This window comes from Prunus persica, chromosome G5 (assembly GCF_000346465.2).
Source record: "Prunus persica cultivar Lovell chromosome G5, Prunus_persica_NCBIv2, whole genome shotgun sequence".
NCBI lineage: Eukaryota > Viridiplantae > Streptophyta > Magnoliopsida > Rosales > Rosaceae > Prunus > Prunus persica.
Window position 1 is genome coordinate 3,559,797 of NC_034013.1, and position 60,948 is coordinate 3,620,744.

Here is a 60,948-nt window from a genome sequence, read left to right on the forward strand (position 1 = left end):
TAATAAAAGGAATTTAGAATTTCTACCCAAATACTATTTTCCAAGCATTAAACAAAATCTTATCACAAACAGGAATAGAATTTCAATTATATCAGAAAAGAAAAAAGAAACAGCATAAGCAAAAGAACCAAGAGAATTTTTTTAACAACTTGAGACTGTCTTATAAATTTTTTAATAAAACGCATAGAATTTCTACCCATATGCAAAACCAATTAGCAGAAAGCTTGCACAAAAATCTAACTTCTTAATTGGCCTAAGAAGAACAAAATCCAATAATGCCAGAGCTTACTTGATAGAAAAGAAGAGTCTTCCCACTCCCGCTAAGCCCACTCAGCAGTATGGTATTAGCTTTAGGGCGTTTAAACAACCTAACTACAACACAAAAGATATGAAGAGAACATATCAGAGTAATTACAGATAAAATATAATATTTAACCAAATAAATAAATAAAATAACAAAGAATTCATACCCAATATGAGTAAAAATGATGTGAATATCAAGATGGCGATTGCAGCATAAATCTGCTCAGGTGGAACCTGATGAATGTATTCGAGGGCTTGAGACGACCATTTCTCTGCCTGAATGTGTTCAAGGGCTTGCGACGACCATTTCTCTGCCTGTTTCTTCCATTGTTCTGCCAGCACCTTCCATTGTTCTAATCCTTCCATTCCTTTTGGGATTTTAAGAGACTTTCAGATTCAATTGTGGTGAATCTTGGCCTTTTCACTGAAACTGAGACTGAGACCCGTCGGGAACGTTTCGAGAAGGAACGAAGCTCAATTACGCAGAAATTGCCCCGCGGAGAGAGGAAGACTGCGATGTCAGGGACTTAGGGTTACAGATTTGGGAATTATGTATTACCAATATGGTTGGGTTTGACTAAGTGAAGAAGGAGAAAAAGTGTCTAAGTTCAATTTTTAGGTCCTCATTCAAACATAATCCTTGCAAAATTTCATTCAAATTGGAACTTATTTCCACTTGATTACTATTATGAACATTTCCTTATTTATTGAAAGTGACAGTAAGATAACTACACGTTTTCCAATTTGAGTAAATTTTGTGAGAATTTTTCAATAAAGATTTGAAACGGTTCAAATCACAAAATAGAATGTGAAGTGGGGCCAAAACGAGTGGTTTGTGCTTCAGCGCTACTTTATATGTACGTTGTCTTTCTATCGAGGGATGTTCAAATAATTTTATTTGAATGACATCTTTAATCCCTTGCGAATTTTATTCCAACCATTTAAACACTAAAATAACAATTATTTAATTGAGTAATCAAATAAATTTAAATTAAGTGATCTTTTGTAGAGATGATATTTGAATAAATTTCTAAAAAATAAATTATATCATTAAAATACAATATAATATGAATTCTACAAAAGTGTCCTTCAAATAATCCATTAATTAAAACTCCCATATATATGCATACTGAGTGCTTAGTGAGGTTGAGCTACCATTTGGTCAATTTTGTAAATTCAGTGCCTAGTGAGGTTGAGTTGCCACTTTCCTTGGTGTTTCTTTGATTAGTCAGCATAGTCCGGCATACCAAACAAGCCCATATGGTTTTTGATCTTTTTGTGTACAATGAAAAAAGAAATACAATACCCCAAAGTAGAACTAAACCCAACTAAAGAAACCCAAGGGCGGCACACATGCCTACAAAAGAAGGTAAATGGGAATCGGCCTATAATGAGAAGTAAAAGTGAGAGGTTTCTTAATAGCATCTAGTGCAGAATTATTATTGGACTGCTGGATTGAACCCCTCAATGGGAATCCACTGAATAATCAATGCTCTATATTCACTTTCTTTGGTACATTGGTATTATTTATACGACTACAAATAATGACATTGCATCTCAAACCTAGCATTTACACTTCAATAACATATACAAAACCACCATTTGATTCAACAATGGCAACAGCGTTCTCTCTCATGGAGCCTTCTTTCAGTCTCCATTTAGTTGTTTAAGCAGCAAGAACCAGCACTTTAATGGTTCCCTGACTGTTAGCAGTTAGCATGGTAGGGCTATCACTCTTCCAACATACAGCACTGATGAAGTAAGACCCTGCATCATCATCGGTGTCATCCAAATCAGGCGATCCAAATCTATGCCAAGTCACAGGTTTGGAGATTTCCTGCAAATCATACTAAAAGTTTAGATAATCACTAGGTAAGAAAGTGCTGAGATGGGTTATTTTGAATGCCAGCAACCTTATGATACACGAACACTTCATTCGTTTCACTGCCACAAGCAATGTATTCCCCGTTTACTGTAAGACCTACGAAGTTCTTCTCATTTGTGTGACCTTTAAACGTACGAACCTTTAACCAAAAAACAGAAGATCAGTACAACTTAATCCATAAAATAAGCTTCATAACATAATGTCAACAATTCCATTCTTTTTTTGTTTTCTCTTTTGGTTTTACTTTTCCAGGTAGATTACATAAAATAACTTGTTAACTATTAAAGTGTACTAAAAAAGACTTTGTTTCATCACTTACTGGAATATTTTCCTTCACATTCCATAACCGCAATGTGCTATCAGTGGATGCAGAGGCAAGCTCATAGTTTGACAAGAATTTCACATAAGAAACAGCTTTCTTGTGCCCGGTGAACACATGGAGTGGCTGGCTCGGATTTCTTAAATCATAATAGTGGATGTGATGGTCTGCTGAACCAACCTGTAAAAGGCAGAAGGAGAAAGAGTTGAGGCTTTATTCGACGGAAACATCATAAGACAAAATTAGCACTGAAACTTTAAAATAATATTCTTCTATGCTTAGGACAAGTTTGGATAACATACGGCAGGTATACCTCCTGATTTTCACTAATTGGCATCCTGACATTGATGCAAAGAGGAGCCCCTCTTTGATATTTGAAAAATACAAAATTATCATTAACACAGTACTGTAACTCTGAACTGTGCTAAGTTCCCAAGAAATATTAACAGGACATATCCTGGATATGATATTTTATACACCACATACCCCACCCATAACAGGATGACAAGGCAAAACTTAATTGATAAGTGCATGCACACATTAACACATATACATGCCTGCTGAAGGCATGTTGGTCCAGTGCATAGACTATAAGAATGATTTCTCAGGCACAGTATATTACTGCGTATTAACCGAGTAAAGCACTTGTTGCACTCAAATTATCTAGTATTAAACACGACCACACACAAAAGCAGAAAACGCTGGTGCCATAATTTTTCTCCAATATTGGTAATGAAAGAAGCATACCGCAATGCAGTTGCTGGATCCAGGATTATACTTAACACAACAAATGTTTGCTTTCATGTCAATGTCAAGAACACTAGTTTCCTGCCTTGTGCACCAAACTTTTACCTGCTTGTTATACAGAGAATAGAGGACAGCATAGTTAGTCTTCAATGAGGCTTCCTTAAGCACCAAAACAGCTGAAAGCACAAGTATTTTGAGCCTAAACAAGCCAAACCTCAACTCAAGCATACACCACAATTCTTGGCATTGCTAAAACATACTACAAAATTCCCCACCCAATATGCAAAGTCAAATTACACAAGGACATATCAATATTGCGCTGAATCCATTAATTTTTTTCGTGCAAAATTAACATATTTATTTTCCCCCAGCTGAAATACGACAACTGAGTTATTGATACTACACCCATAATGCATCAATGTAGCCTCCCGTATATGCAAACTTGCATAAAGTGACCAGATACAAGCACACATCACGTATTTTGGTAGCCTAAACCAGCCAACCTTAAGTCAAGCATACAACAAAATTAGTGCATAGTTAACAACATCTTGACTATACCCACTAGGAATATTCACTTGCAAATAGTGAGTATAGCATTTTTCCCCCTCGAGGTTTGTTCATAAATTTCTTACTACTGATTTAATAAATAGAAACAGAATAGTGCATGCAGCATCATGTTCTTTGCTTTTCCAAAAGGAAACAGGTACTACGTTACATTTCGGATCACCTAAGCATAATACAAGACTTGGTTTAGATATAAAGATTCTGAGAGTACCTTACAATCATCACTACCAGATACAAGCCTCGTGGGCTCTGTGCATGAAAAATCAACACTCCAAGCACGTTTTTCATGCTCTTCATACTCCATGACACTCTGTCACAAAATTTAAGCATGAGCAACAAAAATTGAAGGTTGAGGCAATAAGTACACAAATTCAAATCACGCACAAAAATCAGAATGTGTAAATAACATCACATACTTGCCGAGTATTTACATCCCAAACTGTTACTATTCCCTCATAATCAGTACTAGCTATATGGTTTTTCGTAAACTTGTTCCAGCTCAAGCAACTAAGCTTTGAACGTGTAGGCATCTCCACAACAGGACAATGCACATCAGCTGGATCATTCACAACCTGGAAAGAAATAGCATAAACAATCAACATCAATACTTCCAAATCCCAAAAAGGGTAGTCAATGAGCAGTGATCATCATTAATTGATTGGCTGGTTTCATAAACTTCATAAATCAAGAGTGTACTTAAATTGCCAACCCACTCCCCCCAAAGAAAAAAGTAGACACAGACACATGCAGGCACTAGAACATCACATTGAGTATGTGATTGCAAGAGACTCTTTAATCGTTCAAAACTGTTCATGACTGGCTTCGACAAAACCACAAGAAGATTCATGTCAACAATTGCAAAATTTCCACTGTTAAGTGGTTTACATTTACTGAACTTAAAGTCAAACGGGACAAAAGTAAACTGATCTAATATCACAGGTCAAGGTGACAGAAATACATTGATCCCAACCCAAGTAAACTTTTGAAGTACATTTGGATAAGTGGAAGGACATATTGCATGTTTAACTATAAAGTAAATCAATTTACTTAAAGTTGAAGAAACAACATGGTGTCCCAGTATCCTAAGTTCATCAGCAGAAACATGCCAGGTTTGGGCCAATGTTTGTCATGCAATGCTTCATTTAATTGAAACCCTAATAATTGCAGGCGTACAAAATGCTGATGGACAGACCCATAATATTTGGTAGTATCTTATTTTATTTAATTGGAGAGCTTGTTAATATTTTATTTTATGTAATTGGAGAGCTAATTTTTATAGGTGATAAACTTTTGTTCTTTATAAGTGTATGGCTCATGTAAATGAAACGATTAAAAAGGAACCAATCACAAGAAATTATACTAGTACTGAAGTAGAGCCCACAGCTTTTCTTCCTTTATTAATATTTCTCTTGCTCAATTATTTCCTCAATTAACAACAAAAAAATAGAAACCACGACCTTGTGATTTGTGTTCCTAGTTTCAATCTTATTAAATTTTTACTCATTCTAAGTTGAAATCAGGACTGGAAGTAAATAGTACAGCTGGGCCTGACTTTTCCTAATTCAATTGGGAGAAGAGGTATGACTGAAAAAAGAAAGAAAGCAATGGAATTGTAGCTTCCACAATAGGTGTTGGACATGAGCTTGACTTTGACGTGAAATATTGGAGACTCACATAAAAGCATACTGCATCAGGAATCCTACTTGACAAAAAAATTCACTATAAAAAGGACACTTTGGCAGCAGATAGACTTGAAGAGAGACGGCAGATTGGTAGTTTGGTGCTTTTAGTTCCAGAGCGGTTCCTCATAGAAAGACCCATTATTTTTTTTGTCATGGGGTTCTAAACTTCTCTCTCAGCCAAGGCTGAGAGAAAGCCCTAGTCTGATTAACTCAATATTTGTAAGCGCTTAATATTACTTGCTATTCAGATTCGATGTTTGAATTTATACTTCTAATTTTGTGTGCCTCATAGACTGAGTAGGGATGGGCAATGGATACCCTGGGTATTCAAAACCATTGCCACTACCACTACCACCACCGCCACTACTGCTACCACCACCACATCTCTAACACCTAATGGGTGTCCTTTGCCCATCCCAATACTAGAGTATAAGAATTTGGAAGGTTAGTAAAGGATTTTGTGTCTGACCATCAACAAATATTATTGATAGAGTTGTGAAAGAGAGCATAAACTATGATACATTTTCGCAAGACCATACAAGATTGTTGTGTAGTTTCCTTCAAACTGGCTATATTTGTTGAGCATGAACAAGTTTGGTGAATGGTTAATTCACTTCTCACTACACTTAATTTAAATTTTCTATTTGTTTATATATGACGATACAATAAACTTATGTAAAAACCACATTCTTACTGAAGGCTTTCAAACGAACAAAGACTAAAGACAATTTGGCAGCTTTGTTGAAAAAAAATTAAGAATTTAACCTGGAGTATGGGCGGGAAAACACAGTCAAATTAGATGAGATGAAGCCATTCAAACGACAAAATCTTATCTCTCCACCCTTTTCTTTTAATGTTTGACTATGCTGAACACATTCTTTTTGCTGATAGACAACCATTGTTGCTGAAAGTAATGGTAAAAAAAAACATTAAAATCAAGTACGTACTGAGGAGAAGTCGAAAACTTTTATGCACCGTGAAACCCCAGCAGTAGCGAACAATTCATAATCACGGTCAAATTCAATGCTGCAATGAATGTCAACAAATCTATGAGGTTCTCAAAAGAACAGAGAGAGAGAGTAGTTCATTTTTAATATCAATATGTTTCATTCTGAAAAGTTAGACATGATATGCAATATTCACTAATCACCTTGATACTATATTGGCTGGGTGAAATAGATCTCCATGCCTAAGTTCAGCAATGACCCTCATCCGACTGTTTCATAAGAAAAATAAAATAAAAAATGTGGATGAAACATGGTGATATGGTTAATTAAAAAATTATATCTCTGTAAATTGACCAAAAATAAATATTTCTGTAAAGGAATCCAATATCTGGTTATCATACCTATACCGTGTTAACGTGGTAAGCACTGATTGAAAATCAGCAAGGCCTGTAGTGTAACCTTCTCTTTGCATCACATTTTTGTCCCGTTCTTGCTGGGTATATGGTTGGTTCGCCATCTGGCGTCGCTTTTGCAGGTAGCACTCTTGTAGTTCATCAAACTACAGCCAGAGATGGAATGAGAATAAATCAAGACAACAATAAAAAGAAGTTCAGGGTCTATCTTACCTTAAAATCAAGTACCAATAAAAATAAACGTAAACTCGAGTAAAGTCCAGAAACCCCATAACCAAAACCCAATATAAGTTCCAATTTCATGCCAAGTTGACAGATATTTATGCATTTGTAAAGTACAATTGAGGTGGCTTTTGTTGAGGACCAAATAAAGGAATAGGTTTGGATAATAGGGCAGTACCATTTTACCCATCATCTAATGTCAAATTGTTCAGAATACTAGCAATGGCCACGAGGTACAAGTATATGTATTAAAAGATAGAAATACGCAAAGAACAAAGTTAGTCTACAATTCACATGAAAGGACTCTCATAGACCTGTGAATGGACCCGCTTCTTTCTGGCTACAGCAAGACCAGATTGAGTCATATACTGGGAGTCTGATGCACTTAAAGCATCCTTTTTCTGAAGTCCCCAGCCATCAAGTTTCTTAGGTTGAAGATTCCATGAAGACATCCCTGCTCGCCCACTGAGAGAACTGGTATTGTTATCTATGGAGGAAGGCCATGACTTTCTTGCACCAGAAATAGAATCATCCCCTCCAAGCATCCGCAGCTTGACGGAGTATCTGTCCCTCGCACGGTACAAGTCCATTCTGCGTCTCTCTACTGCACCTATGTCCTCTTTAATAAATTGAAGATGGGTTTGCACCTACATTGAATCCGTAATGTAAGCCATTCAATTCAATTAAGTCAAATATATTTAGCATAACCCAAAGAAAAACATGAAGAAACCTCATTAAGCTCTTCAACTTTTTGCTTCCTTAGGCAATTCAAGAAGTCAAGCAGTATTTGCATATTTCTCTCTGCCTCTTCTTGTTCCATTTTCCTCTTCTTCTCCGCCAGGAGTGTCAATAGGGTGTCTAGCTCCTTGATGGACACTTCACATCCCTATCACAGCAAAGCACCACATTCACACAACAAATAACAATTCATATTCTATTTACTTGACTCGGACAGTTAGACTCACCTGTTGCAATGCCTGACGAAAATGCTCCACAGGGGACGCACTTTTGGAAATTTGACGAGCCGATGCCTTCTTCAGAAGCTACAGTACATTCCATATCACAGTAAGCCGCAGTTCCAAGTATATCATTTTTCATCTTTAAGGAGTAGAATTTGAGAGGGGACCTTATCCAGCAGGAAATTGGGGAACAATTGATTGGTGCTGAGGAACTGGGCGCAGCAAGGGCAGTCACTCTTGTTGCGGAGGTGGGTAATGATGCACATGTAGCAGAAGCTGTGACCACATGCTGTGAGGAAGGCATCCTTTACCAGCTGCATGCAAATTGGACACAACAAATCCTTGTCCACCTCCATCAATCCTTTCTCATGAGTTGGACGATCCACGTCATTGCTCCCTGGATCAGCCGAAGCCTCGATGCTTGATGGCTTTGGTTCTGGTTTCACCGCCGGGACTAGAGCCCCAGTCGAGCACTCCTCCATTTCTTTCTCTCTGTATCTCTATGTCACTCTTTTTTTTTGCTGAGCCCAATTTGATGATTACGGCCCCGCCTGGGCTAGAAATCAAATTTGTATATTTTTTTACATTAATTAAGAACTAAAATGTGACCAGGAAGGTATGATACTCGGGGAGTAGTCATCTACCCTAAAAAAGACACAATAAATATTGAATATTTTAACAAAAGTAACAAATCACTAAAATATGCAAATAGAGAATAAAATTGAATGTTTGAGCAAGATGATGATGAAGTGTATTGAAACATAACACTAGGAACAGCAAGCACAAAATCATTCAGCATAATTCTTGATGGTTTCATTTTTCTTATTTCCCAAACACTTGAGGCGTAGTTAAGGAACAGAAAAACCATCATAACTGAAATTGAGGAGCAGAGATGTAAGGAGTTTGTCCACTTCACTCAATCTAAATACCACCCCTCTTCCTAATGCATTGGATGATGGAAGTTTTAATAAATTTGGGATGAAAGAGTAATTTTCAAAAGTTAATTTTCAGCCATAGCCGCCTCTTCTCCTTCCTGGTTCTACAAAGAAATTTAAATGGGGATAGGGTTTCATCTTTCAAATTTTCTGAATCTTTGATTCAGGAGAAGGAGAAGAAAGAATAAAAGAACCTACCTTGCACTTGCAGCTGCTGCAGCCAGCAGAGGAGCTGGAAGTAGCCTATTGCTTCTCTTAATCTTCTTTGTCGATTCTCCTAGCCCAATCAAATAAGCTGCAGTTCACATTCAAACAAGTAAACCCAACCAAATGAATGCACATAAAATAGCTAAAATATCAATAATTATTTTACTATAAACATCCACATGTATTGAAAATCAGTTGGGGCAAAACAGTAAAGAACCAAAACCCACTCGAAATCTATACAGACAAACAAAACCCACATAAATAAAGAAGCAAACTGAATCGAGAAATGAGAAAAGCAGCAATTCATTGGGTTTTATTTTCAGAAGCAGGGACATCCATAGAGAGGGAGAGAGAGAGAGGAACAGGAAGTTGGGCAAACTTACAGTTAGAGAGCAAAGCGAAAACTGGAAAGAAGGGTTTCAGGGTTGAGGGCTTGAGGTAGAATCAGATTTAAGCTTGCAATGTGAGGAAGGAAGCCATGGCTGTTTGGGTCCTTCAGCTTCATTGGCGACTGTCAGTTCCTGTTACGCAAAAATAAGAAGTGCACCATCAACCACGTGTATCAAAGCCACCAAAACAATTCTCTATCTGTTGCTTTGACAGCACTTGGGCATTTCTATTGGGCTTCACACGATTGTGATGTTTAGGGCCTTTGTTTTCTTCGGCCCTTGGCCTTCATTTGTATTCAATATTTTAATTTTTGGCTTTAAACTTAGATTAAAAAGTTAAAACTAGTGGAGTGTATGATGTCTATTTAAAAGTGACAACAATAACTTTAAAGAAAAAAAATCCTACAATATAACATTGTGTTATAAAACTGGAGAATTGATGAGGAAATTGAGAGAGAGAGAAAGGAATAGAAATCTGAATTCATGTTGAATTCTTTGTCTGCATTTCTCATTCATATCAGATTGTGTCATTTCTATCTAAGGGAAGTCCAATTTATAGACATTAGGGGAGGGGCATTTTGGGGACTCCAGACTCTACTTTTACAACACTCCCCCTTGGAGACCACAAATGATACAGAATATGTCTCGTTAAAAACCTTGTCAGTAAAAATCCAGTGGGACAAAAACTGGTCGAAGGGAAAAAGAGTACATAATCATGTGTAACATAAAATTCTATATATATTGACGCGCGTGCGACACTGCCTCGTTAAAACCTTGCCAGGAAAAACCCAGTGGGATAAAAACCCGGACGAAGGAAAAAGAGTACGGTGTTTGAAGATCTTTATTGATGGTGCGCTCCCCCTGATGCTTGGCAAAATATCTTTAAGTCATACTGTTGATCAGCTTTCTGAATATCGTAGTTGACACTGCTTCTGTGAGTCAATCTTGAGCGACACTGCCTCGTTAAAACCTTACCAGGAAAAACCCAGTGGGATAAAAACCTGGATGAAGGAAAAAGAGTATAGTGTATGAAGGTCTTTATTAAAACCATGCTCCCCCTGATGAATATCTCCCCCTGAAAAATTTAGGACTAGCTTTTGTCCAGTAAGCGATCATAAAATTTTTCATAGTATACCCTAAACCCTTGAGCTACACTGCCTCGTTAAAACCTTACCAGGAAAAACCCAATGGGATAAAAACCTGGATGAAGGAAAAAAAGTACAGTGTGGAGCTGAGCTCTATCTGGTCTAGTATACTTCCGAAGAACATTTAAGGACCAACGGATAATCCTCATAAAAATGCTTCAATACTTTCTTAGTATAAGCAAGAATCTCGTTGGCACAATGCTCGATCCTTAAGTCGAGACAAATATTTCGTGAATTCTGCAGAATCTTTAATGTGTTGCAATCACATCAATGTACTCACTGAGGTAATTTATGCATATTAATATTGAGTACAAATTTTGTGCTTCAAGCACATGTCCTTTAGGGACTTGCTTTATGCAATGATAATCCTCTCAACGGATTTTGTCTAAAAGGGATTAAGCTTTATGACACATTATATAGCTTTAACCCAGCTATTTATACATCTTTTAGGGAATCGCTTCTGGTGATATGCTCCGTGCATTTAATAACCCTTAAAGATAATATGTTGGTCTCCGTAATTGTGTAATAAGGGGGGGGGGGCACAATTGAATCTGTAAATATGGAGAAAACCCAACATTCCTTGTTTCTGCCAGAAACAGTGTGTCATGCAAAGTAGGTATATTCCCTTTTATTCCGAACACCCAAGTATAAATTCAGTATTAACAAATTTTGGGGTTCGTATTGTGGGTTTGTTCTTTCACGTTCATTCTCATTTATAATGGAATTACCTCGTTCCATTTTGGCCAATGATATTGTCGACATTTAATAATTGAACGTGGTTCCAATCAACACAGCCCATTGATGATTTGAGTAGCTACTCCAAAACCAAAAAATTGTCATTCATCAATTCATGATCAAAAATTGTCATTCATCAATTCATGATCAAAAATTGTCATTCATCAATTCATGATCCCACCATTCTCATTTGTATGCGCATGCATCAATTATAAGCATTTCTTTACTTTTGGGTACCCAAGCCACTTTAAGGGGCTTTTATTATGTGAGAATGTGGATTATAACCTCCAATGGAGCGTTATTTTACATAGGGCGTGGAAAATCTCCATTTAGGGAGTTGGAACATTTAGAACCCATATATCTGTCATGCTGCAGACATGCCACAGATTAATACATACATGTCAATTAATTTCTGGGACTTTAACCCATATAATTTGCTACGCATTAGGCGTGCATAATATCAATATTGACATGTCAAAGGATTGTCCTTTCGGGACTTCAATCCATATCATTTGCTACGCAACAGGCGTGCACCCATATATCTGTCATGCTGCAGGTATGCCACAGATTAATACATACATGTCAATTAATTTCTGGGACATTAACCCATATTATGGGACTTTAATCTGTGGCAGTGTATTATCAATGTATCCAACTTGCAATCTGTAAAATTTGCATTTAATAATTCATGGATACATACAAGCCATTCTTTTGGAACGGACTTATCTTCCCATTTGGTTACCTTTCAAGATAAAATATCAAATAAGTGTACAGGTATAAAATAGCACAAATATTGCTTACATCCTTAGGTGTGAGAAACTTTTCTCAAGTATCATTCAAGCTTGTATCGGCCCAGTAAATGTAGCGCTTGATGATCTAGTTATATCCTGCAAGAGTAAAATCACAACTCTTTTCTCTGTCAAAAACAAATAATCCTCAGAGAGTTACAGAAAGAGAAAAAATGCAAAAATAGAAGGTAAGCAATCAGGGAAGGAAGCTGGTGGAAGCAAACAACAAGCTCTCATTTCTCCTAGTCTAGAAGGACCTCAGGAGATTATAGCATAATGTCGCCTTCACAGTTTCCGGATGTGGCGGAAACGTGATCAAGGATAGTCTCGCTTCCTGAATGGATGATCAGAGATAGTCTTGCTTCTCGGGCATATTAAGTGCTCACTGATAAGAAAAATAAGTAGATATCGCATCACTAGGTATGGAGAAAACTGGATGTCTTCTGCAAAGAAAATTTCGTTAGTAACACATTTATACACAAATACAATGAATAGGTAGAACCGGTGAATTTCAAATTAACCATAGGAAAATTGCGAGATTCTCGGGATGCTTTTGAAAAAGTAGCTCCGTGAAATCCGTAAAGCAAGATCGGCTTTTGATGAAAATAATACTTGAAAACGCCGAAAGTGCCGACATGCATTATCAGAGGCCACGTGAAGTTTTGGACTCTGGGAAAGAAAAAGATAATATAGGGATCTGAGATAATATTGGGATCCTGGAAACTGTAGCCATATTTCTTCCTATAGATATGGCCTTTGCAAAATTTAATTGGAGCAACTGCGTTTCAACTTGCTCCTTTCCTGTTATAATAATTGCGCACATTCTTAAAATTTGCACCTGTGGTTTTTACGTCTTTTCAAAATGACGGTTTGGAACCTTGTGCCTTATAGGTTCAAATAACCACATCGACTCTCCCAAATTTCATATTTCAACGTATGGGAGCCCAGAACTTTTGGCCTGGGCTAAACACAAACTCAGAATTTATTTGCCCTTTTCAAAATGGACATGAAATATGGATTGAGTAAAAGCCACGCTAATATCTCATATATTTGGGTTTATGAGCTTCCGGCCCAGATATAACAAAATATGTGGGGAGCCTCAATTCATCATTCTCTTATGCCAAAGAGATATGTGGCGTACCATAATTTGCAATAATACCTCAAGGGTTGTCCATTTAATTGTTGGAACTTCAGGTTCTCAACACTGTTAGATTTTGAACTTCTGGCCAAAATCACATATTCTCATGGTATGGACATTTTTACAATTTTCTTGTACATATTTCTGGACTTCAAGCCGTTACATAATTGTCCATATTTTTGAGGAACTTCTGGCATCTCATTTAATTGCTCATCCATGAGTTTAAGGAACTACAGGTTCCCTTTTTGAATGGTGATAGTTTACCCAAAATGGTAAATATTTATGCATACATCACTATTCATGTATACGGCACTACTCATGTGTTCAGTACATTTGCCCGTACAGTTATCATCCATGTGTACGGCATTATGAACCAATACGGTACTGTTACATCATTAAGGAACCCTAGGTCCTTATTTACATGTCAGGGATCAAGGACCCTCAAGTCCGATCACATGTTTACAAATATAGTACCGGAGAGACTGCCAGCTCTCATATTAACATCATCATCAAGGATCTGCCAGTCCTGATGTAATTGTATGATGAGGATCAAGGAACTTCTGGTCCTGATCTGCTTACTGTAAAAAACTCATCATACAGCACATTTAGTCCATAAAATAAATTGCTGGTAAATAAATTACTGGTATGGGCGATAAACCCGCACCATACATTTAAATAAAAGTAAAGGCGTGGGCGATAAACCCGCACCACCCTTTTAAATAAATGTGCAGTAATTTAAATTCATAAATTAAACGTGCGTGTATGGGCACTAATTCTGCTCCATACTTTTAAATAAAAGTAAAGGCGTGGACGATAAACCCGCACCACCCTTTTAAATAAATACTGTTGTATGGGTAATAAACCTACACCATACAGTAAATAAAATAAATGTGCGGTAAAGTAAATTTGCAGTAAATTAAACGTGCTTGTATGGGCACTAATTCTGCTCCATACATTTAAATAAAAGTAAAGGCGTGGACGATAAACCCGCACCACCCTTTTAAATAAATACTGTTGTATGGGTAATAAACCTACACCATACAGTCAATAAAATAAATGTGCAGTAAAGTAAATTTGCAGTAAATTAAACGTGCTTGTATGGGCACTAATTCTGCTCCATACATTTAAATAAAAGTAAAGGCGTGGACGATAAACCCGCACCACCCTTTTAAATAAATGTAAATGTGCAGTAAATTAAATTCATAAATTAAATTGTTAGTATTAGTAACGGTCTCCCACTGATAATATGTTTAGTATTACCAAGGGTCCATTTTTGTTAATGGTTAGTAAAAGAAAAGCAGATAAATATAATAGGAAATAATAGAGAAGATAAGGGAGCAGAGATCTTATCGCTTATTCTGGGTTTTGCTGTTCTCATCAAAAGATGCTTCAGACCTTTTTTTTATTTTTTTATTTTAAAATATTTAATTTTTTCTTTCTCGGTGGGTTTGCTTTTCTTTATCGGTGGGTGGGAGCTCCGATCACGCGCACTCTCGACAACTTATCGTGTCTGTGCTTTTGTTTAACCAAAACTCCATCTTTTTCCACCAAAACCGCACCTACAATTTTCTCATACCCAGCACCCCCACCAACAAAGTAAGCCACCAGAGCCGATTGAACCGGGCCCATGCTCGGATTATAAGCTGCGGATGACTTTTCAGGTCACCTTCTTCAATCAAAGAGGACCCCTTTTTCTTTTCTCCCTTTTTTTTTCTGTTGATAACGTGTTATCTTTTGTTCATGGATCCCAAGGGCTCAAAGCAGACACTGGAGATACCCAGCTTCTTGAGCCTCCCACAGCCTCCAACGCTCATGTTGACCAAGGCTTTGACCCGATCAGGCCGGAACAAGCAGAGGTACCAAGCAATGAACGCACCCCAGTTGTGGCTCACCACGAACACCTTGTCATGGTCTGGGGCTATGGCATCCAGGAGGGCGATGAGGTCTCCGACCACTGGTCTGGGGCTATGGCATCCAGGAGGGCGAATCGGAACAACCGATTTCCTGGCCACGAGGCTGGACAAGAACTGGAGCCTGGTCTGGTCCTTGCCTTGGACTGGGGCTGGGGCTGGAGCTGGAGCTTATAGCACCCAGTGAGTTGCAGCTGCTGGCCGAAGATGCACATGAAGTCCTCACCGTAGAGGACGGCGACGAAGAGGATGAAAGCGAGCAAGGTGAAGGAAGTAGGGGGAGAGGCGGGCTAGGTGGACGGGTCGAGGGTGAACTCGTGGAAGCAGTTTGGCAAGGGACTCCGTCTGGATGAGAAGCCACAACTTGCTCCCGTGGGATGAGTCTTCGATCAGAGTTTGGATCTGCTGCAGAGTCATCACAATCTTGAAGTAGGAACTGTCGAACGTGGTCGGGGTTGTGACGTCAAGCTCAGACATATTGTTGTCGCCTGAGCCACCACTGCCTATGACGTTGGTGACTGAGAAGGAGAGCATGGAGCAATGGGCAGAGTTCTGGTGCTTGATCCATGCTCAAACATATGGCTGTTGAAGCTTGTGGCATACCTGCAGGTTGCGAAAAAGCAGATTTTTTTTTGTGTGTGTTAATTTATAATCTTCAACAGTGGCTAAAGGCTGAAGAGCGGAGGAGACAGAGAGGCAGAGACCGAGGGGAGATAAAGATAAAAGGGCCGATCGGAATCTTTTTCTCTTTTGGGTTCTGGGCTTTTTTTTTTTCTTTTTCTGTGGGATTTATTTTGAAGCAGTGGAGCAGCAGAGATGGATGGAAGGAGACAGGGATGAGAGATCTGAGTTTCATCAGAGAATTCAGCTGGTATTGATTGAGCGAATTCGTACTGATAACGTGTTATAAAACTGGAGAATTGAGGAGGAAATTGAGAGAGAGAGAAAGGAATAGAAATCTGAATTCATGTTGAATTCTTTGTCTGCATTTCTCATTCATATCAGATTGTGTCATTTCTATCTAAGGGAAGTCCAATTTATAGACATTAGGGGAGGGGCATTTTGGGGACTCCAGACTCTACTTTTACAACACATTGATATATCTTCCATGCATATTCTTGGCGAGGAATGCACCATTGAATTTATTTTTACTCTTTAATTTTACTACATTTATTGAGGCATCGGTATTGAAATTATTCTTATGTTAAACTTCTCTTGTGTTAACTAACACACACGGAATCAAAAAGCATGTGTCTTTCATGTTACAATTCTAACACACATGGAATTATTCTTATTCTTATGTTGAACTTCTCTTGTGTTAACTAAGCTCACTAGCACGTACGAAACAACCGTCAAGGGTGCCCGGGTTCCGACATATCCAAGTATCACCACATTTTAATTATTTGGGGAGATACATAGGGTAGTGCGTGTAGCACTTCAACTGACATACTATAATCCACTCTCTTTTCATAATCCCAAACCAACACCCCACGTACCCCACACATAACCAATCATAGATAGAAATTCTCGAAAATATTATATATCAACTCAACATACTTGTAATATGACAAAACCCAAATATTTATTTCAAATATATATATATATATATAAATATTATGTTCAACAATTAATGAAATAATAAACTCAATAAATCATTAAATCATCATGCTTAGCTTCCCGTCTTAAAAATAATGTTAGCATCTTAAAAAAATGTCCACTCACAAGTAGTCCCACGTTGCTTGACCCTGAGTAGCCGGAGTACCTATTTCAGAATACGAGTACGAAATTAATATAAATACTTCGAATGAGAAAGTTAATTTCAAATCCTAGTTTCCTGGGTTTCAAGTATGTGTACGAGGAACGAGTCCTAAGGTCCAACTACGTGTTTCGGAAGATGGGATAGCCTCAGAAGACGCTCGGTCAACAAGGCTGTCAAACTTTTCAAATTGGGTCAACCGGGGCCACGGGACCCACGACCTCCGTTTTATGATCCGAAAGTTCCTATAGGTTCAACAAGGTTTACTAAACATGTCCTGCAAGTTTGGTCCGAATCGAACTGTCGGATTGCTCCCGATCGTAAGATCGAACGGTTATCGTTTAACACAAACTTTAGGTTATTGAATCAGAACATTTGGGGCTCCGATTCAAGATCCGCGAATTCTTACACGATCCTAGAGATGCCTATATCAACATATATAAAATTGGAGTCAATCCAATGGTCCAAACATGTCAAACCCGGATAACACCTAAGATGCGATATCCAATCGACAGTCAAACGATAACCAAATTCAAATCCGACCATACCGTAGTGCTCGGGAAGACATGGCGATCATTTCAAAACCAAGAGGGACCCCCAAACAGCGCCCACACACCGGCACACGCTCCGGCAAAACGTGGGTGTCCAAAGTGATTCCGGCGATCGTAAAATCTCCAAACCGCGGGTCAAGACTTATACCTACATGATTAGGACATTGAGGGGAGCAACTTTTGTTCTTGGACCAACCCCAAAAAGTGGCCGGAGATGGCCAGAATCGAGAGCCGAGACCGGCCAAAACTTTAATCGCTAAATTGACAACCAAAACACAGAAATTGATCCTAAATAACCCAACCATCAACTAGATCTCATTGACAGGATGAAAAAGCATACCTAGATCGCAAGATTTGGTGGCTGAAAATGTCAGAAACGAGCAATGGAAAACTCACGTAAAAATCAGCGGTATTTCTCATTTTTTCGACGATCGTGGTAGCTGCCGGCGTCAAGGGTGGGGTGGGATGGAAGGAGGAGGAGATGGCAATCTTTTTGGGACTGGTGCCGTGGTTGGTGGTGTGCTGTGGCGACAGCAGTGGCTGAAAGAGCCAACTGACTGTTTCAAAAAAAAAAAACAAGGGGGTTGTCGCGATCAGAGGGAGAGAGAGAGAGAGAGAGAGGAATGAAAGAAAATTTGATTTTTAATAAACCTATTTTGAAATATTTACGATTTTGCCACCGAGCTTCTTTTGATTGTAACTTCTTCGTTACAACTCCGATTCAAGCTCACTAAGTGTATACGGACTTATCTCGGCACGATTTACGTAATTGTGCCATTCATTTCCCCAGAATCCTTCCGAACTTAAAAGTTACCAAAATGACCCTACCTCCGAGGGTAAAATTGTAAATTCAAAATTTATTAAATTAATTTAATTCACATATAATTAAATTTTTGGGTCAGGATGTTACATTAGTCATACCTCTGAATTCGGCTTCTGCACTAGATAGAGCTACTACCTTCTGTTTCTTGCTCCTCCATGTCATTAAATTACCTCGCATGAATGTGAAGTAACCAGATATGGATCTTCTATCTGTTACACTACCTGCCCAATCTGCATCTGAACACCCATCAATATTCAAACGACCATGTTTTCAATTCTTGGAATGCTGCTTCGCACTCTTCATTCCACTTGTCTCTCTATTCTTTCTTCAAGACTTTGAAGAATGGATTCACTTGTAATGGATCTTGAAAGAAATCGGTTAAGATTGGCTGCTCTACTCGTCAGACTTTGTATCTCTTTCGTCAAGCTTTGAAAGAAATCGGTTGCTCTAAACAGACTAAAGTCTTCGGCAAGGTTCTTGATGTGATCTGCTCGCTGGGAAGCTTTGACCAGTATGTCATCTACGTAGACTTACATAGTCTTGCCGATCTTCTTCTTGAAAATCTTATTTATGAGCCTCTGGTAGGTTGCCTAGATGTTCTTCAGCCTAAATGGCATGACTTTGTAGCAGTATGTGCCTATTTCGATTATGAAAGAAGTCTTTGCTTTGTCGTCTTCATGCATCATGATTTGATTGTAGCCGGAGCAAACGTCTATGAAGCTGAGCAACTAGTTACCGGAAGTTAAATCTACGAGCTGATCAATTCTTAGCAGTGGAAAGTTGTCCTTCGCGCATGCCTTGTTAAGGTCGGTTTAGTCCAAGCACACTCTTCACTTGCTTGGGTTTTTCTTTGCTACCAGAACAACATTGGCCAGCCACTTTATGTAGAAGACTTCTTCAATGAAGCCGGCAGCTAGGAGCTTGTCAATCTCGGCTTCAATGATTGCAACTAGCTCGGGTGCAAAATTGCATCTCTTCTGCTCTACTGGCTTACTAGATGGGTTGACATGTAGCCTGTGGCAGATGATCTGCATGTCAATTCCATGTATGTCAGATAGTGACCATGCGAACACATCCTTCTTGTTCTGAAGGAAGGTAGTCAGCTTAACCTTTTCTTCCAAGCTTAAGCGCGAGTCGATTTGCAGTTTTCTCTCTAGCTTGTCAGGATCAAGGGATACTAGCTTAATGTTCTTCTTGGGCTTCTATCATTCATCAGGAGAGACCTTTGGATGGATTTCTTCGTCTTGGTCATGGAACTTTGATTGCTATTGCGGAATGGCTATTTCTGGTTTGCTCGATTGTCAAGAACGGGATCTGCTTCCTCCCCTGCTTGTTCTGCTCCCTTATGATCTGCTTGATTTACAGGGATGAACTGGGTTTGCTTGCTCTTCTTCAGCCTTTAGCTTGAGCATATTCTTGCCATCGCCTGGTTGCTATTGATCTGCCCGACACTACCTCGAGGGTTTGGGTAGCGAATCTTCTGGTGCGTGGCGGAAATGATGGCAATGATCTTACCAATCCATGGCTTGCTCAGGATGTCATTGTAAGAGGAGATTTCATCTATGATCATGAATGTCTGTGAGCTGATCACGATTCGTCTGTGACTTGGCTGACTTGTTGATCTTGGTCTCCATACTCATCTGTTAGACAACTGAAAGGTGCAAGATGTTAGACGTGCTGCCCTCATCGACGTGAAGCCATTCGATCAGGGCCTGCGCAATCTCGATGTCAATGACGAGGGCATCATTGTGTCGCAGATCAAGCCTGATCAGGTCTTTCTTCTGAAATCCGATTACGGGATCGTCTTCTATTGTTGGGCAGCATGTGAAGTATTGGGAGATCACAATTGTCTGCTTAATCTTCCTCTTATTTTCCTTTCTGGTCATTCCTGACTCCTTGAAGTTGGCCAGGATTGTGTAAATCTTTATGACTTTCTGGGGAGGTTCCTTGGCTGCATCACGGTCCTCGATCTGCTGGATAGCCTTCTTTTTCACGAACTCTATGCAATGGCCATCTCTCATCAACTTCTCGAGGTGTTTTTTTCAAGTAAAGCAATCGTTTGTATACCTCTTAATTGGATCTCATTTTAAATGTGGTGGTCTCTTCAGTAAGGGTTCGTCTTTCACTTGGGCTAAGATTTGATGTGTCAGGATAGAGAATTTAGTGTAACTCTTATCTACTAGGGTGCTCTCTTGGGGTTCTGATTTGCGCTTTCCCCCATGGTCCCTGCTGCTGGATCTATCACCCTTCTGACTTGATGGCTGATTGACTTGCTTAGGGACTTTTTTGCAGTGATTTGATCATCATCCTAAAGTGCATAGCGTTCCGCAGTAGTGAAGGCCTCTGCTATAGTCTGGTTGGGAGCGATGGTCAGCTCGCGGTATAGGCCGTGTTCAGCTGGCAAGCCCTTCTTAAAAGTAGATGATGCAATTCAATCATCGTATCCCACAATGTTAGCCTTTTCTACTTAAAACCTCTTGATGTAGTCTCAGAGAGACTCATCATGCTTCTTGGGCAAGTTGAATAAGTGGTCAAGCTGCTTCTTGACCGTCCGGTAAAAGGTGTACTCCTTTGTGAAGGTCTCTCCAGCTGCTTATTGACCCAAATTGTAAGTTTTGTAACCAATCTTGAGGTGCCCTCAACAAGGTCATTGCAAACACCTTGCACATCAATGCATCCTCAGACTTGTAGAGAATCATGACACTTTTGAAATGCTTTAAATGGCTCTCGGGATCGGAATCCCCTTTGAATGGCATGAAAGATGGCTTTGTGAATCACCTTGGCGAGGCCGCCTGCTTGATCTCATTGGTGAAAGGAGATGAGTTTACTTGGTCTTAGGAGTGGGCATCGGAATCTCAAAACCGCAAAGCTGAACCAAACCGAACAAAAAAAAATTGAAAAAAACTGTGTTGATTGAAAAGTCAAAAACCAGAACAGAACCGAACTGGACCGATTTCAGTCTCGGTTTTCTACCACACAGAACCGATCCAATCCAAACTAGTCCAGTTATTTAAATTAATTAATTAATTATATTTTTAGCCCACTTTTCTCTACCTTTAGCCCAATATTCTCTCAATGCATAAAGCCCAACTTTATATATATAAAAAATTCTAAAGCCCAACTTTATATAAAAAAAAATCCTCAAGCCCAACTTTATATATAAAAAATCCTAAAGCCCAATAACACTAACCTATAGCCCCAATTTAAGTAATAACCTTAGTTTCTCATTTTCTTTACTTAGCCGCCACTCCCCCATCTTTCCTTAATCTTTTTTTTTTCTTTTTTCTTATTCTTTTCTCTCTTCTCTGTGCCGACACTCTCTCTCTCACTCTTCTTCTTCCTTTTCTCTTAGTTTAATTAAATTTTTTTTTTTGGTTTTGAGGTCTGATTCCACACCTCCAAAAGATTCCAATTTTTTTTTTTTATGTTTCTCCCTTCACTTTCTTCTTCCCTTCCTATTTTCCTCACCAAATTATTTTTTTACTTTTCTCATTTACTCTCTTCTTCTTCCTCTACTCTCTCTCTCTCTCTCTCTCTCTCTCTCTCCGATGCTTTCCTCTTTGTGTACTCTATTTCTCTCCCTTCTTTATACTTTATCTATCTTCACTATTTCTCATATTTTTCTACACCTTCGCACCATCACAGCCACCATCGCACAAGGATTTGTTATTGTTGCACATGGATAAAATACTTAGATCTGTTATGGTTGGATCTTTTTAGGCGTCAATTTTGTCCATGTGATCTTCTTCCTTTTTCCATCTTTTGTACTTTTTTTTTTGGATCTGTTAGTCTTATAGCAAGAGAAAGGTGTTCAGAGTTGCATAAAAAAAAAACCTAGAACCAACAGAACCGAACTGGAACCGGTAGGTTTGGATTAGTTCGATTCTTCAAGTCATTTTAGTCAAAATCCGAACCGAACTGGACCGAGTGAACAGTGCCGGTTTGGTTCAAATTTTAAATAAAAATCGGGCTGAACCTAACTGTGCCCACCCTTACTTGGTCTACCTCCCTACGCAGGGCATCCTCCAAGGCTCCTCCAACTTTCAAGTCTCGAAGTTGGTCATTCATAAGCTTCTCGACGTCTTCTACTCGCAAAGTTTGTGAGTCACGTTGGTGTCTCCCATGAAGCAGGCGTCGCTGATCGACCTCCTCATTGACTATTGGCGGTTGATCTCCTCGGTTGTCTTGCTTGAGCAGCATATTGGTAGATTGAGCTTGCGAGGGATTTTCTGTGGCTTGTCTATGTGAAATGGCTCTTTCAAAGTAGGCTGGTGAGCATCTTCATGTATCTCATGAAGAGGATCGCTAGGCTGATCTCCTTGGGAGCCTAATCTAGCATGAATTTTTCTCTACAGGCCTGGACGTGCATGAACATTTGATTGCAGGCCTAACCTCTCGTGCACATTAGTTTTGGGACCTACCCTCGAACAAAGATTTGATCTACTTGAGCTTGAGCTTGAGGATGCTTTGAAATACTAGAGTGCTAGGCATCGCGTCCTTGTCATTCTCCTTACCTTCTCGAGCCTGCTCAATTTGCTTGGGACCTCTCAAATTGCCTGCTCTATTTCATGAGTTGTCCAACCAAGTTGCTTTGGTCGTCTACTCTTTGAGTCGGTTGGTCAACTCTAAGACTAAGGTATGCTTAACTGCGTGGATTAGGAGGAGAGAATTGTGTGGAGCCCAATTACATGCTAACTAGGATTTCATTGGAGGTGTGCGCGAGAGAATTCGTCAAACAATATGACAAAGGAAGGAAAGGATGTAGTTGTTGGACAATGGAGCCAAATTGGCAACATCGCCAAGATCGCCTTGGTTGATGGTTCCACCATGTGTCGCGGCAGTGCCACAGATTTCGGATCTAGCAGTAAGGCTGTGAGGCTGCAAGTTTACGGAGGCCATGGGGCCATGTGCTTGAATCTTGGTCTCAACCATGGAGCCTTGTGGTGGCGCCTTGTGATGGAGCTACATTCGTGGCCGCGAGGCTGGGTGTTGGAACGACAGCTTGGGCCGGTGCAACGCCAAGAGCTGGAGCAGCATTCACAGTAGCGGGGTGGCGAGAGAGAGAGAGAGAGAGAGAGAGAGAGAGAGAGAGAGAGAGAGAGAGAGAGAGAGATTTATCTAGGGTTTCAGAATTACGTCATATGTGTTGTGTAGCCATGTATTTATAGTCTCCTTGCTGCTTGCTGGGCTAGGGCCTGAAGAAGAATTCTTATTTAATTATGATTATTCTTATCCAAAAAGATGATTGGAATTAATCAAAGAGATTTGCTGGAAATTGGTTCCTTGATTTAGGGAGATATTCCTATCTTAAACCAAAAATAATTTCCTAATTAAATAGGATTTAATTAGGGTAATTAGTAGACCTAAGGAATACCCTTTTTTTCACGTGTCATCTTCTTATTGGCTGCCAACGTATGTGTTCCCACAATATTATTATTATTATTATTTTAGTATCTACATGGAACTTTATGTTGTATGATGTTTAGAATGCATCAGGATAATCAAATTTTGAGGTGCATATTGTCAGCATAGTTAAATATTTTTCAGTTTTGAGCTATGCTGCTATGATGTCTGTTTGGGTGATGTTGTAGTTTGAATTAATTCATGATAAAATTACGCGAGAAGGATCATTTTCTAATCTTTCTTTAGGCGCAGAATTCATGAAAATATGTTGATAATTGAATTTTTGGTGAATTTATAAACACGAAACATATGCACAACATTTTCCTGACAGATTCTGCATTATGTGTAAAGATTATTGTATGACTCATCTAAAGATCTTCAAATGACCTCATTTTTTGGTATGCTGAAAATATGTGTCTTATTTTACACTGCAAAATTTCATGATTTTTGGATGTATAGTTTATTTCTGAGAAGTTTATAAGTGATCTGTATTCAGGAAAAGTATGTGCTGGCAAATTTTTTGGTTAATCTTGTAGGTCAATTTTAAACCTTTAATTAGCTATAAAAGACTCTATATTTTACTCTGTGAATATCAATGTCTCTAGTTTTTATCCATGGAATTTTGAAGTTAATCCAACCTATAAATTAATTATGATAAATTTTCAAGTAAGCACATATCATTGCTAGAAATCGCTTGACAGTTTTGTGCATTTAGGTTTATACTGTAAAGTACATTAGGAGCACACCTTGAAAGTTCTTTTACACTGTATTTTAAAGTGTTTATAATCATAAGGTTATTGGTGCATTATATATTGAAGTGGTAAAGTAGTGAGTGTATGCCCAAGTGGGAGAAGTGATGTAAAGTTTTGGGCTTTACACTCAATACCTTATTATCTTGTACTTTGATAAGCTACTAAAGGTTTTGAAGCATACTTGGAACTGTTTTCTGGTTGTTGGTTTTGTGCATCTATATATTTCTGACTAATGTTTGGATGACTGGCTGTTTCGTTTTTGGCTACTATAGTTCTTACAATGCTTGCGGTTTTTAGCTTGTATTGGTTAAAGAAAATTTAATTGGTGCTTAAGATACAAACTGAATAAAGTTGAATGCATTTATTGTTATTTCTTGATTAAAGTCCAGCCTGCATATGAAAACATCTTGACATGTTATGTAAGATCCCACATCAACCAACGGAGAGGGGGTGATGTGCCTTATATGTGCACACCCGCATCCATCTAGCACGAGGCCTTTTGGGAGCTCACTGGCTTCGGAGTCGTAGGAACTCCGAAGTTAAGCGAGTTGGGGGCTAGAGCAATTCCAGGATGGGTGACCCACTGGGAAGTTGTTCGTGAGCTCCCAGAAAGAAAACCGTGAGGGCAGAGAGGGGGGCCCAAAGCGGACAATATCGTGCTACGGCGGAGTTGATCCCGGGATGTGACATGTTATCTGTTTCATGTTCATAGCTTCCGTAACATGTTTTGGTTACAAAATATGTGCTTGATGAGTGGGAGCATTTAGTGGTCTTCTTTGTTGCATACATTTAGTTTTGACTGTTTCTGATTAATCACTTAATGTTCGAGTTCTTCATTAAGGGTTTTAAGGCTAATAAGAACAAAGATTATTTGGATGTGTTAATTATTCTTGTTAATTCATATTTTCAATTGGCAGTGGTTAATCAATGACTTTTATCTTTCATTGAATTTGTGATTACTAATAAGCATTAAGGTTTTTGTTTCAAGCTTGTAAGGTAGAAGGTAAAAGAAATAAAATTGCATTGGTTCATTGATTTACTGTATAACGTTATTCCCAAAAGTGTTAATGGAAAATTTGTTACAATTTTGATTATGCGGTTCAGTTTTGATATGTAAAATTAGTGGGAGTTGAGTTTTATTCCACTCAATTTTTGTTTAATGTTGTTTGGTTCAGTTCTTTTAATAAATTATGTGACTTTAGTATTATGTTTATTATTCTTGACAAATGAATCCAGTTACATGTCATCATGCAGTATAGCTAGCTACAGTCAAAGCATAAGACATGAATTCATACTATAGAGTCATTAAGGAGAGATCTTGGTAATCTCTTAAGGGAGGAACACAAATTAAGTTTGGTCATAATCATTCTGCATTCTAGTCTTGACGGAAGTCTCATGTGATCTTGAGAGCTTGTAGTGTAATTATAAAGATCTTGAAATATTGAAATGTTCAATAAGTCTTGATTGACAGTGACGATGCTTGTTCTTTTGATTGACAGTGACTTGATTAGGAATTATAGTTGATACTGAGTTCTTGATGATCATTAGACCAAGTGGGAGACTGTTAGACATAGAGATGTCTAACCTATTAAAGTGTAGTCTTATAAACATCAAAGGATTCTAAGACTTGATATCAATAAGGGGTTCAAATACAACTAAACCTGCAACTGTATTAAAATTAGTGTTTTAAGGCTAATACAAGAGCTAGAAGGATTCCTATTTAATTGTGGATTAGAAGTTATAAACCTAATACAATAAGGACTTCTTAAGAGTTTCTTGATGGGCAAGACTCTTAGATAGATGCAAATAAAACAAGTGCCCCTGCTCAACCAATCAAGTCACCCACACAAAAGGTATTCACCCCATCTAGAATGAGTGTATGAGGGATCAGATTGGGGAGATGAGCTCATGTATATTCTTGATATTTTTGGCAACTCTAATGGAAGACCAAAGATATGTGTTCTATTTATGTGCAGTCATTATAGTTTACAGAGAAATTAGGAAGGATGAGGGCATTCTTTGGGGATAGGGATGACGGATGGGGGGTAGGAGAAATGGGCATTTTGTTTTTGTTCTTATCTCTCCTACATTCTTAGCAAGGGTAACACATGCCTGAAATCCAATTAGAAGATTTAGGAACAAGTCAAAAACAAAGCAGCTATATTACAAATAAATGTAGTACTTCGACTAACATCCTACATCCATTATCATTCTTTTTTGTTGGTCATCTGGACGTTTGATTAGATTAAACAATGTGTGAGTCAAGGAATCTCAAGTGCTGCTATCTGGATGGCGCTTAATCACACACATGATTAGGGGCAAAAGCTCATGTAAATAGATAATATCAGTAAGTAAATAAACAAACTTCATTAAGCGTTCGTTTTAAAGGTCCATATACATACATATGATACATATTTATATAAATACATACACATACATATAATATATGTGACATTCTCTCTGCAGGATGTCTGTTCTTTCTTAAAGGATGGCCGCAAGAAAATCTCATGTATCTCAAGTTTTTTCAACTTTATTCCATTATAGTGACATGGCTAATTCTTTAGGGTATAGAATGACCCTTTCGAAATGTGATACTTAAACCCTAAAATCTAAACGACAAAATAATCCAAGACTAAAACCTAAACCTAAGCTCTAAATGATGATTCTACATCTAAAAGTAATTGACCATGTCAATGAATGGCTAACAAAGTAGAAGAAAATTGAGTAGAAGTGAGGTTTTCTTAACCTGACCATTCTTTCTTAAAGAATGGGCGTAAACCCAAATGTTCGGAGATGGTTAAAAAAAAGCGCCCCACTGAAGGTGAACAAAAAATGCAAAACAAAATGGAAAAATATATGAGCCATTTAGACGGGTGGAGTTAGGGGATCCAAAGAAAGCAACAAATATTGTTTCAGAGCAATGATTGTACAGATATAAATGGTAATGTGGATAATGACGTGGCTGGAATTCAGGATGCAACCAATGATCGTAAAGTAATAGTCACTTGGTTAATTTTATATTTTGATTAAAATATTATGGTGTATTCAGTTAATTTTAGGGTTCATGATGTAGAACAGATGACGGAAGCAATTGAAGAGGAGCTGGAGCGATGCAAGCGCAAAGGCAAATTAGGTAAACTGCAGATTTGGGCCCATGACTCGTCATTCGAAGAGAATATAATGTATGGACTTTTTCGAGCATCCGAGATCGTTTACTAGCTTGAAATTCAAATTTAAAGTTTTTACAGTTTTTGGAAACTTTTTATTTTCCTATTTAATTCCTTTATTAATTCCTAGGGTTTCTAAGAGTATTTAAACATACTTTACCTGTGGTTAAAGTTTTTTTGGTTGTTCCAGTTTATCAAATAAATATGAGGTTTCTCTCATATTTCCTTGTGGATTCCAGAGTTACATGTTTTAGGCTAAGGTTTCAGCCGATCAATTGCCACACTACGTCAACTCGTTTAGCAGCACTCTTTTCCAATCCATTTGTAAGCCACATCAGCGTAAAAAATGACACTCACTTGAACACTACAGCATTTCTGACACGTGTCGTCCTCCGAGAGCGCCACATAGCATGTTTTTACCTTATTTTTGTTGTTGTTCATCTTTAAAAATTCATAAATAATTAAATAAAAATTAGAGAAAGAAACCGAAAAAATTTGCGCACTCCTAATGACAAACCCTTCAATTGTAGCAGTCTAAAATCATGATTCCATATATTTGAGTTCATAGTAATCATTGGATCAAAGAAACAAAAGTGTTAAGTTATAAAACATTAACTAGTATTTTGGTTTGTTTAGAAATTAATTTGAGTTTTTCTTGCCACTTTGAATTTTTATCAATCAAAATAAGATGTTCAAAGCTTTAAGGCGAAAAGAATGTTACAAGGAGTTCGTGAGAATTTTTGGTGTATTTTCAGATTTTTAATGTATTTATTACGAATTTTAGAAGTTAAATAATTGAAAAATTAATATTAAATTGAAATGTCTGACATGTGGCAGCTGGTGAGGGTGCGCATACTGTACTATTGACGCATGTTGTCTTGCCACAACGCCATTTGTCCTTTTTCTTACTTTTTGTTGTTGTTCATCTTAAAAAATTCATAAAACATTAAATAAAAATCATAAAATTACACCGAAAAAGTCTATGCACTCCTTAAAACAAATCCTTCGATTTTAGAGGTTAAAATCTTGATTATACATATGTTTGTTCATGATAATTATTGAATCAAAGAAACAATAGTGTTATGTTATAGAACATTAACTTGTGTTTTTGTTTGTTTGGAAACTAATTTGAGTTTTTGTTGCCAATTAGAATCTTATAACTCAAACGAGGAGTTTTAAAGCTTTAAGATGAAGAGAATGTCACTTGAAGTTCGTAGAAATTTTCGGTGTATTTTAAAGATTTTTAATGTATTTACTAAGAACTTTATAAGTTAAATGATAGAAAAATTCATATTAAATTAAATCAATTGACATGTGGCCACTAAATACAAGCGCACCTTCTGCATTAGTGACGCGTGTCGTCCAACGATAGCACCACCTGTTGTTTTCTTACTTTTTGTTGTTTATCTTCAAAAATTCATAAAACAAATTAAATAAAAATAAAAATAATATAACAAAAAAAGCTACACACTCCTTATCACAAACCCTTTTATTTTAGAGGTCTGAAATCATGATTCCACGTTTTGAGTTCATGGTAATCATTGGATCAAGAAACAAAAGTGTTAGGTTATAGAACATTAACTTGGATTTTGGTTTGTTTAAAAACTAATTTGAGTTTTGTCGTCACTTTGAATCCTTATAAGTGAAAATGAGATTTTCGAAGCTTTAAGGCGAAGGTAATGTCACAAGAAATTTGTAGGAATTTGTAGTGTATTTTTTCAGATTTTTAATGTATTTATTATGAATTTTAGAAGTTAAATGCTAGAAAAATTTATATTAAATTGAATGATTGACACATGTCATCTGCTGAGAGGGGCGCTCACTATATTATTGACGCGTGCTATCTTACGAAGGCGCCACTTATCATTTTCTTATATTTGTTATTGATTATCTTTAAAAATTCATAAATAATTAAATAAAAATCAGAACAATAAGCCAAAAAGAGCTACGCTCTCCTCATGATAAACCCATCAAGTTAAGAGGTTTAAAATTATGGTTCCACAAATTTGAGCTCATTGTAATTATTGAATCAACAAAATAAGATTGTAATGCTATAGAACATTAACTTCTTGTTGAGGCCCAAAAATCCAAGGGGCTAGGCCCAGATCAATTTATGGCCCAACACAGAGAGATTGAACGCAAAGGAAGTCCGATCGGGACAAAAGAGAATTTGTAGGACGCACCAATGCAAGCCACAGGCCACGTGTCATGCCAAGCAAGCATGCGCAAAAGGGGTCAAGAGCATACCGGCTACACAAAGTCATGCTCGTATACCCATCCGATGTTACTTGGCCTAATTATAGCCTATCACGGCATGATAAAAACTCAAACGCAAGCATGTTAAATAAACGACGTGCAAAGGACCACTATTCCAATACCAAGCTGTGCCACAAGCTTAAGTGGGCCAAAGCCACAAAATTACCCGGGGCTTGCTGAGAAGGTTGTGGTATGGAAGGAAACAAGCAATCACACGGCCTATTGAGGGCTCGAGGAATGAAAGTTTTAAGCTACTTGGGAGTATTAAAACTCAAGCCCATTCCTCGGCCCAAATACATGGGTTAGCATGAGAGAAGGAGAAAAGAATGGTCCAATGCCTTAGGAGGACATCTAGTAACCTATTATGACACTTAGATAAACCTACATTAGTAAAAATGCCTAAGATAAGTAAGCTATTTCCGGCAGCTTGACGAAAACCCATTAGATGCTGGAGATAATACGTTAATAACCCAACACTGTACACATAAGCCCAGCCCAACGCCTTATAAAAATCTGACATTGTGCTCCATCTTTGTCAAAGCTTTAAGACAGTCAACGGGAAGCCATAGCATGAACCAAAGGAAATCCATGTATGTAAGGAGAGTACCCACCAGGCAAAAGATATACTCGTTTTCTTTTCCTCTATTAGCTCCGTTTTAAAAAACAAGAAGGAAAGCAAGTGGCGCCTCACCCTCATGGGGATGTCCAACTACGTCAAACCCTTGGAACCACAAAGGAATCGTTAGCCATGCGCCTTGGATAGGAAAATTTCATCAAGTAGGATTGAATGGGAAGAAGCAAAGGAAAATGGAAGAAGAAAGCTAGATAAAAGTAGGTTTCTTCGTGCTTATAAAAGGGAGCCTCTTCTACCCAGCAAAATCATCATCCAGAGCCTGACCAAGCTTTGTCAAACAATTGGGAATTTACTCAAGCCACCCAATCTTAGTCTCTCGTTGTTTCCTTCTTTCCTTAAGATAGGAATCCTCCTAATTTTCTTCTGCCCCATTTTGATCTTTGTATTCTGCAAGAAACTCATGCTGTCTCTCTCTCAAATTGCTAAACTTGTGAAAGTTTAGCTCCCATGCCACAAGCTCCTCAAGCCAAGCCATGTATTAATTTGGTTATTAGTGAAAAGGACCCGAAAGTAGTTTTCTAAAGTTTTAGCAAATTTTTCAAAACTCTTTTAGGAGCCGGGTTCTTGAACTCAGGCGTTGGGGAAATCCTGCTCATTCTCTTCTCGTAGTAGCTCAAGCACAGTTGTCAGGCTGCTGGAACAAAAAAGCCCCCTACACTTGTGTTTTAGAAGCTTTAAGGTGAAGAGAATGTCACAAGGAGTTTGTAGGAATTTTCAGTGTATTTTTTTGGATTTTTAATGTATTTACCTAAATTTTAGAAGTTCAATGCTAGAAAATTCATATTAAATTGAATGATTGGCATGTGGCATCCACTGAGAGGGGCGCATATTGTATTACATGACACTTGTCCTTTTTCTTATTTTTGTTGTTGTTTATCTCAAAAAATGAAATAAAAATCAGAAAATAAGCTGAAAAAAGCTACGCACATCAATTTTAGAGGTCCAAAAGTACGGTTCCACGTATTTGAGCTCACCGTAATAATTGAATCAACCAAACCAGATTGTTATGTTATAAAATATTAACTTAGTGTAGAATGATCTTCATAGGAAATAAAAATAAAATATTTCTACATATCCTATGTGTATTGGATGATACACCAACCACGTGGTGTATTTGAAACATACAAAGTGTATTCTTATCACTATAATTAACTTGTATTTGACACATTAATGAACCGAGCCCTTGAATCTACAAAATCTGTAACCATTTTTTTCGTTTATTCGGAGGAGGAAACAATTTCCTTCCTTTAATTGTCGGTATTTTTGAAGAAAAATCGAAGTAATATTGTCAACACTATTTGAACCACATATCTTATCCCTATACCCCCCAACCGCGCCTCACCCCGCCCAGATCCCGAGCACCACCTCCTAGATCTCACGGCGCCTCACGTTCTATTTGAGAGGGTAGGAGGGACTGATAGTTGATAAACTTTGGGTTCTAGCAGAAAATGAGAGAGAGAGAGAGAGAGAGAGAGAGAGAGAGAGAGGAGCAGAAGCAGACGAGACAGGTTTGTCAAAAGGGTAAAATAGAGAACAATATTTATTTTAGTTATTTGAAGAGAGATACACGTGATCGCAGAGAGTTCAGTGATTAGCCACTGATCGCTCTTTCAAAATTACCAGACTACTCACATGCTTTTAGTAGCCAGTGAGGGTCAGACGAATAGCACAATTTAGTGATTGGCTTACGAATAACAAAATCCTCATGAAAGCCATGTAACCCTTTAAAATAAATAAAGGACTCCCATACATGCTTCATTCACTTGGTGTTCCTTCAAGGCTTCTTCGAGCCTCTTCAACACAACTGCATGAGAGTAACCTTCCCAGCATAGCCTTTCAGGCTGAAAGCTAGCACAAAAATCTCTGGTAGAAGAAATTTGATGATGTTCATATGTTACATTCAACCACAGGCTTTTCGTAGTAATATCTGCAAATACAACCTGAATGAATCAAAAGGCACAAAGTAACACACACAGAGACACATGAGAAAATAATCTGAAACCAAAGCTAGCCAGGAAATCATATCACAATGACTACAATCAATAGCGAACGGGGTATTATAAAACTGGTTTTAGTCATACATCTAGGCTCTGTATGTTACGTAAGACTGGCTTGTACAAGACTAATTATGAGAACTGTCTAGAATAGGCTTGGTTTGGACTAAATTCTGTCCTATGTTTGATGGGGCGCTGGACTAAAGGCGACTATAATTCTAAACTATGAAAATAATCATTTCAAACATCAATTTTTTTTTTTTGGTTCTCAAATATGCATCAACAAAAATCATAAACTTAACTAAATTTTACAGCCATAAAAACTATATTCAGGCTTAAATGAATATTACAGCCTGTTTTTCAATTAAAATTTTATTAATATTATAAAGTTATCCCACTAGACACTGTAATTCATGTCTAGTAAAGCCTCACTACATACATCAAACTAATGTAATTACAGTCAAGAAAAAAAGAAAAGAAAAGCAAATTGAACTGCATTAAATACAATTTATCTTTTTTACCATGAAAGAAAAAAGCAATTAAACTGCATTAAATAAAAGAAAACATTAAAACCTGAAATCATTGCAAAACATGAACACATAAAAGCACTCATCCAAATTATACACACAAAAAAAGATCAACGCATAAAAGCTTTTTGATATCATACCAATGGCTTTCGGCTGTATTATCCACAGCTCACTTTACAATAATTTCAAAACTGTAATTTCCCTGGTGTATTGGCCAATTTCCACTAAAACTTTACAACACTGATGAACATCTATCATTGCCAGAACATAATGATTTGAGCAGAAAAAAGAAGTGGAGTTTGTTAAATTCAGCGCAATGGGAAGAATGCAGAGATGGAGCAGCCAATAAGAAGAGTGCCATGAACTGCCTTGCATAGGAATTTTTTTTTTTTCACCCTGCACTATGTTTCGATCACAATGTTCAGTTACATGTGATCTGAGTCCACAGTTACTCTGTCGTTTACAGTTTTTCTCCTTTGAATAGATGGGTGTAATTGTGTTCACAACTATCCGGCTGTGTGTTGGGTGCAACCTTTACGTCCATAATGCTGAGAACTTCGCCTAACGATCTTCTTGCATAAATAGCAATAGTGGTTTTGGCATGCCCAGCAGAACATATGATTGTTATTGCCAATCTGATCGGAAAAGGCAGAAACTCTATTTATCATATTGACACAACTCCAAAAATCCTCAGAAAGACAAAAAGGACATTTACTACTTTTGGAAAAAACAAAAAGAGAACATAATGAATTTCCTTATTAACCATCAAGTAAACCCATGAATATCTGATTTGTATCAAGGCCCAATATTGACTCACCTTTGCATTAAACTGACCACAATTAGGGCATAATTGACCATGTGCAGCAAAGAGTTCAGCTTGAATCTGACCCAAAACCTGTCGAGGATTCATCTGTGCCTCCCAGTTCTGAATTGCTTCTTGCGGGAACAGTTCACATGCACCATCTCTTCAATTAATACAAAGCTAATTAGTTCTACAGAAAATATGTATATACATATTGATGAACATACAAATAGAGAATAGGAATAGCCTCAAATACTTAAATCAATTTAGAAACCTGAAATGATCATATCCCTCAATTGCCTTATCACAGCGGTAACAGAAGTATTGCCCACAGTTTTTACACACCATCTTGTTGCAACCTTCAGTTCGTGATATTGCCATCTTACAAGATGGGCATTGCTTTGCATCGCGAAGAATTTCCCTCACACTGAGAATCTCATTGATTTCCTCACGTTCTTTGCGCCTTTGATTGTCATTCAACTGACCAAAATTTTGACGTTCCTGCATTATAAATTTGTTTGTGTTCAATTCTCACTAGTAAATTAAAATAATATGAAGTTTCCAATAGACAATGAAAGATAGATATCCTTTTTCTCTAGAAGGGTGGGACCAAAGAAATGTTTAACTCAGATATCATAAATTGATCTGCAGACTATAACACTATTGAGAATATATCTTGCATTTAGTTCTAAGCCTAGCACTGAAATACCTATGAGGATGTCTCCAACCATTGCCAATTAATTTGAGTTGGATGCTCAAACATTAAAAGAAAACTTTACCATTCTGCAGCTACCATAAAGCACACCATTTCTTAGCTGTCAAAATGCCTATGAAAAACTAAGGAGATATGGGAGTTATTGAATCGAAGTGAAAATGACATCTAAATGGGGGTAGTTGGGCATGGCAGAAGTAAATTGACAGAGTTTGCGATGGTCCAATCATGTATATCATTGGAGACAGTAAAACTATTTTGCACTTAGTGAATTGAGATAATCCATAGGAAAATTAGCCTGAGGTTGACGTGGTCAGTTTGCAGCAACCATAAGACAAAGTTTTTTTCTTTTTTACTTTTGAATGAATACCATAAACCACAGTTTATATTGCCACATATGTCTTTTATCTCAGCTGCTAAAATGGCTATGAAATGTTAAGGAGACATGAAGTTATACCATTGTGGAGAAACTGACAGCTAAGACCTGTTTAATTTATTCGCCTAGTACTGCAACAAAGCACTGTGTATTTACCTAACCCAAAAGACTTGGAGGAATTCACAGCTGCAAACATATTACTAATTGCACAAATAAGATATATTTATCATGGCAAGAACGTGCCTTTGAACCTCTGTATTTTCATTTTGAGAAGAATAACAACAATTTATAGTATGATAAAAATAGTTCAATATTTGGCACATAATCAGATTCAAGTTACAAGGTAAATAAAATGACAATTGAATCATCAGATGAGAACTAGATGCCTGCTGAACCAGAAACGAAAACAGAAACTTGTTTGTGTGAATGTAAGAAGAGGCAGAAATCAGGGTTCTGGATCATTTAACTCTACCATTGCATATTCTTATACAATAAAGTCAGACTACACAGATGAATTTGTAACTGACATAAAGTTTCAAACCTGAAAAAACTAAATTAGATAGAATTTATACAGTATCAACCCTTCACAAGCAAATATGTGTTTTTTAACTAAGCCTATCAGCAAATTCTACCATGTGGAACTTAAGGGAATCATCAGCATTTGCCCATACTACATTAAAAAATATGGGCAAAGGTGGTGGTGTTGTTTTCCCTTTACAACAGCTTGCTTTTTGTTTTGATAAGAAACAAATATTTTTAACAGCAAATCATAGCATGTCTCAGTACCAGAAAATAAGTTATGATTGTCATTTCTACCAAATGGCCGTTGATTCAGGCACAATATCCTGCTTTGATGAAGGGATAAACATGATTTCCCCCCATCCCGTAACCAAAAATAATAATAATAATAAAAAGGACAGCAAAGAGTATAAATTTTACCTGCAGGATGTGAAGTTTCATTTCTGGTGTCATGCACTGAATACCTACATGGCGCCGCTCCTTGCAAAGTGTGCAAAAGCTAAAGAAGCACTTTGAGCATTGGGCATGCTGGTCTTCATCCTCTATGCAGGGAGTTTCACATCTTGGGCAATACACAACATCCGACATTGCCTCTAGTGTTTTACTTAAGATTAAGGACTCCCAACGTTCAAACTCTTCATCATCAAGCAATCGTTTTAACAAACCTGGTGGAATCATACCCCCACATTTTGCATCAGGACACTGCAGTTTGCTTACGGTGCCTTCCTTGACATGCATGTCTGAATAAGTCTTCATGCATTTCCAACAGAAAAAATGCTGACATGGAAGTCTGACAAACTCAGTACCTAGAAAGATAGATCAATTAGAGCGGTGAATAAGACCTGCATTGATTTTTCATAGACAGTAAGTTCAATAGATGGTACACCTCCCAAGGATGAATCAGTTAAGCTGCCTCCTAAGGATGAATCAATTAAGCTAATTACAAGCTAACGAGAGCTTATGACCAGGTAATTACAATCAATCATGAAATAATTTTAATGAATTCAGGCAAAATGGAATCCTGATAGTTTCATCCTAAGGACGGAATCTTAGACAGATCCATCCCAAGGACATTGTTTAACACACAGACAAATGAATATTAAGTTTTACATGTACTTGTATGCATGTGTAGAAATCATACTGGAAAAGCCTAGAGAAAATCATGTGTAAGTTGTAACTAAGTTAATTTCTTTTTGGCTTGGGTAATGAATGAAATGTATTGAACTGTTGCTCTTATTGCGGATAAATGATTTGAATGAAAATTCCCAACATAATTGTTCAATGATTATTTCCCTTTGTGTATGCAAACAATGATCATACTTTAGTTCCCTCAACCAGAATATAGAGTCAGCATAAATCTTATGAAAAAGACCCTCTAGTGCCAACGTTATTAATAATTCTCAAGCATAGAGAAAAACTAGTCTAACAACTATAAGTGAACTAAGTAAATATTAGATATGTTTTATATTTCTCAAGGCCCAAAAGAGAAAAGAAAAAAAAACCAATTTTTTAATAGAAATAAATTCTATGTCAAATTCAAAAGAATCTGTGTCAAGAAAGGTTTATGTCAGATTACCTGCAAACTCACTAAAACAGATGCAGCACTCATGCAAATTTTTGTGAAAATTCTCATGGAGTCTATCATCGTTGTAACTTCTAATAAAAGGAATGTCAACATCTGGGGAAACACTTCCAGTAACTGCACGTCTATCTCCAGCATCTCTCACCCCGTAAGGACCAAGAATTATTTCTTTATCAAAACCAAGATGCGAAAGCGAAGAATTTTGTAGCCATTCCACCCATTGGTATATAACCTCCTGCCCTGGTTGTTCTCTCCATATTGAGTCCAGCTCAGAACACAAATGGGAGATTTTACTAGAATGCACCCACTGAACGGATATTGTAAAATACGGTGGTAGGTGACTTGGGTATGATTTAGGTAACAAGCATGTCAACATAATTGGTGGAAGATGCTGCGCTTTGAAAGAGTATGAGAATTCATCAGAACCGTCGCTTCTGGTCTTAAGATCACTAGATGAATTCAACTTTGTAGTAACAGCAATTTCACCAGGAGCTTCAATATGTATATGAATCTGCATATGTGTTCACATATTTACTTATTTCACTAAATAATGATTAAAGGAGCTCTGAAGTAGTGGATTATTGCCAAACCTGGAATGATCGACAGCCTCTTTGTCTTTCAAAGATGAAAAAGTTGTCCCCATAAATGGACTCCATAGCGAGCAACTGTCACAAACTTAAAAGGATGAGAAAAGGTCCAAAGAAACACAACAACAACAATAACAAAATAATAATAATAATAATAATAAATAAAAATAATGAGGTTCAAGATGCTGCTATATGTGAGCACCAGATTATTTAACTAGTAGCAGATGGTTTGCAAACATAAATAGAGTCACATTAATCTTGCATTGCTTTTTATTTAGCTTCCGTCTCTCCCTCATTATGTATTACACCAACATAGAGAGATTACTCTTTTCTATATCTAGCTCAACAATTTATTGGGAAATGCAAAATCTTGCTACATAAACATTACCCCCACCCTATCATCTCGATTATGAAATCACCCGTTCATGTTTTTAATGTAGCAATTTGATTGATTTCCTTTACCCTCATTAATAAATTATATTAGAAGCTTAAACGACTCAATTACCAAAGCAAAGCGGCCCTTCATGTTTTCAACTCCTGTGCTTATTGAATAATAAGAAAATTAAAAACTTGAACACTACCTCATCCTCCTGAGCCTGATCATCAATCCTTAGCTGCTCATCCGACAACTTGGGCTCTTCCACACCGAGCTGCAACTCTTCCAATCTACTCAGAACATCATCATCCTCCCCTTTACTAGACTCAGACGCCTCAACTGCAATTATTTCTTCTTCTTCTTGTTTTTCTTGCTGCCTATTTGCTTCCTCATCAATACTCTGTGCCTGAGAAGTGCAAGGGACTGAAGGTGCGTCAAGATTTTGGTCTTGATTGTGTGGAGGTTTGAGAGTCCACGTCTCGTCGTCCTCGTCTTGGGGAGGGCGGTGGTCTTGTTTTTCTCGTCCTCCTCCGCTTCTGTTCTTTCTCATGGCGGATTCTCAAGCAACGGACGGACTGCAATCAGAATTAGTAGGGATGCGTTTGGGTCGTTTTACTTTGGGAAAATGAGAAAATTGTCCATTGCAATTGGGTGCCGGCGACTATGGTTGGTTGGTTATGGTCCGATATGGTTTGGTTTAGTTTATTTTTTAAATTAAAATTAAAATTAAAATTGATATTTACATGCGGTTTGATTCAGTTTGATTTTTATACATAATGCTAGAGAAATCAAACCAAACCGGATATGTACTGTTTCGATTTGGTTTGAAATAAGAGAAAAAGAAGAAGAGATAAAGAAGAGAGATAGATGTAGAAGTAGTGATGGATTCAAGATTTAATAACCGGTTTGGTAAAAGCATGTCCACCCCAAAAGGCTAAGGCTAAGGTAAGGGCAAGGCAAGGGCTGCTACTATTTGCGTCAATAGTGGCAGCCTTGCCTTTTTTGATTCCATCCCAAAAGGTTAGAGCTAAGACAATTACTATTCATTGTACTTTATTTCCTATTTTTTTATACTTTAAACTATTAATTTTGATAAGCTTTTCAAATAATATTTTCGGTTGCCACGTGTCACTATATTATCACCTAAAATTTAAGATAACATTTTCAGATAAGATTTTTAGTTGCCACGTGTCCATCATTTTTCAAAAAAGATTTTCGGATGAGAATCTCAGTTGCCACGTGTCTTATTCCAGATAAAATTTTCGGATATTCATTAAAAAAATTTAGAATCCCAGATTTCAAATAAGATTTTCACCCTCTAAATTTGCGTCACGTGTCCCGTGTCAGATAAGATTTTCATATATTTAAAAAAAATTATAATCTCATATTTCAGATAAGATTTTCACCCTCTAAAATTGCGTCATGTGTCATCTCTATCTTCTGAATCCCTCTATAAAACTACACCATCAACTCATACCTCCCACGCCATATCTTATCTATTCCTTCATTTCTCAGATTTTACAAAACACATTCTACTCTCAATGTCAAACTTGAGGAGGGTGTTGAAGAGGCAACAACAAGACGATGAAGAAATTCGGCGCAGACGTGCTGATGAAGATCGGGAGGCCGATGAAGAAGAGGAAGAAATGCTTGTAGCAGCGATGTGTATGCTTAATCAATAAGGCAACACCGCCGTCGTCATGCCTCGAATTTGGACAGACGTAGGGAGTCTCGGGGTAAGAATCTATTGGAAGATTACTTTATCCAAAATTCGTTATATCCTGTTTCTGAGTTTCGAGAGAGATATAGAATGTAGCCACATTTGTTCCAAAAAATCATGCATGATATTTGTAATTACGACACATACTTCATTCAGAAGTATGATGATGTTGGAGTTTTGGGTCTTTTCCCAGAGCAAAAACTTACAGCTACTTTGCGGATGCTTGCTTATGGGGCATCTGCAGAGCAAGTGGATTAGATTGCAAGGATGGGAAAATCAACTATCCTAGAGTGCTTGGTGAGATTCTATGATGCAGTAGAAAATTTGTACACGATGGAGTACTTTCGCAAACCTACGCCTAGGGACCTACAAAGGCTTCTACAAAAAAGTGAGGCTCAAGGTTTCCCATGAATGATTGGAAGCATCGATTGCATGCACTGGCCGTGGAAGAATTGTCCAACTGCTTGGCAAAGAGATTATGGGAATCGAAAGGGCCAAAAAAGTATAATTTTGGAGGTCGTCGCTTCATTCGATTGTTGGGTTTGGCATGCCTTCTTCGGAGTTACCGGATCTCAGAATGACCTCAATGTCCTTGGTCAATCCCCGGTGTTCGAAGATGTATTGCGAGGTCATTCCCCCTAGATCACGTACCAAATCAACAATACCATATACTCTGGTGCGTACTACCTTGCCGACAAAATTTATCCTAGGTGGACGACATTCGTGAAAACAATTCTGAATCCCAATCCGAGAAGGAAAAAAGCTTTGTTACCTTCCAAGAAGGTTACAGGAAAGACGTGGAAAGGTGTTTCTGTATCTTGCAAGCTCGTTGGGGTATTATTAGGGGTGCTGCTCAGATGCTTTATGAGGAGGAGCTATGGAGCATTATAATGACTTGCATCATCCTCCACAACATGATTGTGGAGGATGAGTATGATTATGATGCTCCAGAGGTGTTTGAACAAGATCCCATGAACATGGCTTTGACAAGAATATATGAAAGGCAGATGGGACCAAAGGGACAACCAATGGAGCCCGAACCGTTAATTCGGGATGTCGATACAACAACCCCATGATTGATCATTATCAAAAAATGCAATCTTCATATGTTCACGAGAGACGTCAAGTTGACTTGATCGAGCACTTGTGGGAGATGAAAGGCAATCACAGTGGATGAAGTCAAGATTAGTGCTTTGTTTGGAATTATGCTTTGTTTCTAATTATGCTTTATTTTTTGTGTAGTGTTTTTTGGAATTATGCTTTATTTATTTATTATGCTTTTAAGTACGGTTTGTTTTGTGTGTTGTTTGCAATAAATTTAGGTTTGTTTTTAATTAATCTTTGTTTTGATGCGCAAATATTTTTAATAAATAGTCATATTATTTAATGCTTTCTTTATTGAATAAAAAGGAAACAATACAACAAATTAATACATATGGCAAATCTTTCAATACAACCTAATGGTTTTGATCATTTAACCAATCCGTATTGCTAGGTCCGTCGTCATGGAAAAGTTTTCTTCTCATCACATCCCTTCGTTTTAGCTTTCAATAGGTCTTTGCTTCAGGAGACATATGACTCGTATCCATGGCCATGATTTTCATCTCTCTATCCTCCATGTCTTTTTCTTGTGCCTGCTGCTGTTGAATTGCAAATGCTTCATGTCGTGCCATGTCTGCTTCTTCTCTTTTCAAGTCTCTCTCAATTCTTAGTGCTATGTTCTTAGCTATTTGCTCTAAAAATTGTGCACATTCATTGTTTGAAGTGCTCCCTCTCTTGGCCTTTGCCTCCTTTCTCCCAATAGATCTCGGCGCACATGGGAGTGGTGACTCCGTTTCTATTGGGGAGTCCAATGGCGAATCGGTTGTTGGCGAATCGTGGAGCGGCGTCTCATTCAACACAATCGGCGGACCTGTGGGAATAATTTTGAATCTCGAACAATCCTTCAAAACTTCCCAGCATTCGTGATGCAAGAAACTTTTTTTGCCTTGCCCCATGGCACCGAACCAAACTTGTGCTTGTATGATCTATTAAAAATAAATAATTGGAAGTGCAAGAAAAAAAAAGATTATGCAAAAAAAATATAAACAATTTTGAAATGCAAGAAAAAAAAATTAATTATGCAAGAAAATATAGACAACTTGGAAATGCAAAAAAAAAAAAGATTATGCAAGAAAGAGAAATAGAATATGCAGTAAAAAAAAAAGTTACATTACATTGATTAAAATGGAAATTATAAATATTTACCTCATCAGATAGATTTTGACCGCGTTGAATATTCTCCCTTACTTTTGTCAAGGCATTTCTCCATTTCCCTAACTCTCTATTCAGAATTTTCCATCCACTAGACAAGGCCATTTCGGTCTGAATGGAACCCTATCTTCGACAAAATTCTCCATGAATTTTGCTCCACATATGACAGAACTTCATCTCATTGCCTGTGACAGGGCAATGACTAACGTTCACCCAAGACTGACACAACGCAATATCTTCATGAGTTGTCCACGCCTCTCCGGCTTCGACAGAAGATGCCATTTATTTTTTGATACAAATGAAAAGTAGTAGAAAAATGTGAGTGGAAAGTAAAAAATATTAGAAGTAGAAGAGTTTGTATGAAGATTTGGTATGGAAAGTAAAAAATATTGGAAGGAGAAGAAATTGTATGAAGATTTGGTGTGGAAAGTGAATAAAATTGTTAGGTATTTATAGGGAAAAGATCCAGAATTTTTTGGTATTTTTTTAAAAAAAATTCAGAATTTTTTTAGCCAAAAAAACGAGGATCGTCTGATTTCTGAAAAGAAAAAATAATAATAATCGGAGCGTCTCGGTTGCGCCATGTGGTGTTTTACCATTGGATTCTGTCAGGGATGACGTCGAGCGGAAGTGAATTTTTTTTACTCTTGGCGTGTAAAACTCGTGCCAACGGTAAAAAAAAATTTGAATTGTGCTCGCTGACGTCAACGCCTTCGGGCTTATGCCCAGGCAAGATCTTCCCTTGGGCTTGCCTGGGAGGTATGGAATCTCATCTATTTTTCGAGCTTTATCTGATGGTCGGATAGGATTTCACCAATTTTTAGTTTTGGTAGTTGAATAAAGTGTTCCACTCGTCGAGTAGTAGCTGTAGTTGGAAGGGTGGCCCTCAATTTGGAGATTTTCCGACCGAGGGTATCGCTTTGGACACCCATGAGCTAAAAGCACGTGAGGCGGCGCGTGGGCACTGTAGCAAAGGGACATTGTGTCTCAATGCGATCCCCTAGTTTTCACGAGCGTGTAGGCGTGCTCAGATTCTAATTCAGATATTGTTTGGTACCCAAACGAATTTCGCCTATTGCGCGATTTACGGGTTCGATACGTTTGAATCGTTGGATCGCAACCCATTTAGTATATGTTGATCTAGATAGTTCTAGGATCGAGGAGGAATCGACGGATCGTGAATCGGAGTCCCAGATAATCCGAAATGATCAACCCTAGGGTTAGGTTTACCGTGACCGTCCGATCATGCGATCGTTAGTAATTTGACGGTACAATTAAGACCAAACTCTCGAGACATGTGTCCTAGGCATATTGAAACCCTTATGAATGTTCAAATCATAAAATGGAGGTTGTGGGCTCTGTGGGCCCAATTAGCCAATTTGGGCTGTTTGCCTCCTCAGTTGACCGTGAATCTTTCGAGGTAGTTTTATCCTTCAAAAAGTACTAGAATGACCACGTAAACGAGTCTTAACAGAAAGTTGAATTATTCTGACCCTATTAGGATTAGAGGATCGTTCTATGGTACCCTACGAAATTCTGGGATAGCGTATCAATAGTGGAAGTTGTGGGAGTTTCTTAAAAGTTATTGCTTTTCATTAATTGATGTTATTACGAGGGTAAATAAGGTTATGGATTGGGTGGTATGGGGATTGAGTATAGAAGTATAATATTTTGATTGGGGCAAACAATATTTATTGGAATTCGTGTGAAAATAAATGTTGATTTCTATCCGAATTATTTTAGACCTTTAGGATATTTTTGTTGAGTGAATGTCCATTGGTTTGTAATGGCATTAGTTTCAAGGATTAATTGATTGTGCCAGCAAGTACGAATTTATATGAATATGGGATGAGTATATATGTTTATACATGTAGATCGCTCAATTATGCATATTTCTGTCAATTTGTGTGTTGGAAACGCATTGTGATATGTGATGGTAAACTTAGATGTGATTTTCAATATTTAGAGATTTTATATTATTGAAACTACGGGAACCTCCGGGGGTGGGGGTTATTTATTTATTTATTTATCTAATTATTTATTCATGCTAAAGGTATGGTTATAGCAAAGGGATGGTTGGTTAGTTAGGTTTGACTAGATTAATAAATTAGTTATAAATTTATGTACATGTCCATGCTAATATTATACTCAGTATGTTGTGTAAGTTTCGAGGTAATTGAGAATTGATCTCTAGAAAAATTGAGAGGAGAATTTAAGTAAGGCTTGTGAAATAAGAGGAATCTCAAGATAAGATTCAGAATCTGGTTTTCAAACCCACTAGAGGAGTATCCCCCAGTTGCCTTAAACAGTTTTGTTATTTTGATAATGCCCCACAAGTTTTTGGGACGCCTGAACCGTATGGTGTGAGGAATGCGGCTCAGGCTGACTAATGGTTCCCTGAGGCCTGCGAGAAATGTAGCTTGGGTTGACCTAGTGTCTCCAAGACCTGCAATGATGGAATTGACGGATTATTATTGAAATTGACGGAATATGGATGGAGGTATGTCCGGGTGGCGAGTTTTCAAAATTAAAGGATTTTACCCAAATTACAATAAATTTCTTAAGTTATGAGATTGTTTTATAAGTTAAAGAGAAAAACCTATATTTCAGTAAAACTGTTGTCTCAGGCATTAAAACCTCACTTAGTCAATGTTATTTTAATAAGTTTATCATTTTCCTACTTTTCTATACTACGTTAATTATAAATCTTTATAGGTATATATGTATTTATGATTGAGTTTTATGTAAGTTTCGAAGGAAATGAATAAAAATATTTTCAGCAATATTTTTTTATTTTGCTTATCTTTATTATTATATATATATATATATATTAATCTAAGCCAGCAATACATAAATTGATCTAGGAAACCAGAGATAGTTCAGTAAGTAGACTTTTGTTTATTAGATGATTTTATACAATTTAAGTTTTATCACCTGATTTTAAATGAGTTATTATGAGTTTGCTTTCCAAACATGTTAGTTTGATTTCGAGTATTTATAATCTATTCAGAATATATCCATGTTACCTAATTATAACGGTTGCCTTCAGATATGTTTGTATGCTGACTGTTGCCACACGAGTCTTAGGGATATCTGGACCGTGCGGAGCAAGGAATGCGGATCAGGTGGACTAAATGTCTCCTGATCCAGCGAGGATTGTGGCTCGGGTCGACCTTGAGTCACCGAGGCCAAGGAGGACGTGTCACATATGGTGATACGAGGAATTGACGGAGTAATGTAGGATTTGACGGAAACATAGAAATTGACGGAGATAATAATAGGTACTCCTAGGTGGAAAGGAAGTATTACTTTTCGATATTTTCATTGGATTTGTCGAATTGTTTGAATGATGGGACGTTATATAAATGTAAATATGCATGTTTGATTTATGTACGAGCATAGCAGGTGAATGTTATTGAGCATATCATTAACATAAGAACTTGGGTTGGTTTGCAAATTATAATAGAAGAACTACGTGTGGCTTGGCGCAAGTGGCGCCACCGCACAAGGCCCCCGATTCTTAAGGGCCTCCCAAAAAAAAATTTCTTTGTTATATATATATATATTATAGGAATTGTATATATAGTATAACGTGCTAAATATTTGCACAAGCATGTGTCTGGAGGAGTTGGCTCTTGCGCATGTCCAAGGAAAAAAAAAACTAACCACGGGAGGAGTATATAATCCCCAAAACACTTTTTACTCCTTATCTTTGATAAAAATAATAAAATAATAAAATAATAAAAAAGCTTTCTCCTCCAAGAAAAGTACTTTCTTCATTCAAAACAAAACAAAACAAACTTTATGGCTTCCTATTTCTCTTAAACTCTGATTTTATGGTAAGTAATCATCATCATTCATCAATCTCTCTTTGGTTTTTTTTTTTTTTAACCCTTGACAATTTTTGTTATTATTTCAATTTCAGGAATTTCAACACCAAAAAGAGAAAACCCTAATTCATAATTCATAAAGACCACTCAAAATCAAGTAGTCAGATTCAAATCTTAATTCAAATTCATGTATGTATCTAAATTTCAATCTATTCAATTGTGGTTGCCTTTTTTTTTTTTTTTTTCTATTAAACACAGATTGCTTATTGGGGGCAGCAAAGAACCTTATAGGGACACAAGAAGCTTATTTTTGTACCAAACATTTAATTTTATCAATTGGAAACATTTAAATTTTTATGAATTTGATTTCTGATTGTCATTACATATTTATTGCTGGTGACTTTTAGTTATAAAAAAAAGTATTTATGACATTAAGTTATAGCAAATTTTTATTTATAGTATTTTCATATTAGATTTATGTGAAGCCCCAATTTAAGTTTCGCACAGAGCCCTCAAAATCTCAGGGATGGCCCTGGGCTTGATCCCTTGTTAAAGGTACGTAGGCAACCTAGAGTTCTAGGTGCAGCCGCAAGGTCAAGTGATTGAAAGGTAGTCCAGCTAAGTTATTTTGAAATCTAATATTGTTCTGAGGATATTCTAAGAATTTGAATTGAATTTGTTTGGTAGAATATTTTATTTGAATTGTTGAGGACTGAGGCCAGAGTGATATGATGCTTGATTTTCTTGGATATAATTTAATGCATGCTGTCAGTTGGGTTATATATAAACGTATATACTTGTTCTACAAGTGAATTTTTTTGGAAAATGTTCAATTTACAGGGGAGACTCTGCCGCACTTGAATTTCATTGAATTTCGACAGAAGTCGCACTTGAATTTCATTGAATTTTGGTTCGAAGGGCTATTTGGTCATTGTGTTCGACAACCGCCAGGTGTCGAACACGCACATGGTTCGACTCGGATTCCAAAGTGGAATTTGGGTCGGATCCTGTCAACTTGGTATCAGAGCATTAGGTTAAATTCTTGTAGACTCGACACCCTGTGTGCATCCTTGTTCTAGTGAATTTTGATGTTCCACATGTTAACTTGCCTTGTCGGCATGACTAAGTAACAAGCATCAAGAAGTGTTTGAAAAATTTGTTGAGGTTTTTATATGAAAAGCTGGGAGTACTGGATCTGTAGAGATGAGATAAAATTGTCAGAGAAAGTTGACGGACAAATTACACGAGAAAGAGCGAGTTTTGTCTAATTATATAGGGGAGCACGTCGGTAAGCCCAAAATGATTCAATGCCGATAGAAGTATTATGCAGGTAATTAGTTCATGGGTATTGAGTTGTAGTTAATGAGTAGGTATTTTTGGAATTTTTCTCTTGGAAGGCGTGATGTGGTTGGGAAAACATGGTGAAGTGCAGTAGCCATACAAGAAAATAATATGATTTTCAATTGCAAGTGTTGTAGGCATTAGCATATTTAATTCTGATTTCTCACTTCCCTGTCCCTATAAATACCACTTCCATTCCACATTCAATGTGCAAATCTTGGGATTCACAACCCCACAAAACCCTCTCCTTCCATCCTAAAACACTCTCATCAACCCCATACACTCCAGAGTGCAGATCCTTGGATTCACAGTCCCACACAATTCACTTCAGCCATCCTCCACACTCCCATCATTTCCTAAACACATCCAGAAATCATCCTCAAACACTCCCACAATTCCAAACACTCCAGCAATCAACCCAACACTCTAAACTACCTCAAATCACTAAAATAGATCCAACAAGCCTTCCTTCTATTCCCTTACCAATTTCCTCTTTCTCTGCCATCATCACTCACCCAAACTCATCCCAAATCACCTCCTTAGCTATCATACATCCTTTTAGACTTGGGGAAGTTCTTGGAGAAGCATTAGAAGTGAAGAAGCATTTGGAGAAGCCTTGGACACTATAAGAACTTCTAAAAAATGGTTTTTCTACTCTTATTGCATTCATTATGCTTTCTCATTTCTGTATAAGTTTCTTTCCCATTATGAGCAGCTAAATTCATAATTAGGGCTTCAATGTAACCTGACATGAATATTCTGGGTTTATAAATTTCAAGTTTCAAGTTTGATTCATGTTTCATGTTCTTATTCAGTATGCTTATAAGTTAATATGTTTGTTTGAATGATGGATCACCATTAGAACTTGTATGTTATCTATCTTGGTTTGAATTAAGAGTAGACATCATGCTTTAATTCGAATTGAACTATGAATAGGAAGAGTATGTATGGACATTCGACAACAGGGATTAGATACATGTTTGGTTGTTTAAAATATTCTTCTAGGCTTAATGGATTCCTAATGCTTAATTTTAGGTTAGACAACAGATGATCAAATTAGGGAATTAGGAATACAAGGTTAGGACCAGACACCATGGCTTAATCATACTTTAGCTAGAATCAATCTTTGAATATGAGTTAGACTTGTCACTTGACTCCTTATAACCCATAATTGAATTGTTATGATGAATCGAATGCCCTAGTTTCCAAATCTATTTTTCAGCCCTTAAAACCACTATTTGTTACACTTGCTCACTGTGCTTTCATTTGCATATTTCATTTTGCTTCATTTGTTCAACAATCACAATCACTCTTGCTTTAAAGTCTGTTTTAGACTTAACTTCCTACTTTCTTGAATTCGGTAATCGAAGTACATAACTAATTTTAACTTCTCAGTCCTCGTGGGTACGACCTCATACTTGTCTTGCTATACTACTAATTGACCCGTATAATTGCGAGTTAACATATTAACAACAGAGAGAGAGAGAGAGAGAGAGAGAGAGAGAGAGAGAGAGAAGAAGAAGAAGAAGAAGAAAAAAAGTTTGTGGGCTACCTTATCGGTTTAGTGGTGAGGTTGGTGATAAGGGTGGATTCGGAACATAGGTGGGGGTGGCTTTGGGGAGGCTGCAGTTAAAACCAGCCAAAAGGTTAGGTTAAAAGCGTTTGGGGAAGAGGAAAGAGGGGAAAAAAAACACACTTGTTGGTTTTTTAAAGAGCCCACGTCATGGTTGAGGAGGAATGACTCTTGATATATCAGGAGCTAAGCATTGTCATATATTAATTATTTCATTAGATGGTGTATAGGGAGTAGGGCTGGCAATGGATCGTGTCAAAATTATATATGTGTCAGGAATGCTCAATCCAAACCCGACCTATTTAATAAACGTGTCATGCACGGGTTAACCTGTTAAGTTCTCGTACCGTTTTAGGTCGTGTCGGGTTGACTTGCTAAGTGGTAGCAACTAAAAGATATTTGAAAAAAAAATAAGAAAAATTAAGAATAAACAAATAAACGGGTTAGTGAGTTGGTAGGTTACATGGGTATTTTAGTGGATTGACCGGTTACATAGGTATTTTAGCATGTTGACAGGTTGACCCGTTTTGTTAAATGGCACCATAAGTATTTTAATGAGTTGACCAGAAATCCACCCATTTATTAAACAGGTCATGATGGATTGACCTGAAAATGACCCGAATTTTAATCGTACGGGTTAAACCACCTAAATTTTCGTGCGAATTTCAAATCGTGTAACGGGTCGTAGCCGAAATTGCACCCCTAATAGGCATGCACCTTATGTAGTCCCACAAAATGAGGATAGTTACAATTTTAATCACCGCACTTATCAATTTTCTAATTTTGATCACTGTATATGCAACTGTTTGCAAGTCAGGTTAAATGTTTCAAATATGATAATTTCGTATTATATTAATTTTCTTGCTCTTTTTCTTTTTTTTTTTCTAACCAAAGAATACGAACTTGGCGGCACCTAATCACTTTTCTGTATTTAGTTTAATATTTTCATTTCACGAAACATTTAAATTAAATAATGTAAATCAGTTCATATGCAGATCGGCAATGCCATCCCCAATGCTAAAGACTCAAATCCTAGATTTTGGTCAAAATACAGGGCATGTAGAACCTTTGTAGAAGTTTTTCTTTTGGTCACTGCACTTTCAATTTTCCGATTTTCATCACTGTATTTACAACTCCGATTTTCATCACTGTATTTATAACTGTTAGTAAATTATGTCAAATATTTCAATTACCTTAGTTTTATTAATTTAATTTTTTTAATATTAAATTAAAAATAAATCAAATTTAATGATTAGGAAAATTTTCAATTTCTAAATCCTCATCTCTCACTCTTTACCCAAACTCCTCCTGACAGCCATAACAACCCCTCCTCAAGCCCACCCATTTCCCACCCTCCCCCGCAACTGCCCACCCCACGTCTCGCAACCCTAGCCCCAGCCCAGCCCATCAACCCAAGCCGCTCCAGCTTTTCCCACTTTCTCACTAAAACAACCACAACAGTTGCCACCACCAAAACAACCACGTTTTGCCAGTCTCCTGCGAACCACCACTCAGCCACTACCCTTCTCACTTCTCACTCTCATCCACCCAGCCCAGATCCACCGTAGCCACTGCCCAAATCCACCTTTTCTCTCTCTGTCTCTATCAATCCAAAAAACTCCTCCCAGCACAACCAGATTCATCCTCAGCACAGCCCCTCTCTCTTCGACCCCACAGATTCGTACTCTACATAAGCAAAGCAAGTAGAAAATAAATAATGAAAACAAAGGCAGAAGCAACCAAATGAATTTTTTTTTGAGAATATTGATGAAAGAGAAGGGTCTTTTAGGGTGTTCACCATGTGGGTCTTTCTTGGACCTCTAGCACAAATTTCTTGGTGCTCGCGATCCTCTCTAATGGGTGACGTGGTGGGAAAGGGTTGGCTTGAGGAGGTGGGTTATGACTGCCAATAGGGGATCGGGTAAAGAGAAAGAGAGAGGAGGATTTAGAAATTGAAATTTTTCCTAATAATAAAATTAAATTAAATTTTAATTTAATATAAAAAAATAAATTAATGAAACTAACGGAATTGAAACATTTGACATAATTTACTAATAATTGCAAATACAGTGAACAAAATCGAAAAATTAAAAATGCGGTGACGAAAAGAAAAACGTCTACAGAGCTTTTACATGCCCTGACCCATACTTTAACCAAAATCAAGGATTTGAGTCTTTTGCATTGGGGATGGCATTGCCAATCTGCATATGAACTGATTTACATTATTTAATTTAAATGTTTCATGACATGAAAATATGAAACTAAATACAAAAAAGTGGTTAGGTGCCGCCAAGGTTTACAAATAGAAAAAAAGAAAAAGAAAAAGAAAAAGAAAACTAATATAATACGACAAAACTTGAATGGCCAATCTTATGTTCGTGAATACAAAGCTCACATCTATCAAGTCTCCTGAGCTAACTTTCCTCTCCCAGAAGTTGTGTTAAAATCCTGACCGAAAACAGAAAAGAAAACAAAAGAAAAAGTAACCATAGTTGAGCAATGCTAGAGAAAGACTGTTTTATGTTGATCATGTCATCACTCATCACTCACACAAAGCTAGTGTGTGAGAGAGAGAGAGAGAGTGAGGAGAGAGAAAGAGAGAGAATCCAATTCTTTGTATAAAGACAACTGATGTGTTTTGTTGTCGGACGTAAAAGGAAATGGTGGTCTGAATAAATTTCTTTTTTTAACAAATTGAAAGTGAAAGAAGTGGCCTTTTTCTCCAAATGCAAATTGTCACAAACAGAGAGTTTAAGAGAGAATCTTTGGTGTCTCAGTTAGCACCGTCGGCTCTTCCTCTAATATCTGACTCCAAGGCAAAGGTGGGTTTTCTTACTCCACTCTGAAATGATTGTTTAAAGCCTCCTTTTTATGGTTGGTATTCTCCTCTTTCAAGTTGCATGCGACTTTTTGGTACTTCTGTTCACTTTTCCATTTGGGTTTTGAGTAGTACTGCTGCTGCTTTTATTCACTTACTTAGTTGACTCTTTCTCTGCCAATATTATTTTTTTACTTTGATAAATGGAACATGGGTTGAATATGCATTTTGATTTTTTACGCTACTTTGATGGATTTTGCCCGTGCAGATAAACTCTTTTGAAGATTCTTGTTTTTCTGGGTTGCTGCTTTACTGGACTCTGAAAGTAAATTACTTTAAAGTGCTAGACGTAATTTCTTCAGATTTAGCTTCTGGGTGACTCCAAATCTGTTGGTAGATTCTTAATTTTTCTGCGTTTGTTCAGAGTAGCTTTTGAGTGTCCAGATTTTAATATTTGGCTATTTGTTACATTTAAATGTTCTTGTTCTGCATTATCTGGATGTCTGTTGAGAAGGAAAGCTAAAGTAGCTTTCTGCTAAATTTTCTTTGTTTGTAAAGCATCTCTCTGTGTTGTAAGGGCTTGTTTGCAGCTTTTGTAGGTTTTTGTTAACGATTTCATTTTCAATGAGATTTCAACAATTTCTTGCTTTCTGTGTTCTGATTATATTTGTTCAACAGGAATTCTTTGTAGAAGTTGACTGAGACAAATCAACATAATCCTCTTTCACCTCCAAGTTGACCAAAATTTCGCAATTCGTCCGCAATGGTTTCAAGGTCTTATTCCAACTTACTTGACCTTACTTCTGGTGATTCCCCAACTTTTGGCCGTGAGAAAAAGAGGTTCCCCCGAGTGGCAACTGTTGCTGGAGTATTGTCTGAGCTTGATGATGATAACAGTAATAGTGTTGGATCTGATGCTCCGTCGTCCATTGCTCAAGAACGGATGATCATAGTGGGAAATCAGCTTCCAATTCGAGCCCATCGAAGAGACGATGGGGAGTGGTACTTTAGCTGGGATGAGGATTCGCTTCTTTTGCAACTCAAAGATGGCCTTGGAGAAGATGTAGAAGTAGTCTATATTGGTTGTCTTAAAGAAGAAATTGACCCGAGTGAGCAAGATGATGTAGCCCAAACTTTGCTTGATACTTTCAAATGTGTCCCGGCATTTCTCCCTCCTGAGCTTTTTAGTAAATTTTATCATGGTTTCTGTAAACAACATTTGTGGCCTTTATTTCATTACATGCTTCCTCTATCACCAGATCTTGGTGGCAGGTTTGATCGGTCTCTATGGCAAGCTTATGTTTCTGTGAACAAGATATTTGCAGATAAAGTAATGGAAGTGATTAGCCCCGATGATGATTTTGTGTGGGTTCATGATTACCATTTGATGGTATTGCCAACATTTTTGAGGAAGAGGTTTAATAGGTTGAAGCTTGGATTCTTTCTCCACAGTCCATTCCCTTCATCTGAGATATACCGGACACTTCCTGTAAGAGATGAGCTTCTAAGAGCACTTTTGAATTCTGACCTTATTGGCTTCCATACTTTTGATTATGCTAGGCACTTCCTATCTTGTTGTAGTAGAATGCTTGGCCTCTCATATCAGTCTAAGCGAGGATACATTGGGCTTGAGTATTATGGTCGGACTGTAAGCATTAAGATTCTTCCTGTTGGGATACACATACGCCAGCTGCAATGTGTGTTGAATCTTCCAGAGACTGAATCAAAAGTTGCTGAGTTGAAAGATCAGTTTAGGGGGCAAACTGTTTTGCTTGGGGTTGATGACATGGACATCTTTAAGGGAATTAGTTTGAAACTTTTGGCCATGGAACAATTGCTTATACAACATCCTGATAAGAGGGGTAAGGTTGTTTTGGTTCAAGTTGCTAACCCTGCAAGAGGCCGGGGGAAAGATGTCCGGGAGGTCCAGGTAGAAACTGATGCCACAGTGAAGAGGATCAATGAGACTTTTGGAAGGGAAGGATACAATCCCGTGGTCTTGATTGATACCCCACTTCAGTTTTATGAGCGAATTGCTTATTATGTAATTGCTGAGTGTTGTCTTGTTACAGCAGTGAGGGATGGGATGAATCTCATACCCTATGAGTATATAATATGCCGCCAAGGAAATGAGAAGCTAGATGAGACTTTAGGACTAAACCCAACAGCCCCCAAAAAAAGCATGCTAGTGGTATCTGAGTTTATTGGGTGCTCTCCATCACTAAGCGGGGCAATTAGGGTTAACCCGTGGAACATTGATGCTGTTGCTGAAGCTATGGACTCTGCCCTTATGGTCCCTGAGGCAGAAAAGCAGTTGCGGCACGAGAAGCATTATAGGTATGTTACTACACATGATGTTGCATATTGGGCGCGTAGCTTCTTGCAGGATCTTGAAAGGGCATGTAGGGACCATATGAGGAGGAGGTGCTGGGGAATTGGTTTTGGGTTAGGATTCAGGGTGATTGCTTTGGATCCAAATTTCAGAAAGCTCTCAGTTGAACATATTGTTTCTGCTTATAAGAGGACCAAAAATCGAGCGATTCTTTTGGATTATGATGGTGCTATGATGCTGCCGGGTTCGATTATTACCACTCCTAATACAGAGGCTGTTGGAATCTTGAACAATTTGTGCAATGATCCAAGGAACGTTGTCTTTCTTGTTAGTGGGAAAGACAGAAAGACTTTAACTGAATGGTTTTCTTCTTGTGCAAAGCTCGGGATCGCAGCAGAGCATGGTTATTTTGTGAGGTACGTTCCTCTTTGTTGTTGTTATTGCCCTTACTCCCCCCTTGCTTCCCCATTAAGGGGCTCTATGGCCTTGCACATGTTGTTCCTTTTTGAGTACAAGCTATACTCTAAACTAGAAGGGATAAACATGTTGTTCCTTGTTATAAATGAGACATAGATAAGGTACGAAAAGAAAGGGGAAGAAGAAAAAGAGCGTAAGATGGAAAAAAAGAGAAAAAAAGGCACTCACTTACTAATATAGCTCACCCTTTGGATATTTTTTCCTTTCTTTCTGGTTGCCTGTCTATGCCAGTTGTTAGGGCTGCCCCGTACACTTATGCATGCAACTTTAGTTAGTCATCTTCTATCAGAAACTAAGTTCTAGCTGTTGACTTGGACAAGTTCGAAAAAGGTAAAGAGGTGGAGCAGAAAATATAAACTTGTTTATAGTGTACTCTCCATTTTGTTTGACTATTCTTAAAACATCAGTGAAACATTTTCCCAGTATGTAACCGTTGGTAGCTTTCTCCTTGCAAAATGGAATTAATAATTGCTGCAAGCATATTGATGTTGAACTAGGCTTGGATCTGGCTCATTTTTGTTTCCAAAAGGGACAGGCAAGTCCTGTTTCTAGTTGTACGAACAACTGATGAACTGTGCAATCTCACTTGTTTAGTTTTCTAACAGCTATTGCATGTGTTGAATTATTTACCTACGGGTTCAATTTACATGATATCCAGATGCCCCTTAAAACTGAAACATGAAAATTTATAATTATTATGTGAGTTGATAAAACTATAATCTTTATGGTACAGAGATCGACAGTGGAGCCCAATTGATTCATTCTCACGTGCTTTCTTGGGTTATCATGCTCTGTTCTCAATAATAGACTTGTGCTGCTTTCTATGCTGAATTTGTTTTTTCAAAATGCAAATGGTAGTCAATTCGGCATTTCTTTTGCCTCCAGTACTAACTGGTAGGCCTTTCTTCTTGCTTTTGTGAAGAGTACTAAAGTGCAACCTTCATATCAGCTCCAATTGGTTTGATGGTTTTTTGAGCAAGTTTTTGTGACCATTATTCTTGGAGATGGGTTATTAGCTTTAGAAGGCAGAACCGGCAGAAAAAAAATCTACATGAATTTTGAAAAAATTTCCCAACTGCTGCTCTCTTTGTGATTTTGTATTGGTTGCATTTAAACATTGGGGTAAAAGAAAGAGGTAGAGCCGTATTCATTGTATATCAAAGTCAGAATCAGTAATTTTTATAAATAAAAAATTAGTCAGAATCAGTAATTGACCCAAAGAAAAAAAGAAAAGGTGTCACAGTATCCAACATTGTGACGCAGTTTCTTTTTATAGAGTTTTGAAAGGAGAAACATGTCTGAATATTCATTTGTCTATTTGGGGTGTGATTTAAGTTTAGTGTTATCTTCTTTTCAGGTCAAATCATAATGCCGAATGGGAAACTTGTGTCTCCATTCCAGATTTTGATTGGAAACAGATTGCCGAACCAGTAATGCAGTTATACACTGAAACAACTGATGGTTCTACGATAGAGACCAAAGAAAGTGCTCTTGTTTGGAATTACCAATATGCGGATCCGGATTTTGGCTTCTGTCAGGCTAAGGAGCTTCTGGATCACCTGGAAAGTGTTCTTGCCAATGAGCCAGTTTCTGTCAAGAGTGGCCAGCACATTGTAGAAGTTAAACCTCAGGTTGGTGGCTCTTTTTCTCTTTTCCACTGCGAACTTTATAGACAATCCTAACTCTAGGAACAGATATAAATTAAATGAGTTCTTGCTATCCATTGCCATTGTCTTGGCTTCTGTGGCGTTTTACATGTTCTAAGTAATCCAGAACGTTTAGGGCTAGCTTTTTATGGCAAACACTAAGTACAAAAAAGTTAAGCCCTGTCACATATCTCACATCCTAGAAGAAATCCCAATGTGCAAATAATTATGTTCTGTAGGGACCTGCATTTCCTATAAGAAGTTAAACATTTCAAGGAAAAGGCACCTATTTGTTTATATATCGTATATACTAGAGGTACCCAATCAATGTGTGACTATGCTAACACTCCCTCTCAGCGCCAGCACTGGAGACATTCGGCTCTCTTCCTCCAAACAGGGTAGGAGCTACAAACCTTGCTTGTAATATACCTGTGCTCTGTTACCATGTTAAGCCTATGGTTACAATTCATCTTTAAAAACCGGCTTTCAAGGAAAGGCTGCTCATGTGTTTATACATGGCATATCCCAGAAGGTACTAAAGCGATGTGGACTATTGTAACACTCTCCACCAGTGTCATGATGGGAAACACTGGGTGTAACATGGTTTCATAGCAGGTGTACCATACGGATGGGTCAAGTTCGTATTTCTTGCCCTACATGGGGTGAACCATGTGTCTCCAACCCTGGTGCTGAAGGGGAGTGTTACTAAGGTCCCACATCCCCTAGATATCTTTTGGGATATGCAATGTTTAAACACATGGCCACCCTTTGGAAAGAAATGTATGGCCACCCTTTGCTTTCCCTTAGAACCAATTTTAAGGGTGAGTTCTACCCCATTTAACATGTCGAACAAATTTGAGAGAGCATCAACTAACCTAAGCCAATTGAGTTGGTAGAATTCAAGAGGATTCAAATGGTATTATTGAGCATAACCTGAAGAAGGTGGCAAATTTGAGAAATAAATGCTCTTAAACCTCCATAGTCGTCGAGCTTTATTTGACTGTTGAGGAGGAAAACCTATCTTTGGTTCTTCAGGTTTTCCCACATTAGGTTTTTCATTCATCTCAAGGAAGAAAACGTCTCATGGTGATTCTCATTTATTGGACTGTTCAGAATTGATAAAACTTATTATTAGGCTCATCATGACTGCTTAAATAAAATTTAAATAAGGTTGATTGTGCATTTCAGTGACTTCTCTAGTATGGATCTTGAATTTTCTGTTCACTCTTTATGATTCCCCTATATATTTTAGGGGTCACTATGTTGTTTGTGATATTTGCTTTTAAGATTTTGAAGCATGAAAAAAATAATAATGCAAACTCTTTCTGAGCTTGTGAATTTGTGATAATATATATTTTTCACGCTGAAGATTATCCCCAATATTAAAAGTTTCACTTCTTGTCTGACCATTCGATAGGGTGTCAACAAAGGCCTTGTAGCAGAACGTCTCCTCTTAACAATGAAACAGAAAACAATGCTTCCAGATTTTGTTCTCTGTATTGGGGATGACAGGTCTGACGAAGACATGTTTGAGGTAATAATGAGTGCAAGGGACTCTCTCTCTCCGGTGGCTGAAGTGTTTGCTTGCACTGTCGGTCAGAAACCCAGTAAGGCCAAGTACTACTTGGAAGACACAACTGAGATTCTGAGAATGTTACAGGGCCTTGCCAATGCTTCGGAGAAGGCAGCCAAAAGTGCTCCACAACCTTCTCAGAGAGTGGTTATTTTAGAATAAATAGAGTATTCATTGAAACCTCCACCAGGCCTGGGGTTCTTTTCATGAGCATAGGCGATATTGGTTCGGCGTGGTTGGAATTATGGAGGGGTCTTTCTTAAGCAACAGATATACATAATCTTACTTGACTGTTTTTGCAAAGCTTATGCATTGAGCTGCTAAATTGTAACATTTGCTCATGTCTCGCTGTGGTCTTGTTTACTTGGTGTGTTTCTGACTCTTTCACAGTTGAATGTGCTGCCTTTTCGTATCCCACCCGAGATCTTTGCTAGGTAAATCAGCCACACCTCAATGAGTAATTTGGGAGGGCTCTTTTTACAGAGGGTAGGCTCACTTTTGTGGTTGTAAATGGAACTCTTTGGAAACATATATAAAATGGTTCCTTCCAAAGCCCATGGTGTCATGCCTTACTAACCATGTAAAACAGTTCAATGCTTGAAGGTGCATATCGAAGTTTTCCAAATTTTTATAGTTTTATCTTTGAGGACCCAAAATCTAGATTGCTTGCCTTGGCCAGTAAACATAAATGTCCCCTGTGCACCTAACTATGCATGCAAGGTTTTCAGCTCATGTATCTGGTGGATTGTTACTAGTCCAAAAAATACGTTCAATTATTTTTGAAATTGACCTGAGTTGATCATTTTCTTTAAAAAGGTAAGTTAAATAGGACACAGAGACTAAATTTAGTATTAATTTGATTTGATTTCTCAATTCCATGACGACTCAACCTACATGTTTTCCTTTTGTTATGAGAATTATTCGTATGCAAGGTCCTTATTTTGGGGAAATTATAGAATACTATAGTAGTACGGTCACGTGGTATATCTTGTACGAGTGTTATAATATAGATGGACGACAAAGTTTATTTTCCCCCATTTTAAGGAATAGTATCAATAAACATGCACTGATATTTTCCTCCCTTTTAAGGAATTAGTTTATTTGAGGGATACCCTTGTAGGGCCCACTCTGTATTGTATTTCCCTAATCCAAACCATCTCTTTTATAGATACTCATTCAAAGATCATCTCTACAAAAAATCACTTGAATTCGATATCATGTGACCACTCAATTGAGTTATTGAAATTTTAGTACTTTCTTGATGCACCGTGTTCATTGATTTTGTAGGACACAATTGGATATCGAAACAGTTTCTGATTTGTCTAATTTTTTTCAAGGATGATCTATAAATATAGACTTAAAAAATAGATGGTTTCAATCGTTGAAAAAAAATTCTTAGGGGACCCTAAAGGGTGTCCCTCAAATAATTTATTTGAGGGATCCCTCAATAGAATGAGACTGTATATATTTATATAACTCAATTGAATGGTCACATGATATCGGATTCAAGTGATTTTTTGTAGAGATGATCTTTGAATGAGTATCTACAAAATAGAGGGTTTGGATTAGTGAAATACAATCCGGAGTGGGGCCTACAAGGGGTGTCCCTCAAATAAGCTTATTTTGAGGGATATATATATATATATATATATATATATATATATATATATATATATACAGAGAGCTTCCATTAAGGATCCATAATTTCCAAATCCGGGGAGGTATATAAGTTAGTGCTTATAGCACTTCAAACTGACACAAACTATAATCCACTCTCTTTCCATAATCTCATTACCAACACCCCACGTACCCCACACATAACCAAGCATAGATAGGAATTCTTGAAAATAATATAGATATTCGCAATATGCCAAAACCCAAATATATTGCAATTACTTTACAAAAATATCAAGTTTCAACTATTAATTATATAATAAATTCAATAAACCAATAAATCATTGTGCATAATTTTTCCGCCATAAAATAATGATCATTATTTGAAAACAATGTCCACTCACAAGTAGTCCCACGCTGCTTAACCCTGAGACGTTCCCGCCTGCTGAGTACGAATAGCCGGAGTACCTATTTAAAAACACGAGGGTGAGATTAACATAAATTCCTACACGATCCTAGAGATGCCTAGATTGACATATTTGAAAATGAAGTCGATCCAACAGTCCGAACATATCGAACCCGGATAACGTCCAATATGCATAACGCGATCGACAGTCAAACGATAACCAAATTTAAATCCGAGCATACCATCGTGCTCGGGATGACATGGCGATCATTTTAGGACCAAATGGCCCTCCACAAAGTGGCCCACACCCTACCACAAGAGCCGGCAGCCCGTGGATAGCCCGAGTAATTTTCGGCAATTGGAAAATCTCTAAACCGCTAGTCAAGACCTATGCCAAAAGATCAAGCACATCAAGAGGAGTAAGTTTTATACCTGAGTCGAAGATTAATTTGGCCGTTAAAGCCTCAAACGAACGATTTTCTCTTTGAAAACCCTAGAAATTTCTAAGTTTGGATTCAATGACTTCAGGAAAAAATCACGTCGAGTCTTTGAGGGAAATTACCGAGGGAAGGTAAGGAAGTGTTTTGGTAGTCAATTGGTGGCTGGTGGTGGTCGGAGTTGGCCAGAAAAGCGGTCGACAACCACGTTTTGAAACAGCCCGTTTTTTAGTCTCCTTTTTTGTTCAATTTTTGGTTTCATCACTTGGAATCATGGCTAGATATGGGTATGTATGGAAAGAGGGGAGAGAGACGACGAGTTTGGAAGTTGTAGCACCGGTTTTGGTGGTCAGAAGGCGGAGATATCTCTGTCTAAGATCTGCTATTCATGGAGGAGGAGAAAGAGGCAGATTAGTGTGTGTGTGTGTGTGTGTGTGTGTGTGTGTGTGTGTGAGAGAGAGGAATCTGATATTTTAAAAACTGAACTTCGAAATATTTACGGTTGTGTCACTGGGCTTCAGTTAATCATAACTTCTTCGTTACAACTCTGATTTGAGCCCATTAAGTGTTTACAGACTCATCTCGAGGCGATCTATGTCATGGTGCCATTCATTTTCCCAAAATATTCATGGATTAAAAGTGAAAAAAATACCCCTATCCTCGAGGGCAAAATTGTAATTTCATACTTTATTAAATTAATTGAATTAAATGAATACTTAAATTTGGGTCGGGATTTTACAAACTGCATTACCATGGAGTGGCTTTAGTTGGCAGGGGGTTTGGCCACTTACAGAGGCATTGCTACTGCGCCTTTGATCTTAGC

The 60,948-nt window shown here is 37.6% G+C and overlaps 4 protein-coding genes across 12 annotated transcripts in view; 1 reads left to right on the forward strand and 3 right to left on the reverse strand.

Moving 5' to 3' along the window:
- The window catches only part of LOC18776774 (signal recognition particle receptor subunit beta), a 3,053-nt gene extending 2,107 nt beyond the window's left edge, over window positions 1–946 (reverse strand). The window contains exons 1-2 of the mRNA XM_007209394.2: window positions 471–946; window positions 290–372 (exon numbers count right to left, since the gene is read on the reverse strand). Coding sequence (XP_007209456.1) covers window positions 290–372; window positions 471–669 — 282 coding nt within the window. The 5' untranslated portion in view covers window positions 670–946. The remainder of the gene's footprint in view (window positions 1–289; window positions 373–470) is intronic.
- On the reverse strand, window positions 1,715–9,747 carry LOC18778124 (E3 ubiquitin-protein ligase COP1). Of its 4 annotated transcripts, none has more exons than XM_020564158.1 (15): window positions 9,567–9,747; window positions 9,175–9,271; window positions 8,209–8,686; window positions 8,048–8,125; window positions 7,813–7,968; window positions 7,397–7,729; window positions 6,849–7,006; window positions 6,651–6,716; window positions 6,448–6,526; window positions 4,235–4,390; window positions 4,030–4,128; window positions 3,255–3,359; window positions 2,508–2,687; window positions 2,217–2,327; window positions 1,715–2,140 (listed from the first exon to the last, which is right to left on the reverse strand). In XM_020564158.1, exons 3-15 carry the CDS (start codon window positions 8,521–8,523, stop codon window positions 1,970–1,972), a joined length of 2,007 nt encoding a protein of 668 aa, XP_020419747.1. In that variant the 5' UTR covers window positions 8,524–8,686; window positions 9,175–9,271; window positions 9,567–9,747; the 3' UTR covers window positions 1,715–1,969. The 4 variants fall into 4 exon arrangements, with proteins under 4 accessions (XP_020419747.1, XP_007210464.2, XP_020419749.1 ...); XM_007210402.2 differs by having other exon boundaries at window positions 8,209–8,592; window positions 9,567–9,726; XM_020564160.1 differs by having other exon boundaries at window positions 8,209–8,597; window positions 9,567–9,726.
- Window positions 33,243–38,921, reverse strand: LOC18776641 (E3 ubiquitin-protein ligase RNF14). Its single transcript, XM_007209892.2, has 7 exons — window positions 38,311–38,921; window positions 37,733–37,807; window positions 37,137–37,653; window positions 35,981–36,366; window positions 34,228–34,454; window positions 33,969–34,116; window positions 33,243–33,786 (listed from the first exon to the last, which is right to left on the reverse strand). Exons 1-7 carry the CDS (start codon window positions 38,653–38,655, stop codon window positions 33,658–33,660), a joined length of 1,827 nt encoding a protein of 608 aa, XP_007209954.2. The 5' UTR covers window positions 38,656–38,921; the 3' UTR covers window positions 33,243–33,657.
- Window positions 51,393–58,307, forward strand: LOC18776779 (alpha,alpha-trehalose-phosphate synthase [UDP-forming] 5). 6 transcript variants are annotated; one of them, XM_020563736.1, is made up of 5 exons: window positions 51,429–51,644; window positions 51,909–52,033; window positions 52,319–54,388; window positions 55,807–56,080; window positions 57,513–58,307. In XM_020563736.1, exons 3-5 carry the CDS (start codon window positions 52,404–52,406, stop codon window positions 57,828–57,830), a joined length of 2,577 nt encoding a protein of 858 aa, XP_020419325.1. In that variant the 5' UTR covers window positions 51,429–51,644; window positions 51,909–52,033; window positions 52,319–52,403; the 3' UTR covers window positions 57,831–58,307. The 6 variants fall into 6 exon arrangements, with proteins under 6 accessions (XP_007210367.1, XP_020419325.1, XP_020419328.1 ...); XM_020563739.1 differs by having other exon boundaries at window positions 51,909–51,965; XM_020563737.1 differs by lacking the exon at window positions 51,429–51,644 and adding an exon at window positions 51,648–51,696.

Bases quoted from the DNA above. Each gene is read 5' to 3' on its own strand.
- LOC18776641 (XM_007209892.2), bottom strand. From the start codon at position 38,655: ATGAGAAAGAACAGAAGCGGAGGAGGACGAGAAAAACAAGACCACCGC. The intron at 34,117-34,227 runs GTTTCTAAATTG...TATTAATTGAAG, and splicing joins GAGGGATATGATCATTTCAG to AGATGGTGCATGTGAACTGT. The intron at 33,787-33,968 runs GTGAGTCAATAT...TTTTCCGATCAG, and splicing joins GTGGTCAGTTTAATGCAAAG to ATTGGCAATAACAATCATAT.
- LOC18776779 (XM_007210305.2), top strand. From the start codon at position 52,404: ATGGTTTCAAGGTCTTATTCCAACTTACTTGACCTTACTTCTGGTGAT. The intron at 54,389-55,806 runs GTACGTTCCTCT...TCTTCTTTTCAG, and splicing joins GAGCATGGTTATTTTGTGAG to GTCAAATCATAATGCCGAAT. The intron at 56,081-57,512 runs GTTGGTGGCTCT...ACCATTCGATAG, and splicing joins TTGTAGAAGTTAAACCTCAG to GGTGTCAACAAAGGCCTTGT.
- LOC18778124 (XM_020564158.1), bottom strand. From the start codon at position 8,523: ATGGAGGAGTGCTCGACTGGGGCTCTAGTCCCGGCGGTGAAACCAGAA. The intron at 7,730-7,812 runs GTTTCTTCATGT...GATTCAATGTAG, and splicing joins AAGTTGAAGAGCTTAATGAG to GTGCAAACCCATCTTCAATT. The intron at 2,141-2,216 runs GTTGCTGGCATT...TATGATTTGCAG, and splicing joins AAGTGTTCGTGTATCATAAG to GAAATCTCCAAACCTGTGAC.